At 49.0% G+C, this 70,581-nt stretch overlaps 2 protein-coding genes across 3 annotated transcripts; one reads left to right on the forward strand and one right to left on the reverse strand.

The window, feature by feature from the left end:
- Positions 1-450: 450 nt before the first annotated feature.
- STAP2 (signal transducing adaptor family member 2) lies at positions 451-28,095 on the forward strand. Of its 2 annotated transcripts, none has more exons than XM_082206558.1 (13): positions 451-622; positions 2,966-3,037; positions 3,862-3,993; positions 7,594-7,650; positions 15,753-15,874; positions 16,563-16,694; positions 19,152-19,221; positions 21,535-21,637; positions 23,042-23,125; positions 24,195-24,344; positions 25,438-25,473; positions 26,611-26,733; positions 27,322-28,095. In XM_082206558.1, exons 1-13 carry the CDS (start codon positions 527-529, stop codon positions 27,381-27,383), a joined length of 1,239 nt encoding a protein of 412 aa, XP_082062684.1. In that variant the 5' UTR covers positions 451-526; the 3' UTR covers positions 27,384-28,095. The 2 variants fall into 2 exon arrangements, with proteins under 2 accessions (XP_082062684.1, XP_082062683.1); XM_082206557.1 differs by having other exon boundaries at positions 452-622; positions 24,192-24,344; positions 27,322-28,094.
- Positions 28,096-40,138: 12,043 nt separating this feature from the next.
- Positions 40,139-70,087, reverse strand: FSD1 (fibronectin type III and SPRY domain containing 1). Its single transcript, XM_082206481.1, has 13 exons — positions 69,956-70,087; positions 64,089-64,184; positions 61,338-61,469; positions 60,469-60,570; positions 58,447-58,469; positions 56,937-57,058; positions 54,819-55,028; positions 52,980-53,078; positions 51,855-52,014; positions 50,691-50,770; positions 43,754-44,005; positions 42,230-42,318; positions 40,139-40,796 (listed from the first exon to the last, which is right to left on the reverse strand). The coding sequence occupies exons 1-13, from the start codon at positions 69,968-69,970 to the stop codon at positions 40,686-40,688; spliced, it is 1,491 nt and encodes a 496-aa protein (XP_082062607.1). The 5' UTR covers positions 69,971-70,087; the 3' UTR covers positions 40,139-40,685.
- Positions 70,088-70,581: the final 494 nt, after the last annotated feature.

Below are 70,581 nucleotides of genomic sequence, written 5' to 3' on the forward strand. Positions count from 1 at the left end.
CCTCCCACCAGATGTAAAGGAGATAAACAACTACCTGACATTCAGAAGACATCTTATGGCAGCCCTGTTCGGAGAAGTTTTTAAATGTGTGACATCTTAGTGTATTTTTGGTCTTTGTGGAAGCCGCCCAGAGTGGCTGGGGAAATCCAGCCAGATGGGCGGGGTACAAATAATAAATTATTATTATTATTATTATAAAATCAAGTAGGAATTTATTTCCAAAGAAGAAGAAGACTGTATGCTAGCTAAGTGTGGGGAGTGAGAGCGCGGAAAAACTCCAGTGTGTAGCCGAGCCAAATTTGCAGTTTCTCCTTTCAGAATCAATTCACCTGCCAATCTAGCTGTCCAATCGCACCGGCGGAGGGAAGGGCCTAGGGGAAATTTCAGGGGAAAGGGAGGGGGGGAAAAGAGAAAGAAGTAAACAGTCTCGTTTAATTTATTGCATTTTGTTTCCTGGTGTCGGACTCTGAACTCTGGGCAAAAGACTCTGCGAGGCTGGACGGTGGAGGGGCGCGCAGGGACCGCGATGGCAGTGCCACACAGCTGGGCCACCAAACCGAAGGCCACCGTGCCGCCCCATTATTATTCGGGGTTCCTGGAGAAGAGGAACGCCTGGGAAAAGGTAGGAGAGACTTCAGGGTCTCTTAGGAGAAGAATCAGAAAGCTGAACTGCAAGTTTTGTCGCTGTCAGCAAGCAAGGTAGCTGGAAGGGCTTTGGGTGGGTGGGCCGGCTTCCCAGGACCCCCCACACAGCAGGATTTTTTTGGGGGGCCAGGCAGGATGATGAACCCCAAACCCCAAAATTTCAGATCCCCTCCAAAGTTTTGCAGTTGTTTTGCAGCGAAAACACTGCCCCAACAAATGAGGGGTTGATGCAATAGACACAGGGTTTGCAGTTAACACCTCAAAACCTAACAGTGCCCAGATCTCAAGTTTTGGGGGGTCTGTGGTTACTGTCATTTCAAGATACATTGAGTGAGATAGATAAGCAACCCAAGACTTATTAAGTTCAGACAATTGTGTGCTTTTGGTTTGCCTCAATTTGGGCAACTTACCGTTTTTGCTGCTGTGTCTCCGAAACGATCTGGGGAAAGGTTGTGGGAAAAGGAAACTCAAACGAGAACCTTTCGCTGCGACAGCTTTTGCTATTTTCCTTTCTTTCTTGAAAAAGTTTAAGGAAGGGAGGTATTGAGGTTGTGTTCTGTGTGGGGGGAAAGAAATAGAAGGACTTTTGTCCCCCGCCCCCCCCTCAGGACTCTTCTCCTGATGCCAGAAATCGGGGAAGGAGACAGCCAATGGAGCAGGTTGGCAGTAGAGGCAACAGAAACAGGCCTGGGGAACTCTCCGCCACAAGGTGTGACGGAAGGCTTGGGAGATGGCTCTGAAAAGAGGCGGGAGGAATTTGGGGAGGACAAGATGGTCTAGTAGTCTCTCTGTTCATGACTGGTATACTTATGGATGGCAAAGTAGTAGGGGGCAATACTTTGAAGCCTGCCACAGTTTCTGAGAACCAACCAAGACTTGACTGGGGAAATACATATTTGCATTTAAAGTGTGTGTGTGTGTGTGTGTGTGCGCGCGCGCGCGCAGATTGCATTAGTTGTTTGATTCTGATGGGGCTGCAGCTGGCCTGTAATGGAATCATTGACTAATAATAATAATAAAATATTTTATTTATACCCTGCCCTCCCCAGCCAGAGCCGGGCTCAGGGTGGCTTACACCAATAAAATCACAGTAAAAAACATGATAAAGGTAAAGGGACCCCTGACCGTTAGGTCCAGTCATGGCCGACTCTGGGGTTGCGGCGCTCCTCTCGGTTTATTGGCTTCCGGGTCATGTGGCCAGCATGACTAAGCCGCTTCTGGCGAACCAGAGCAGCGCACGGAAAAGCCGTTTACCTTCCCGCTGGAGTGGTACCTATTAATCTACTTGCGCTTTGATGTGCTTTCAAACTGCTAGGTTGGCAGGAGCAGGGACCGAGCAACGGGAGCTCACCCCGTCGTGGGGATTCGAACCGTCAACCTTCTGATCAGCAAGTCCTAGGCTCTGTGGTTTAACCCACAGCGCCACCCGCGTCCCCCCAAAAAAACAAAATCAAAACCATGATAGGGGGGAGGGAAGGAAAACCCAGTTTAAAATACAAGTTAAAATGCAATTTAAAATGCAGCCTCATTTTAAAAGTAGCCGATAAATCAAGACCATAAGGGGAGGGAAGCATAAGGGTCAGACTGAGTCCAAACCAAAGGCCAGGCAGAACAGCTCTGTCTTGCAGGCCCTGCGGAAAGATGTCAAATCCCGCATAGAGCTGGAAGGGACCCGAGGGTCATCTAGTCCAACCCCTTGCAGCTCAGGAATCTTTTGCCCAATGTGGGATTTGAACCCATGGCCAACTGAGCTATCCCTCACGCCCTGTGTGTGTGTGTGTGTGTGTGTGTGTGTGTGTTTGTGTGTGTGTGTAATTAACTCTTTCTTTGCCTGCTGCTGTCCTGATGAGAAATCTTAGTATCAAAGGAGTCGCAGCAGTTCTCAACCTGTGGGTCCCCAGATGTTGTTGGACTACAACTCCCATCATCCCTGAGCTCTGGCCTTGCTAGCTAGGGGTGATGGGAGTTGTAGTTCAACAACATCTGGGGACCCACAGGTTGAGAAAGGCTGTGTCGGGGGATCTCCCTGCAGAAAGAAATGCCAATTTTCTTCAAAACCACAGCAGAGGAAGAAATTGCTTGTTTGTTTGTTTGTTTGTTTGTGATTTATGTAAAAAAAAACCTGCTCCTTTGCCCTTAGGGGTATCCAAGAGCCCATATAGAGTCCCTTTGCATGTTCTCTGTCGGTAGGAGAAAATAACAGAGGCCAACCAGAGAATATAGAGAAGCAAAGCAGCTAGTAACCCTGATTTTATTAAAACTGTTGCAACAAGAAAGTTTCTTTACAACTGCTCTGATTTTTCTCTTTCCCCTCCCCCAGGAGTACAAAAAATATTGGGCAGGTCTCCGAGAACTGAGTCTCTATTTCTACAACACCAGCAGAGATGCCCAGGTAATGGCGAGAAATTATATTCACACATATATCTTGGCTTTTTTGGAATGGGGATGGGAGAAACTGCCCTAAACTCTACCATTTAATAAATGGTAGGATTTTGATTATTTGGGATATGGAGGGAATATATCAACTGCAGAGGAATTCCTATGCAAAACGACCTGGCCAAGCTCGGACCATTAAGGAAAAAATGCAGGGCAAATGGCCAAATTTCAGAGGCAATTCAGCAACAAAACAATGTTTTGAAAATTTACTCCATCGGCGTTTGGGGAGATGACTAGCTTGTGTCTCTAAATTTCAAGGGGTCTACTCTTGAGCAGGTTTGTCGGGTGGCGCTGTGGGTTAAACCACAGAGCCTAGGACTTGCTGATCAGAAGGTTGGCGGTTCGAATCCCCGTGACGGAGTGAGCTCCCGTTGCTCAGTCCCTGCTCCTGCCAACCTAGCAGTTCGAAAGCACATCAAAGTGCAAGTAGATAAATAGGTACCACTCCGGCGGGAAGGTGAACGGCGTTTCCGTTCGCTGCTCTGGTTCGCCAGAAGCGGCTTAGTCATGCTGCCCACATGACTCAGAAGCTGTACCCGGCCAGTAAAGCGAGATGAGCGCCGCAACCCCAGAGTCGCCCGCGACCGGATCTAATGGTCTGGGGTCCCTTTACCTTTACCTTTATATATATATATTAAAAAGAAGGTGGACAGCTGCAAAGTGAGCAGGAAGCAGGCGCAACAGAAGTTAGCGCTGAGCGGAGAGATGGAGCACTTTTTTAAAAAAATCATGTGGACTAGAAACTTGGGCGTTGACTTTACCGGCTCTTCCTCCCCGCAGCACGTTGAGAAAATTGACTTGGCTGATTTCTTGTCCCTTGCCGACGACAACCCCCCACGAACTGCGGCTGCCTGGCCCGTGGACGGAGTGGGACTGAACCTAAAAACTCGAAGCCAGGAAGTGAAACTGAAGGTAAGAGATCCTTTCTGCAAAGTCCAAAGATGTCTCCTTGCTAGCAGAGACGAGAGATGAGACTTGCTCCATTGATCGTCAAAAACTCCAAGCGGTTTATGCATAAGGTAAAGGGACCCCTGACCATTAGGTCCAGTCGTGGCCGACTCTGGGGTTGCGGCGCTCATCTCGCTTTACTGGCCGAGGGAGCCGGCGTACAGCTTCCGGGTCATGTAGCCAGCATGACTATGCCGCTTCTGGTGAACCAGAGCAGCACACGGAAATGCCGTTTACCTTCCCGCTGGAGTGGTACCTATTTATCTACTTGCACTTTGACATGCTTTCAAACCGCTAGGTTGGCAGGAGCAGGGACCGAGCAACGGGAGCTCACCCTGTTGCGGGGATTCGAACCGCCGACCTTCTGATCGGCAAGTCCTAGACTCTGTGGTTTAACCCACAGTGCCACCCGCACCCCCGGTTTATGCATAAACTATTGTAATAAACGAAAATCTGCCCTTATGGGGGACACAAGAGCCCTTCTAGAGTCCTTTGCAGGTTCTCCATCAGTCGGAGAAAAGAACAAAGGCCAACCAGAGAATATTGAGAAGCAAAGCAGCTAGTAAGCCTGATCTTTGTTGAACTGATGCAACAGGATGTTCCCCTCTCACGCAGGAGAAAGGAGGAGGACCCAAAACAAAGGTGTGCCCGCCCTTATATAGACATTTTAAATTAAAGTCCCAGCCCACCCCCAGACACATCGTACCTACATCACAGAAAGGGGTGGTCTACAACAGAAATCTGAGTGCGTTGTTTACCTCCTGTCTGGCAGGTTAACAGTTAATGCTTACTTGATTGGATACCCTGGGGAGCCTGTCCAGTCTTTTGTAATGACAAATACTTAGTTCCTGAGCCAGGTCACAGGCTCACACCCTATTCATGCACAGACATACCCTTAAGACAGGATTTGTGAAGGAAAAGGCAATGGGGAGGCTTTTCCATTTCCCTTTGACTTTGCAGAGAAAACATTTGGTCAGTTGGGGAGCCAAAATGGCTTCACGGCTGTTTTCCTGTGCTGCTTCAGACATGTGGTTTATATATTTATGTATGTGTTTGCTTGGTACATTTTTATATATATATATATATATATATATATATATATATGCAGGTTTTGGTGTCTTCGGGTGTCTTCCCGTGTAAGAGTCGGGGTGTCTGTGCGACGTTTCGACGAGGTCTCACTCGTCATCTTCAGGCTGGTGCTTTCGGCTTCTTGTTACTGGAACAGAGCAGAATCTGGTGTTTGAGTTCCTATAAATACTGTTGAGGGGTGTGGTGTATAGCCTCCAACGTTCTGGGCAGAGAGGAAGTTCCTAGATTAGTGTGCCTTTTCTTCTTTTGTTCCTTAATTACTTGAGGGATATCTTGGGTGATTTCATGAGTGATATTCTGAATACCACTTAGGTGGGTCATTAAGTGTGGATTAGTTGCTAAAGCTTTCGTGTCTTGACCTCTTGAGCTTGTGAAGAGTTTTTCGAAGATGGCTGTGCTGCATTTAGTTGTGCTCTGGCTTGGCTTCGTGTATAGGGGCGAGCTGTGGTTTTGTGCCCTGTGCCAGCCAGATCTGTGTAGGGATTGCAGGGGGGTGCAGCATCCGGAGGTGCCACTATAGTTTGGCTACTGGATGGAGTTTGTAATTTATCTGTGGAGAGGGTCTGGGTTTGGGTCTGGTGTGGTTGATTGGTGACGGCGTTCTGTGTGCCTCTGGTTCTGGTGTCGGTTTTTGTGGGGAGGGCTAATTTCCAGATGTCTGGCAGGCGGGACATGTCGTCACGCTTGTTCATGTTGTGAGGGTGTTTCTCTATCTCGATGGCTTCCATGATTATTCTCTTGTGGTGATGTTCCATGTTAAAGAGCAATTTGGAATCTGCAAAATTAATTTCGTGTCCTGTTTCTTTCATGTGTTGGAAAAGAGAGGAAGTTTTTTCTTCTTTTTTGACGGCATTCTTGTGTTCTGCGATACGTGCATTTATTCGTCTGTTTGTTTGTCCAATGTACGTGGCTGGGCAGACTTTGCAGGGTATTTCATAGACCCCTTGGTTTTCCAGCTGGATTTTGTCTTTTGGGTTTCTGAGGAAAATCCAGCTGAACCTAATGGTCAGGGGTCCCTTTACCTTTATATTAATAGTGAAATACAGTTAAGAAGAAGAGGGGGGTGGAAGTCAAGTTCTGAAATGTCAAAATGAATGTAAAATTAGTGAAATGCATAGAACTAGTGAAACGTATCAACTTGAAAAGTATAAATAAATAATTCTTTTTTTCAAGAAGATTCTGGATTAAAGTTTTCCCACAACTTTCCTTGTCTGTGTTGAACAGAATTCCCTTCATCAATACTTTCATTGTATGAGAAACAAAAACCTGTGCCCATGTTCACTGAGTGTCCTGTAGAATTTTTTTGATATATTTTTTAAAAAAAAATTTTTACAACAGGGTCGGTTTAGCTAAAACCGTTTGTTCTTGGATCATAGATATCTGTTCTGCTTTTGTTTCCAGTACGCTTGGGGTACAATACCGTTATCTGTAGATCTTTAGGTTACAAAGACCTAACTCTGTCCAGCTAATATGTAACAGGGAACAACGCAGGTGTTTGTATATCTTTAGGTTGCAAAGATCTACATCACAGCCATCCTTTCTTGTACAAACAGTACCAGCACAGATATTTGACGCGGGTGGGTTAAACCACAGAGCCTAGGACTTGCCCATCAGAAGGTTGGCGGTTCGAATCCCCATGACGGGGTGAGCTCCCGTTGCTCTGTCCCAGCTCCTGCCAACCTAGCAGTTCAAAAGCATGTCAAAGTGCAAGTAGATAAATAGGTACCACTCCGGCGGGAAGGTAAACGGCGTTTCCGTGCGCTGCTCTGGTTCGCCAGAAGCGGCTTAGTCCTGCTGGCCACATGACCCGGAAGCTGTACGCCGGCTCCCTCGGCCAGTAAAGCGAGATGAGCGGCACAACCCCAGAGTCGGTCACGACTGGACCTAATGGTCAGGGGTCCCTTTACCTTTTAAGTTGAATATGTTGGAGGGAGAAGTTTGGAAGAGCGATTCAGCACCGCAATGGCTATCAGAGTCTCACTTTCCCAGACAAGAACCAGAAATGAAACACAGCCCGTTCCTTTGAAATCTGCACTTAATCCGGATTTTGTGATGCAGTTGTCCGGCCAGACAACATTTACAAAAGAATGCACGTATTAGCTGAAAGCGTACATAAAAATAGTGAAAGCAGCACACACAAAAACACTATATACGAGGAGAAAATGCTCACAGAAATGTGCGTATTACTCCAAACTGTGTACAAATCATGCGCCTATCAGGAGAAATTCTTTCTAAGATGCTGAAGGGTTTTCCAGAGTATTTACTTAAATAAAAACCTTGCCGATCTCCGTGGAGACGTTGGCAATTGAATTTAAGAATGGGGAAACGAGAAACCAAGAACTCCGAAATGGATAGATCCTTCCATCTCTTAATCGTCAAAGATGATGGGCACCATGTTGTCTAAGCCTGGTATACAATATTAAATTGGTTAACATGATGAAGTTAAGTTTTTAAAACTGGGGTTGTTCTTTTCAGATGGAAAGCCTTGAGTCGCGAGAGCTATGGAAAGGTTTTATTCTCACGGTTGTGGAGGTGAGTTTAATCCTTTCTCTTCTTCTTCTCCTTCTCCGTCTTCTTCTTCTTCTTCTTCTTCTTCTTCTTCTTCTTCTTCTTCTTCTGTTTTAGCGATTTTTAGTCATGTTTTTTTAAAAGGAAGCAAAGATCTATGAGGAGCAATTGATAGTTTAAGCACCCGACCACCACCATGTGGGAAGAGAAACTGACGCCGGGGCAATTCAGAGAGGCTATTTAAGGGATAAATCAGGAAGTTTTGGCTCACAAAAGTTTATATCCCGTTGTCAGGGGTTCAGAAGCAGAGACGCAGAGAAGGGTGGAAACAGAGAGCGAGGGGGAGGAAGCCGAAGGGAGAATGAGTGATGATGACGACCCGAGATCTCCAAGCCTAAGCAGTGAGTCAGAGGACTCCCAAAAGGGAGCCCCAGTGAGCAGAGCAAGGGGGGGATCCGGGGGGACACCCCAGGAGGAAGGGAACAGAGGAGATTCAGAGAGCAGCAGCTGGAAGTCGGGACCCACGCTCATAACTGAGGGCGGCAGCAGCTGGAAGTCGGGACCCACGCTCAAGACTGAGAGCAGCAGGGAGGAAGGTAGCCAGGCATCGGGTTCCGGAGGCTGTCAGCAGGAGGGAGGGCACGAGTCAGGGGTGGTCACGCCCTCCTCAGAGAGCGAGGCAACGGTTAAGAGGAAAGTAGAGAGTTGGGCGCGCGCGCCAAGTTCAAATGCAGCGGAAGCTGGAGCAGTAAGCAGCCCGGAGAGTGAGCCAGGTCCTAAAGCCCGCCGCAAGGAGGCAGAAGGATCAGGGGGGTCAGCGTCAGAGGAGAGTAGAAGGGAGGAGGCCCAGGGGGGCAGAAGGACCCAGAGACGTAGGGAGAGGCGAAGGAGGTGGAGCAAGGCTAGGGTATTAAGCTGGTGTGCAAGAGGCGGGGACTCAGACGGGTCTTCGCCGACCTAGAGCAGAAGGTGTAGAGCTGCACGCTGCAGTTCGGAAATGAAACCTGTAACTCAATAAAGACTCTTTTAAAGTGGACGCTGTGTGGCGTGGTCCTATGTGAGCTGGGACCTGGTAGCAGCTCTGACAGTAAGACCCGTCTCCTCAAAGCTTCAGAAACCTGAAACCTCGCAGCGGGAGCAGAAGCCGCTAGGGGAGGAAGAGGGGTGTCTGTAAGCGAGCTCACAAAGGTTAGCAAGATGACGGAAGAACAGAGGATCTCCGCGCTGCAAGAGGCAGTGACCCAGTTGTCCTCAGAGGTATTGGCTTCCAAGAAACGGGAGGAGGAGACTACAGCCGCCTACAGAGACCTACACGCCAGGTTTGAAATGCTTGTTAAGCAAGGGCAACCGGGACCCAGACCGGAGGGCGTGGGATTGGCACGGAGAGCAGGAGGGCTTGTGGCTCACTTCGATGGGACTTTGCAACAGTACCCTAATTTTAGAGCAGACGTAATGTGCGCACTGCAACTGCTGGCAAAAGACTTCAGAGATGAGGAAGAGAAGGTGGGGTTCATATTGTCCCATTTGCATGGGGATGCCAAAGCCTGGCTGCGCAATTTGTGGAGGGATAAAGATCCGGCGCTTCAGAATGCAGATGCCTTTATCAAAGCGATGGATGCGTGTTTTTTGTCTACTATTGATGTGGATCTTGCCAGACGGGAGATTCATGGACTAAAACAAGGGAGGGCGAGCGTCCGGCAGTATCACGCCCGATTTTTTGCGCTGGTCAGTGCTTTAGAATGGGATCGGGATTCGCCCCCTGTCAGAGACCTCTTCTGGGAGGGTCTAAGTTCAGCGGTTAAGGATGAAATTGCAAGGGGGGAGAGGCCCCGAAGCACGCAGGAGGTGGTCCAAAGGGCGCTGACTGTGGGGGTGAGGCTGGAAGAACGTCCATGGTGCAGAGATGAAGGACGTGGAGGGCGCGAAGCAGCGAGAAGTTTCTCTTTCGTTCCGAGGGAAGCAGCGCGTGCGCAATCCACACCTCCGCCAGGAGGGGGAGGGGAACCGATGGAGGTTGGAGGTGCAAGGGCTCAGTCAGCAGCCAGAGCCCTAGCACCGGCAGCAGTGAAAGCGAAGCCTCCTAGAGGGAACAGGAAGTGTTACATCTGCGAGGATCCAGGCCATTTGGCGAAGGAGTGTCCCCGGAGGCTCCACAAGCACACTGCAGCCTCAGCAATGGTGACTGCAGCAACGCAGCAAGGAGAACCACAGCAGGGAAACGACGATGTCTGGCTGGAGACGGAGGCACTGGGGCCCAGCCAGACGCATCTGTGAAGCAGTCCCCAGCAATCTTGCAACCCACGGATCCCCTCCCACCCAAACCAGTAGTGCAGCTCACAGCATCTCTCCAGCTACCCGACGGCGTCACTATCGAAGTGCCGCTTTCTGTGGATTCTGGAAGCAACGCAGACTTTATAGCGCAGAGCTTTGTGGAGCAGCACGCTATACAGCTATTGCCTGCCACTCTGCCCCTGCAAGTCGTCACAGTGGATGGCAGAGAGTTGCTAGGGGGGCAGGTGGTGAAGCAGACGCCACCGATGGTGATGCGCCTTGGCAACCACAGGGAAGTCATCAGTTTTAATGTCACCCAACTGTCGGACACGCCCATTGTGTTGGGCATGAGTTGGCTGGACAGGCACAGTCCGACACTGGCTTGGTACCAGAGACAACTGATCTTCGGCTCCTCTTATTGCGCAGAACACTGCATCCTGCCCCGACGGGAGGGAGAGGAGGAGGAATCACAACTGCAGTTGGGAACGTTGCAAGCGGTCCCCCACAAATACGCGAGCTTTTTGGAGGTCTTCTGCGAGAAGGAGGCGGACAAGCTACCCCCTCACCGGCCATATGACTGCAAGATTGACCTCCTACCGGGGGCGACGCTGCCGAAGGGGCGGCTATACTCCATGTCTGAAGATGAAATGCAGGAACTCAAACAGTTCATCGAGCATAATCTGGAGCGTGGCTTCATCAGAGAGTCCAAGGCAGTGGGGGGCAGTCCCGTTTTCTTCGTGAAAAAGAAAGACACGCCCCAAAAAAGACTAGTTGTGGACTACCGCCTTTTGAACCAGATGACCAAACCGTCTGATTACCCCATGCCCAGGATTGACGACCTCCTCGCGACGGTGCGCAAGGGACGCGTGTTCACCAAGTTGGACCTGCGAGGGGCGTACAATCTCATCCGCATGCGGGAGGGCGATGAGTGGAAGACGGCCATGTTCACACCGCTGGGCACCTACGAATACAGAGTTATGCCCTTTGGATTACAAAATGGCTCTCACTGTTTTCAAGCTTTTATGCATCACGTGTTGGAGGGACTCCTCTACAAGACATGCGTCTGCTTCCTGGATGACATCCTGATTTTCTCTGACTCGCAGCAAGCTCACGACCGAGACGTGAGGGAGGTGCTCAGCAGGTTGCAACAACATAGACTGTACGCCAAGCTGGAGAAGTGCCAGTTCGACACGACGGAGGTGGATTTCCTGGGATACAAGTTGTCGGACAAGGGGATAGCCATGGACAGCACCAAGGTTCGTGCGGTATTGGATTGGAAAAGCCCGCGCAACCGGAAGGAGGTCCAGCGGTTTGTCGGCTTCGCCAACTTCTATCGCAAGTTTATCAAGGGGTTCGCGATGCAGACGGCAGCAATTACGGACACGCTCAGCTCCAAAAAAAAGAAATTCATCTGGACGGAGCAGGCGGAACAGTCCTTTCAAGCGCTCAAGCATCTCTTCGCATCGGAGAAGCAACTGCTGCATATCGACCCCAGTAAACCGTTGAGGGTAGAGACAGACGCGTCAGACAGAGCCGTGGGAGCTGTCCTGCTGCAGCGAGACCCGCAGGGGGTGTGGCGGCCGGGAGCGTTCTACTCCAGAAAGCTCAGCAAGTCGGAGCAGAACTACACCATCTGGGACAGGGAGTTGCTGGCCATTCATGCAGCTTTCAAGGCGTGGAGGCACTTCCTAATCGGCGCCAAGCACACGGTGCAGGTCTGCACGGACCACAAGAATCTGGAGCACTGGCGCACGGCTCAGTTCCTGAACCAGAGGCAGATACGTTGGGCGGAGTTCTTTGCTGACTTCAATTTCCGAATAGAGTACGTCCCAGGCGACACCAACATCATGGCGGATGCACTGTCCCGAAAACCGCAATACCTAGAAGAGGTGACGCCAGCGGCGGCCATGCACATCTTCGCACCGACGGCGTGGGCGTGTGCCTCAGCTACAGTAGACCTGGATGCGGTGCGACGTGCATTGCGGGACGACTCATTCGCGCAAGACAAGATGGCGGAACTGCTCAGAGGCACGGCTACCACGGACGAGTTCCAGGTGCGGGACGGCTTGCTCCTACGCAAAGGGGCTGTCTATGTACCAGGAGACGACCTTCGCGCCAAGGTACTGCAACAGTTGCACGACGCACCCACGGCCGGTCACTTTGGCACAGAGAAAACGATGGAATTAGTCGCGAGAGACTTCTGGTGGCCCAGGCTGAGAGGAGAGGTCGCGGACTACGTCGCGAGGTGCGACACCTGCCAGAGGGCCAAGCCGGTACACAGACCACCGGCGGGACTGTTAGAACCGCTGCAAACACCGTTTGAACCGTGGGAGAGGGTGGCCCTGGACTTTGTGACGGATTTACCCAACTCGAGAGGCAAGACAGCTGTGCTAGTGGTGGTGGACTTGTTCACCAAGATGGCACATTTCATTCCGTGTGCGAAGGTGGCCACGGCGGAACAAACCGCCAAACTGTTCATAGATCACGTGTTCAAAGTGCATGGCCTGCCACGGTCTATCCTGTCCGACCGCGGACGCCAGTTCATCTCGTCTTTCTGGCAGAAGCTGATGGGTTTTCTAAATGTCAAGGTCAATCTGGCATCAGCAAGACACCCGCAGACCAACGGGCAAGCAGAGAGGGTCAATGCCATCATGCAGCAGTACCTGAGATGCTATGCCAATCAACAGCCTGCGACGTGGGTGGATTACCTGCCGCTAGCCGAGTTCGCTTACAACAACACGAAGCACGTGTCCACAGGAGTGACGCCGTTCTTTGCCAACAATGGGAGGAATCCCAGAACCTTCCCGGGACTGGAGAGAGTGGGGGAAGGAGAACCACAGACGGCGGACGCGTTCGCGTCAGAGCTGCAGGCGGTCCACGATCAACTCAGACGGCAGCTGGAGCTAGCTAAGCACGCCTACAAGGTGCAAGCTGACAAGCACAGGCGGGTTGGCGAAGTGATCCAAGTGGGAGACTGGGTCTGGTTGGCAGCCCACGCAGTGCCGACCAGGTCGCTTGCCAAGAAGAAGTTGGGGCACAAGCAGATCGGTCCGTACCAAGTCGAAGCGCAGATCAACCCGGTAGCCTTCCGACTGGCGCTGCCGGAGGGTTCCAGAATGCATCCGGTGTTCCACAGGTCGGTGCTCACTCCCTACAAGGCACCTCACAGGTTCCAGGAGCCAGGGACGGCGCCAAGTCCGCTCCGGGAACGGACGGAGACGCGGGAGGTGAAGCACCAGGACCACATCAACGAGGTCACGGAGATTTTGGACTCCAGATGGGGGGAAGAGGGAGTCGAATACCTCTTAGCCAGAGAGGGCACCCGGGCCAGCGCCAATAGCTGGGTACCAGACTACGCTTTGGAGGAACCCCTGCTCAAGGACGAGTTTCATGCCCTCTTCCCACACAAACCCATGCCAGCGAGCTTCTTCGACGACTGGTTGTTCACACCCACACTTTCTTCCAGCACGTTCCATGGATTCGACTCAGAAGGGGAACCCGCACGGAGCACCCGTTCCCCAGAAGGTTCACCGGCAGGTTCGGCATCAGGCAACTCGTATTGGTGGGACGATCAACCAGAGGAGCGATGGCGCAGAAAGTGGCTGGAGATGCCAGGTCGAGCGACCGACGCAGAGACTGACATGGACGTGTTCGGGGAGGACCTCGGGTTCGAGCACGGCGGTACAGAGATGGAAGAGCAACAAGTCAACGTCGACGACCGCGAGGGGGAAGACTCGGAGGTCTTCAGTTGGCGGCCACCCACGGGGAGCGACCTATATCCAGCATTCCCTCCCATGATGATGGAGCGCCCAGCACCCACACCTGACAGCGGGGAGGGGGGAAGGGGGGGCTTCGAGGGGGGGATGGATGTCAGGGGTTCAGAAGCAGAGACGCAGAGAAGGGTGGAAACAGAGAGCGAGGGGGAGGAAGCCGAAGGGAGAATGAGTGATGATGACGACCCGAGATCTCCAAGCCTAAGCAGTGAGTCAGAGGACTCCCAAAAGGGAGCCCCAGTGAGCAGAGCAAGGGGGGGATCCGGGGGGACACCCCAGGAGGAAGGGAACAGAGGAGATTCAGAGAGCAGCAGCTGGAAGTCGGGACCCACGCTCATAACTGAGGGCGGCAGCAGCTGGAAGTCGGGACCCACGCTCAAGACTGAGAGCAGCAGGGAGGAAGGTAGCCAGGCATCGGGTTCCGGAGGCTGTCAGCAGGAGGGAGGGCACGAGTCAGGGGTGGTCACGCCCTCCTCAGAGAGCGAGGCAACGGTTAAGAGGAAAGTAGAGAGTTGGGCGCGCGCGCCAAGTTCAAATGCAGCGGAAGCTGGAGCAGTAAGCAGCCCGGAGAGTGAGCCAGGTCCTAAAGCCCGCCGCAAGGAGGCAGAAGGATCAGGGGGGTCAGCGTCAGAGGAGAGTAGAAGGGAGGAGGCCCAGGGGGGCAGAAGGACCCAGAGACGTAGGGAGAGGCGAAGGAGGTGGAGCAAGGCTAGGGTATTAAGCTGGTGTGCAAGAGGCGGGGACTCAGACGGGTCTTCGCCGACCTAGAGCAGAAGGTGTAGAGCTGCACGCTGCAGTTCGGAAATGAAACCTGTAACTCAATAAAGACTCTTTTAAAGTGGACGCTGTGTGGCGTGGTCCTATGTGAGCTGGGACCTGGTAGCAGCTCTGACACCCGTGTTAGTCTTACTCAGAATAATGACATGAATGCGCCCGACTGACTTAGGGCTATGCATTTCAGTGAGCCTACTCTGAGTAGAATACAACCCAAAGTCTCTAGCTTGGGACAATGGGAAGTACCATATTTTTTGCTCTATAAGACTCATTTTTCCCCTCCTAAAAAGTAAGGGGAAATGTGTGTGCGTCTTATGGAGCGAATGCAGGCTGTGCGGCTATCCCAGAAGCCAGAACAGCAAGAGGGATTGCTGCTTTCGCTGTGCAGCGATCCCTCTTGCTGTTCTGGCTTCTGAGATTCAGAATATTTTTTTTCTTGTTTTCCTTCTCCAAAAACTAGGTGCGTCTTGTGGTCTGGTGCGTCTTATAGAGCGAAAAATACGGTAATCAAATAGAGGCTTAGCCCTGCAAAAGGGGAGGTTTTCAATTGTAAATAATTTTTGGATTTAACATGTAGGGTTTTGAACATGTAAATAACACCAGAAGATTAACTCATTAGCTGTGGAGTGATTTAACCCTTCTCCCTAGCTGCAGTCCTAGATGAAATGACTATTTATTACGTCGGAAGTTCAACAGCAGAGATCATTAACTAAATGGTTCGTTCTGCTTGTGTTTCAGTCAAACAGCCAAGAGAGGGGCGGGTTGGGGGTGTTGCCGAGCAACCAAGCAGAGTGACATCACGTTTGCTGAGGTAGCATGCACTCTGATTGGCTGAGTAGTTCGGAGAGAATTTTTCCTCTGAATGTTTGGTTGAATGTCTCCCTACTGTAAATCTCTCTGCTACAAGGCTGGTTTACTTCTCAAATTATACACACTGTATAATTAAAAATGCTTCTGGTTTTTTTAATACAGTGGTACCTCGGGTTAAGTACTTAATTCGTTCCGGAGGTCCGTTCTTAACCTGAAACTGTTCTTAACCCGAAGCACCACTTTAGCTAATGGGGCCTCCCGCTGCTGCCGCCGCACCGGAGCACGATTTCTGTTCTTACCCTGAAGCAAAGTTCTTAACCAGAAGCACTATTTCTGGGTTAGCGGAGTCTGTAACCTGAAGCGTCTGTAACCTGAAGCGTATGTAACCCGAGGTACCACTGTAAAGTGCTGTCAGGATTTCTTTTATCTCCAGGCTCCATCTGCATTGTTGAAGTGACTTAAGCAACACGTCTAACCCCAAACTCTGTTCTCCCGTAGATGAAAGTCCCGACCACCCTGAGTTTACTCCCTGGTCACTTCTGCATGTTGTCTGAAGCACTCGAGAAGGAAAAGGAACGTCGATCGAAGGCTGACATGAGAGTCGAGAAGCCACTTCCAGAGTGAGTGGACTGTAAACCCCTGGAGGCAAAGATGTGTTTATATTTGCCAGGGGAAATAATATGCACTCAGTGTCACCACTGGGGTAGGGCTACAATTTTCCACCCTGCAGTTTTCCTTTTACAGTGGACCCTCGGGTTATGCTACCTTCGGGTAATGTAACTTTCGGGTTGCAAACGCGGCAAAACCGGAAGTTATGCGCGTCGCGCACATGCTCAGAAGTGCTCAATCGTGCCGCAAGCGTGCGCAGAAGGGTGCCTCCGGTTACCAAGATTTCGGGATACGACTGGGCCTCTGGAACGGATCCTCTTCGTAACCGGAGGTACCACTGTACAGCATTTATTGAGGAAAGTGTTTCTCGACGCGTGTTGGAAGTACAACAGCAGGGATCACTCAGTTTACAACTTAGGGGTTAATTCTGCAAGTGCTACAGTTTGTTGGCCAAGAGGGGGACTGGTGGAGCTGTTGCTTAGCAACCAGGAACAATGGCATGATGCTTGCTGAGGCTGCACTTGCTCTCATTTGGATCCCACCAAGCAGGGCAAACGTTTTTTAAGTCCCGCCAACACTCCTTGCAATGGAGTAGAAGATTATTCACACACAATGCAGGGCTGTTTAAGACGGGAAAGCCGTCTGGGCCAAGGCTGTAGTTTTTGCAAAAGATCTCTGCTTTATTTATTTCCGCCCCAGCTGTTTCTTTAAGGTCTCCAGGACGGAGGCCGAAGTGCTTCTGGAGAAGAACGAAAACTGTGGGAATATGTTGCTGCGGCCAGGAGGGGATGGCAAAAGCGTCTCTGTGACCACCCGGCTGAAGGCGAACGGGTGAGTTTGGCAAGGCAAAGCCATTGCAGAAAATTCCTTTCCTTCCTTTAGTCCACCATCGCCTCCCTTGTCATCCGAAGGTCCAGCCGTCTCCCTTGGTGGCCTCCTGCTTCTAATGCGTTAAAAGGTTTTGTTTTCATTGTTGTTCACTTTAATATATATATATATATTACATTATTATTTATTTGTTTTAACAACTTGCATATCGCATCATCGCAGTCATCTCCAAGTGGAGATCCAGTGCAAGCAAGACTAAAAAATGCATTAAAACTATAAAACCAGAACTCAATTAGATAGCCTGCCAACAATAGCCTGGAGAAGAGGAGGTTAAGGGGTGATATGATAGCCATGTTCCAATATATAAAAGGATGTCACATAGAGGAGGGAGAAAGGTGGTTTTCTGCTGCTCCAGAGAAGCGGACACGGAGCAATGGATCCAAACTACAAGAAAGAAGATTCCACCTAAACATTAGGAAGAACTTCCTGGCAGTAAGAGCTGTTTGACAGTGGAATTTGCTGCCAAGGAGTGTGGTGGAGTCTCCTGCTTTGGAGGTCTTTAAGCAGAGGCTTGACAACCATATGTCAGGAGTGCTCTGATGGTGTTTCCTGCTTGGCAGGGGGTTGGACTCGATGGCCCTTGTGGTCTATTCCAACTCTATGATTCTATGATTCTATGATTAATACAAAGTCTTCAGTAAGCGCTGGAAGTTCATCTGTAAGGGAAGCCCACGATATTGGGTCCACAATATTATAATGATGACGATGATTTTATTACAGTGGTACCTCAGTTTTCGAACGTAATCCGTCCCTGAAGATCATTCGACTTCCAAAACGTTTGAAAACAGAGGCGCAAATGGCGGTCTCCAGTTTCAATGGCGAAAATAATAATAAAAAAACTCAGTGGAAGTCATTTGGCTTCCGAAAAGCATTCAAAAACAGAACGCAATTACTCCCGGGTTTTTGGCGTTTGAAAACCGAAACATTCAGCTTCTGAGGTGCTCGAAAACTGAGATACAGTGGTGCCTCGCAAGACGAAAAGTATCCGTTCTGTGATTTTCTTCGTCTAGCGGTTTTTTCGTCTTGCGAAGCAAGCCCATTGACGGATTAGCGGATTAGTGCTATTAGCGCTATTAGCGGCTTTTAGCGGCTTATCAGCTTATCGGATCAGCTGATAAGCAGCTTAGCGGCTTAGAAAGAGAGGGGGAAGGGAAAAAACCCCACAGGAACTCGCAAGACATTGTCGTCTTGAGAAGCAAGCCCATAGGAGATTCGTTTTGCGAAGCACCTCCAAAATGGAAAACTCTTTCGTCTAGCGAGTTTTCCGTCTTGCGAGGCATTCGTCTTGCGGGGCACCACTGTACCTCTGTATTTATATGCATTCCATCTGAGTGGGCTGTGTGTCTGAGTCATGGGGGACCACTAGGAATAATTGTGATATACTCAATCCCCCCCCCCAGTTCCTTATTGTCTGCTTTTTCGCTGCCCCCGCCTGCATGAGGCATGGGAGAATTGAGCTGGCAGAATTAATAAGGGCTGCAAGAACTGAGAGAAGCATTAGCTGGCTTCACGGTTTCTCCCACACTGTGATTTTTGTATAGCACACACACACACACACCATGATTTGTGTTACATCGACAGGTCAAAAATCATGAAACAGAAATCATATGGACTTCAAACCAGTTTTGGATGATATATCAATATATATTTTGCCCTTCCTTAATGTCCTTCATATGAACTGATGGTGATTTTGTTGGGGAAAACATCCTTGGAAGCCAAGACGCAAGCTTAAAATTGAACACAGCAAAACACACAACAAAGAAAAGCGTTGAAATATAGGCTGCAAAACTTTAAAATGTGCCCTTTCCAGCGAACTCCATAAATATTCTCTTTAAGAGCTTCTTCTAAAGTTTTCCGCTTCCTCTAGAATAGAAGCAGGCCACAAGTTTGTAAGTTATAAAAAGGTTTACTTACTAATGGTCCAAAGGTCAGAGTCATGTGCTTTTCCATGCAGCAGTTAGAAAAAGATGTACAGGCAGAAAAAAAGTTATTGGTTACAAAATGGTGAAAGCTAAACTAGTGTATAGGGGAAAACTAGTTTCAGGCTACATTCTTGTCTGAAACAGAAGATGCTTGTTAAAGCCATGCGGTTGGAGGGAGCAATTCAGAGAAGGAAAGCTTGGTTACCTCTTTCCTCCCAAGGTAAGGGGAAATTACATAGGCTCTATGGCATTAACCCTTCATGCATTTATTAGACTGAAGCATGCTGCTATATAAGGCGGGTTTAGCCTACAAATTTTACATAATCTCTTTTTATTTCCTTTATCCCCCCATTCTTTTGCTTTTGTTTTCTTCCTTGTTAAATTTGCAAATAAAAAAACTTTTTTTAAAAAAACAAACACCTCAATTCTTACAAAAAGACATTGCTCAATTTCCCTCTTTCCCCCGTATCCGGTGCAGGATCGTGTCTATAAAGCACTATAAAATCAACCTGACCGATGGAGAATACATCATTGATGTCGAAGAGCCGGTGAGTTGTGCTGGGGCCGTCATTCAACTAGGTGGCAGGGCAAATGTTTTGTAAGGACAAGGTTCCAGATTACCGTATTTTTTGCTCTATAAGACTCACTTTTTCCCTCCTAAAAAGTAAGGGGAAATGTGTCTGCGTCTTATGGAGCGAATGCAGGCTGCGCAGCTATCCCAGAAGCCAGAACAGCAAGAGGGATTGCTGCTTTCACTGCGCAGCGATCCCTCTTGCTGTTCTGGCTTCTGAGATTCAGAATATTTTCCCCCTTGTTTTCCTCCTCCAAAAACTAGGCGCGTCTTGTGGTCTGGTGCGTCTTATAGAGTGAAAAATACGGTAAATCCTACATATCGTGAGTTGAAAGGACCGGTTAGCAGATGGCGGGCCAAGACTTTTCTTCACCTGAGACCCCAGAAAGCAACTGGTCCTTCTTAAAAGAATACAGACACAAGAGTCTTTCCTTATTTAAAAACAGGAAAGGCTCCAGTACCAGATGGATTTACGGAAAGCTATTATAAAGAAATGAGACACATCCTGCTTGTAGCAATGAACGAAGTTATGAACAATATTATGAAGAATAGAGAAATCCCAGAAACATGGAAAGAAGCTTTTATTACACTTATTCCAAAACAAGACTCTGACCTAACGCAAGTTAAAAATTACAGGCCTATTTCACTGTTAAACACAGATTATAAAATTTTTGCTAGTATACTAGCAAAGAGGATGAAAAAGTTATTACAAGAGATTATACATAAGGTTAAGCGGGTTTCCTTCCTGGCAGACAGATGAAAGACAATATAAGAAATATAATCAATATTTTAGAATATTTGAATGCCAGGAATGAGAAACAATGTTAATATTTGTGGACGCTGAAAATGCCTTTGACAATATATCATGGGACTTTATGTTAAGAATCAAGAGTATTTCCTTAAAAGTAACAAGAAGTTTCTCACATTTCAATTCACGATTTGATCCCTGAAAGGCCGGCTTGACTTAGCAGTTGCATAACAATCTTTGAGAGCCAGCAGACTGCAAGATTAGGGACACAGGATCAGGCCCAAATGTCTGTGTGGACAAGGGGGCACTAGGTATCAAGGCGAGCAAGCAAGAACAGGCAGGCTCATGCAATGGAAGAATTTGTCAGTTTTGTTTCTCTCCGTTTCTCATTTTCCCCATCTTAAAGTTCAGCTCTCCATATTTCTGGAGCAATTTGCATATTTGCTTATAAAAAAGAATAATCTGGAAAACGAGCGAGGTCCCAGCTAAAGAAGAATGGCAGCTTAAACTGATGGACGTAACATACAGAATAAGAGAACAAGAAAAACATACGTTTAGGGAAGATTGGAAAACGTTTGTTGAATATATGTGGGAAAATTGTGCACACCTGAAAATGTTGGCAGCATTAAGATAAATTAAACAGCGTAAATAAGTTTTGATGGATGTAATGGTGGCATACTGAACGGTTTACTTTTTGTAAAATATCCACGGATTTCTGATATGCAAAAAGAACCAGAGAAGAAGAAGGGAAGTTGCTGATATTTTAAGGATGTTTAAATGGATATTCTAAATTGTAAAACAGAAAATTTAATACAAATCGTAGGGGAAAAATAAATAACAATGAATCCTCCAAACAAATAAAAAACCATACACACTTCACAAAGATCTTCAGATTTTTGGTTGGAACGCCTGAACACATTTTTGTACGCCATTTGGAGTAATGTACACATATACAGTGGTACCTCAGGTTACATACGCTTCAGGTTACAGACTCCGCTAACCCAGAAATAGTGCTTCAGGTTAAGAACTTTGCTTCAGGATGAGAACAGAAATCGCACGGCAGCGGCAGTGGGAGGCCCCATAGGCTTCAGTGGTGCTTCAGGTTAAGAACAGTTTCAGGTTAAGAACGGACCTCCGGAACGAATTAAGTACTTAAGCCGAGGTACCACTGTAGATATGCAAACAGATCCATATATCTGTGGAAATAACTTACATGACCTTAGGGGAAATATATATATTTATGAAAAGGTTTGCTTAGGGGAAACTGCGTGCAGAAACGTTGCATATTAGATAAATGTGCTGGTGAGTTTATCTTGAGGACTTAAAAAAAAAAGCAATTGATAGACTGACGTGGAAAGACAGACAGCTGAACTTAAGACAGAAAAAATGTGAAACCGAGAGAAACGAAAACGGACAGATTCACACACACCACTTCTTGGTGTTCTTGGGGTTATTGCAATGCTGAAAGTAGAGAATTTCCAACTCTTTGCCAAGCCCTGGTAAATGTTAGTGAACGGTTTCCCCCTCTTTCTCTTTCCTCAGTATCGCTGCTCTTCGCTTGCCAAGGTGGTGGAATTTTTTGTAAACAACAGCAAACGCCTCCTGGTGCCGCTGTCTCTCGACGAGAGCTACGCCATGACTCTTGGTAGGTTTGTGGCTCAAGCCCTCCTCTACGTTGTCGGAACGCATTAGAAATTTATCCATAGAAATCAAAGGAAATTGTTGACTTGTTATGTGAACCCTCGCCAAAGGAGAGATACCTGAGAAGGCATCGGTCACAGATAGCAGGACCTGCACATACTTTGACTCACTGCCCGGTATTTAACTTAATCTATGCTGCCATTGGTGGCACTGTGGGTTAAGCCACAGAGCCTAGGACTTGCCGATCAGAAGGTCGGCAGTTCGAATCCCCCGACGGGGTGAGCTCCCGTTGCTCGGTCCCTGCTCCTGCCAACCTAGCAGTTTGAAAGCACGTCAGAGTGCAAGTACATAAATAGGTACCACTCCAGCGGGAAGGTAAACGGCGTTTCTGTGCGCTGCTCTTGTTCGCCAGAAGCAGCTTAGTCATGCTGGCCACATGACCTGGAAGCTGAACGCCGGCTCCCTCGGCCAATAAAGCGAGATGAGCGCCGCAACCCCAGAGTCGGTCACGACTGGACCTAATGGTCAGGGGTCCCTTTATTTTTTTATGTTGTCGTTGGTTTTACATAGCTCAACGTAACTTGCAAATTTAAAAAGTCAAATGTGCAATTATTTCTGTGCTTTCATGCAAAGGAAATGCAGTTTAAACAGGGCCAAAAAATCAATGTCACCAACTGCATATCACTAGTGCCCTGAAAAACTTATCCTTCTCCGATCCCTCATAGCCGAGTGAGATTGTCTTCCATAAACATGGTTTTAACCCTGAGTCCGTAAGTGACTGTGGAGGCCAATTCTGGATCCACAACATCCTTCCACAGTGGGGACATTGGTTTCTGGGCAGGAGTTGATCACGGTGTGGATTTGCCAAGCGTGCCTTCCTCTTAGCATATTTCTCCCTTGCGTCCTGAGTTCGAGTGTCTTCAAAGCCCATGACACCTTTGGTAAAGGCTGTTCTCCAACTGGAGCGCTTGCAGGCAAGTGTTTCCCAGTTGTCGGTGTTTATACTACATTTTTAAAGATTTTCCTTGAGACAGTCTTTAAACCTCTTTTGTTGACCACCAGCATTACGCTTTCCGTTTTTAAGTTCGGAATAAAGTAGTTGCTTTGGAAGATGATCATCAGGCATCCGCACAACATGACCAGTCCAACGAAGTTGATGTTGAAGAATCATTGCTTCAACACTGGTGATCTTTGCTTCTTCCAGTACACTGGCATTAGTTTGCCTGTCTTCCCAAGGGATGTGTAAAATTTTTCTATGGCAACAACAGCAGCAGAGGAGAACAACTGGTCTTTGGTTGGGTTTGTTTCCGTTGCAGACATGGGACAAATATACAGACTTAGTGAGTGCTTCTACTTTTGTTTCTGTGTTTGGCAAGATCTGTAACTGCAGTTTCTTCTCATTTCGCAGAGATCATGGAGACAGATAAAGAAAGTGGAGAGACTGCCCTGGTGGCCCCGCGCTTGCCCGGTATCCTGCCACGACCCCCAAGAGGTGTGACAATTCGCTTGCACTAATCCTGTGGCTAAACTCATGCTAAACTCCCTGTTCCTCTTCCCTGGGGGCCAGGAATTTGGGATGCCACACCCAACCTTCCTATGGTCTTTATAGGGACGCGGGTGGCGCTGTGGTCTAAACCACCGAGCCTCTTGGGCTTGCCGATCAGAAGGTCAGGAGTTCAAATCCCTGCGACGGAGTGAGCTCCCGTTGCTCCGGCCCAGCTGCTGCCAACCTAGCAGTTCAAAAGAACGCCAGTGCAAGTAGATAAATAGGTACCACTCTGGCGGGAAGGTAAACGGCGTTTCTGTGCTCTCTGGTTTCCGTCACGGTGTCCCATTGCGCCAGAAGCGATTTAGTCCTGCTGGCTACGTGACCAAGAAAGCTGTCTGTGGACAAACGCCGGCTCCCTCGGCCTGAAAGTGAGAGGAGTGCCGCAACCCCATAGTCGCCTTGGACTGGACTTAACCGTCCAGGGGTCCTTTACCTTTACCGATGGTCTTTAGCATCTGGTCCTATGTTTGGAGGCCAAGGAAAGTGGAAGAAAGCTGTGTCTCCTGGGTAGCCCTCTCCTCCACGAATTTGTAAAATTCTTTTTTTTAAAGGAGGAGTCCATCACTGCCCCCCCCCAGTGGAGGTTCCTGTCATGGGAGTGTGCTGGTCAGTAAAGGTAAAGGGACCCCTGACCATTAGGTCCAGTCGTGGCCAACTCTGGGGTTGCGGCGCTCATCTCGCTTTATTGGCTGAGGGAGCCGGCGTACAGCTTCCAGGTCATGTGGCCAGCATGAAAAAGCCGCTTCTGGCAAACCAGAGCAGCGCACGGAAACGCCGTTTACCTTCCCGCCGGGGTGGTACCTATTTATCTACTTGCACTTTGACGTGCTTTTGAACTGCTAGGTTGGCAGGAGCAGGGACCGAGCAATGGGAGCTCACCCCATCGTGGGGATTCGAACCGCCAACCTTCTGATCGGCAAGTCATAGGCTCTGTGGTTTAACCCACAGCACCACCCGACGTCCCTTCTCCATCCTAGCATGTCCAAATTGCATCCATCTGTTCACACAGTAGGTGCACCCAGAGAAGGAAAGAATTCCCAGTCTCCGAAAAGCTTGCTTCCCCCTCCGCCATTCCAACCCCCAATTCCCGCACGGACTTCCAAGCCTGAGCATGTCTATGAGGCCGAAGATGTCCCAGACCAGACGTACGTGAACGACGAAGGTAATTCTTTGTCGACGGGTCTTTAGATAGGATCTGAACAGGCTTTGTGGTTATTTTATGGGCCTCCGTGTTGCTCTCACAACAAGCCTGCAATGGAGGCCAGGAGAGCCGGGAACTGAAATATGTACAGCCGGTGGGAAATGAAGAAGGGGAAAAAATAATAATACTAAAATGTTTTAAGTATTGAAATGGAATTAGGAAATGAGCAGAGAGGAAGGGAGGGAAGAGAGGCATCACAGAAGCAGGGCGGTAAGTCAACCCTTAAATTGTTATAAATTTGATGTTAATTGGCTAAAATTTCTGAAATGCAATAAAAATTGCACCCCCCAAAATGCAAGAGTCACTGACCCAGACTCAACCAGCGAGGTTTGTGACTGCATAAAGGCTTGAATGTCAAAGTCCTGTGCTCTAACCACTACGTTGCGCTGCCTTGTAGCTGGTTCCTTGCAATAAAGGTAAAGGTACCCCTGCCCATACGGGCCAGTCGTGTCCGACTCTAGGGTTGCGCGCTCATCTCGCTTAAGAGGCCGGGGGCCAGCACTGTCCGGAGACACGTGGCCAGCGTGACGAAGCTGCTCTGGCGAGCCGGCACCAGCGCAGCGCACGGAAACGCCGTTTACCTTCCCGCTATAAAGCGGTACCCATTTATCTACTTGCACTTTGACGTGCTTTCGAACTGCTAGGTGGGCAGGAGCTGGGACCGAACGACGGGAGCTCACCCCGCCGCGGGGATTCGAACCGCCGACCATACGATCGGCAAGTCCTAGGCACTGAGGTTTTACCCACAGCGCCACCCGCGTCCCTTTCCTTGAAATATGAAGGACCCTAAAACAGCGATGGAGAACTGGCAACCTGGACTCTTAACTCCCATCAGCCCCAGCCAATGGTCAGGTGGTTTATTGTGGTGTAGTGGTTAGAGTGTTGGACTAGGACTTGGGAGACACGAGTTCGAATCCCTCTGCTTGGCCATAGAATCGTGGAATTCTAGAGCTGGGTCATCTAGTATAAGCCCTTTGAAGTAATCCAGAGCAGGCTATTCTTATCTTCTTAAGCCACTTCTTTTGGATTTTATCTCTTTTTCCCTTTTCCCCAGATGTTGCTGAGATGAGACAGACCAAGCCATTCAAAGGTAAGCGAACATACTTTGTGGCACTTTTAGGAATAAAGGTGTCCAGGGCAGCTGTTTACCAGCTCCATCTGGTACGCAGGATGAGACCCTCCCTGCCCGCGTACTGTCTCGCCAGAGGGGTGCATGCTCTGGTTATCTCCCGCTTGGACTACTGCCATGCGCTCCACGTGGGGCTACCTTTGAAGGTGACCCAGAAACTACAACTAATCCAGAATGCGGCAGCTAGACTGGTGACTGGGAGCGGCTGCCAAAACCACATAACACCAGTCTTGAAAGACCTACATTAGCTCCCAGGACATTTCTGAGCACAATTCAAAGTGTTGGTGCTGACCTTTAAAGCCCTAAACGGCCTCAGCCCAGTAGACCTGAAGGAGCGTCTCCATCCCATCATTCAGCCCTGACACGGAAGTCCAGCACCGAGGGCCTTCTGGTAGTTCCCTCCCTGCGAGAAGCAAGGTTACAGGGAACCAGGCATAGGGCCTTCTTGGTGGTGGCGCCCACCCTGTGGAACGCCCTCCCATCAGATGTCAAGGAGATAAACAACTGTCTGACTTTTAGAAGACATCTGAAGGCAGCCCTGTTTAGGGAAGTTTATAATGTTCGGTGTTTTAGCATGTTTTTAATATTCTGTTGGGAGCTGCCCAGAATGGCTGGGGCATGCACCGTATTTTTCGCTCTATAAGACGCACTTTCCTCCTCCTAAAAAGTAAGGGGAAATGTGTGTGCGTCTTATGGAGCGAATGCAGGTTGCGCAGCTTTCGCTGAAGCCAGGAGAGCAACAGGGATCAGCGCGCACCGATCCCTCCTGCTCTCCTGGCTTTGCTTCGCTGGAGAGCCTCTGCGCAGCTTTTCCTCTCTGCACAGCGCCCCTTCAGCGAAGCGGGAGGAGAAACGGAGCCACTTCCGTTTCTCCTCCCGCTTTGCTGCTGAGGTGCTGAGCAGAGAGGGAGAGAACATTTTTTCTTGTTCTCCTCCTCTAAAACTAGGTGTGTCTTATGGTCGGGTGCGTCTTATAGAGCGAAAAATACGGTGTATAAATCAATTGTGCCCTCTGCTTGGGTTGTAGACAGAAGGAGCCTGTCACCCTCTAGTGCTAAGGTTCTTTCCACCCCCCCTTTGTTATTTCCCACCTCACAGAGTTTAAAGCTGTCCCTGTATTCCCGACTCCCGGCAAATCTCCCTGTGGACCCAGCCCAAGGAAAACTGGACAGGCCCTCCCCTCTCGCCTAGCAATGTCATTACCTAGAAGTTTTTCCACCGGTGAGTCTTGGGCATTTATCCCTCTGCTTAGTGCAAAGTTTTTAGCGGGGGCAATTAGAATAAGATACATTATTTGTCGTTAAGAGTCGTCAACAGGCTCATCTCAGCTATCTGCCAATCTCCCATTCCCACCACCCTTCTGAGTAATACCCCTCCCCACCTTCTCACTATATAGAAGGATCTGGCAACTTCTGTTTCAGTGTATCTGAAGAAGTGTGCATGCACACGAAAGCTCATACCAAGAACAAACTTAGTTGGTCTTTAAGGTGCTACTGGAAGGAATTTTTTTTATTTTGACTATGGCAGACCAACACGGCTACCTATCTGTAACTGGATACATTATTTGATTATTGCTCTAACCCCCCCCCCCCAAAAAATGTATTTTCTATAGTTAAGTTTTAACCTCTGCCTTCAGTACATTTTATAGTCGTACTTCGGAAGTTGAACGGAATCCGTTCTGGAAGTCCGTTCGACTTCCAAAATGTTTGGAAACCAAGGCGCGGCTTCTGATTGGCTGCAGGAATACCATATATCTAAGACCATAAAATTCCTATCACACACACACGATGCTTATGTTTTCCTGGTTAGGGATGACTGAGGAACTGGAACGCAAACTTCAGGAACGGAGGGCGACGCTTCAGGAAGACTGAGCTGTCTGCACCTCTCGCCAACGGGCCAAGCAAAGGACGGGGCGGCAGGTGATCCACTCTGGAAGGCTGCCGGCCAGAGATTTCATGGTTTTTCTGCACAAGTCTTCTTCTGCTCCGTGTCACAGCGTGATCTCGCAGCCGTCCGTCCTTCTCAGAACTGTCCTCTTGCTTCAATAGAGGCGGCTGTTTTACCCATCGCCGGGAACCAAGTTGAAAATATCCACCTCCCTGCCACCCAGCGCTGTTTGAAAAAGGGCGAAGGGTACTCTTAAGAGGCTAAAAACTTGCACAATTTCCATTTTCCAGCTCTCCCTGAGCTGTTGCGATGCTCCTGTCTGAATCGCAAAGAGAGGGCCGGCTTTCTGAAAGGGCGGTTGCAAAGGATAGAATAGGCCAGTTTGTTGGCGGCTGCGAAGGGGAGCATGTTATAGCAGGAGCAAGGAGCCATTTCTTTGCCCAAATTCCTTTTTGCGCAACTGTGCAGGGAGTCACCTGCCGCAGGTAGGCAGAGGTAAACAAGAACCCAGCAATGAACGGACGGAAATTTTACCTTTTTGCGGTCGTCTCCCCCCCCCCCACGCACATTCAACTCACTGGAGGTCCTCTAAATAATATAAATGGGCGATCTCTTGCAGCATAAGGTGCCTTGTTGTTGTTTAGTCGTTTAGTCGTGACCCCCTGGACCAGAGCACGCCAGGCACTCCTGTCTTCCACTGCCTCCCACAGTTGGGTCAAACTCATGTGTAACTTCGAGAACATCGTCCCACCATCTCGTCCTCTGTCGTCCCCTTCTCCTTGCGCCCTCCATCTTTCCCAGCATCAGGGTCTTTCCCAGGGAGTCTTCTCTTCTCCTGAGGTGGCCAAAGTCTTGGAGCCTCAGCTTCAGGATCTGTCCTTCCAGTGAGCACTCAGGGCTGATTTCCTTCAGAATGGAGAGGTTTGATCTTCTTGCAGTCCATGGGACTCTCAAGAGTCTCCTCCAGCACCAGAATTCAAAAGCATCCATTCTTCGGCGATCAGCCTTCTTTATGGTCCAGCTCTCACTTCCATTCATCACTACAGTGGTACCTTGGGTTGCAGACACTTCAGGTTACAGGCTCTGCTAACCCAGAAACATTACCTCGGGTTAAGACCTTTGCTTCAGGATGAGAACAGAAATCGTGCGGCAGCAGCAGGAGGCCCGATTAGCTAAAGTGGTGCTTCAGGTTAAGAACGGACGTCCAGAACAAATTAAGTTCTTAACCCGAGGCACCACTGCACTGGGAAAACCATAGCTTTAATTATACGGACCTTTGTGGGCAAGGTGCTTACTCAGAGGTAAACCCTCACCGTGCAAAAGGAAGCGGGGCTGACTTCTGTGCAGATGTGCTCGGAACGGCAGCCTCCGTTTCTCTCCAATGGAAAAGGAAAAGACTCTGGCCTGGGGGGGGGGTACGTGGTGGTTCACGCTGGGATGTTGTCGCTTGATGTCGCCACCGCTTTAGCAGGGAGGAGCTGGAGTTCTCGTCTTCCATGCGAAAGGCCCAAATGTTGCCATCAAAACAACGTTCGTTTTCAACCCACTTGTGAAGACTACCAGAGGTCACAAAGAAAGGGATGTATGACAACAACAAGAAGATGAGGAAAATAATAAAAAGGAGATTGAACAGAACTGTGAACATTAAAGCAGCAGCAAGAGAGATGTTTGGATCCCTTTCTGAGCTTCAAGCATGGGTACCCCCAACAAAAATTTGGCTGTGTAATTTGGAATTAATTGATTGGTTTGCTAATAAAAATTATTTTTAAAAAACAAAAAAGAATGTTGCCATCAAATGGCTTAAATAATTTCATTTTAGGAAACTGGACTGGTATCACAAAGTCGACGCCAAATAAAGATATCTGATATCCCTTTTTTTTAAAAAAAAAGATTTTGTGTCTCTAATATGTTTCTATACACACGTGTTCAGTTTGCTTGCTTGCTGCGTCTAATGTCTCACTTTCCCCGTAGGGAGCTCATACCTAGTTACCCTCGCAGCAATTCCAGCGAGCTAGGCAAGACCGAGAGGCAGTGGCTGGCTGCAAGGCTTCCCATCAAGCTTCATGGCTGAGCAGGAATTCGAACCCAGACCTCCCAGATCCTAGTCCAGGGATCAGCAAACTTTTCCAGCAGGGGGCCGGTCCATTGTCCCTCAGACCTTGTGGGGGGCTGGACTAGATAGATAATTTATTACGGTCGGAGACCAGCTTATAAAACGCACTTGGGGGTACAATCCCAGAAGGAAAACAAACATTTAAAACAATGTGCAACAATAAATTTATAATTTATAAATTATAAATTTATAAATGCGATAAGCGTGTAATGGCTATGAGTTACTCGTGCGTAAACTGGTGCCTCTCTAGGCTAATTTGCCTTGTTAAACCTTTCTGACTGCACAGCCCCTTCTCATGGTGGCTGCCTCAGTCACTGGCAGAATCCGTCAGTGGGCGTTTCTTGATCCTCTTCCAACATAAAAGTTGTTTGACACCCAGTCTCCTCCTCCTCTTCTGCGCAGGGAAGGCATGGGTAGCGGAGGACCTGGGCTCTCCTCACTGATGTCCAGTGAAGAGTCCTGGAGCCCTCTCTCCAATTCCCCCGTCTGCCCCCCTTCATCCCTGGTGTTGTGCTGAATGGCTTCCCCCTCTACTGAGCTGTTTCTCCCCCTGCTGCTGGGTCCTTCACCAGCATCATCTGGGAGCCTCCCCTTCGCCTCTCGCTCTGATGTCAGTTCCCTGACAAAGCGTATAAACACTTAAAACTTTAAGATAAGCTACTGCAGAGAGATGACTCGGAGTCACCCACGGAACCGAGTTTGGGGATTTTCTTAAACTAGTTTGGGTCGGGGGATGGTCTGTGCCTACACAGAATCTGGCGACCATCCGGGTCGTCTTATGATCTTTGCCTAACAGGAAAAGGTCACATTTTTGCTTTTCCGGGAGGTCAGCGAGCCTCACCAGCAGGGGATCAATGGTCTCACTCCGTGCCTCTTCCTAAAAGGGACATCTAAAGAACAAGTGCCCTGGGCTTCCTATCTCCCCCAATGAAGAGGCGCAAAGTCTCTGAGCATATGGGATTTTTAAAAGGGTCCTTCCAGGACCGGTGAGGGCAGAGCCGAGCTTCTGGCGGGGGGCCGGACTATATTTTGGGGAGACCTTTAGACGGCCTGAAGAGGCTTCGCTTTACCTGGCCCAGTTGTCGTCCCAATAGCAGCAGTTGGGCTTCTCCAAACTTTTAGAAGACATCTGAAGGCAGCCCTGTTTAGGGAAGTGTTTAATGTTTGATGTTGTCAGGGGTTCAGAAGCAGAGACGCAGAGAAGGGTGGAAACAGAGAGCGAGGGGGAGGAAGCCGAAGGGAGAATGAGTGATGATGACGACCCGAGATCTCCAAGCCTAAGCAGTGAGTCAGAGGACTCCCAAAAGGGAGCCCCAGTGAGCAGAGCAAGGGGGGGATCCGGGGGGACACCCCAGGAGGAAGGGAACAGAGGAGATTCAGAGAGCAGCAGCTGGAAGTCGGGACCCACGCTCATAACTGAGGGCGGCAGCAGCTGGAAGTCGGGACCCACGCTCAAGACTGAGAGCAGCAGGGAGGAAGGTAGCCAGGCATCGGGTTCCGGAGGCTGTCAGCAGGAGGGAGGGCACGAGTCAGGGGTGGTCACGCCCTCCTCAGAGAGCGAGGCAACGGTTAAGAGGAAAGTAGAGAGTTGGGCGCGCGCGCCAAGTTCAAATGCAGCGGAAGCTGGAGCAGTAAGCAGCCCGGAGAGTGAGCCAGGTCCTAAAGCCCGCCGACCTAGAGCAGAAGGTGTAGAGCTGCACGCTGCAGTTCGGAAATGAAACCTGTAACTCAATAAAGACTCTTTTAAAGTGGACGCTGTGTGGCGTGGTCCTATGTGAGCTGGGACCTGGTAGCAGCTCTGACAGTAAGACCCGTCTCTTCAAAGCTTCAGAAACCTGAAACCTCGCAGCGGGAGCAGAAGCCGCTAGGGGAGGAAGAGGGGTGTCTGTAAGCGAGCTCACAAAGGTTAGCAAGATGACGGAAGAACAGAGGATCTCCGCGCTGCAAGAGGCAGTGACCCAGTTGTCCTCAGAGGTATTGGCTTCCAAGAAACGGGAGGAGGAGACTACAGCCGCCTACAGAGACCTACACGCCAGGTTTGAAATGCTTGTTAAGCAAGGGCAACCGGGACCCAGACCGGAGGGCGTGGGATTGGCACGGAGAGCAGGAGGGCTTGTGGCTCACTTCGATGGGACTTTGCAACAGTACCCTAATTTTAGAGCAGACGTAATGTGCGCACTGCAACTGCTGGCAAAAGACTTTAGAGATGAGGAAGAGAAGGTGGGGTTCATATTGTCCCATTTGCATGGGGATGCCAAAGCCTGGCTGCGCAATTTGTGGAGGGATAAAGATCCGGCGCTTCAGAATGCAGATGCCTTTATCAAAGCGATGGATGCGTGTTTTTTGTCTACTATTGATGTGGATCTTGCCAGACGGGAGATTCATGGACTAAAACAAGGGAGGGCGAGCGTCCGGCAGTATCACGCCCGATTTTTTGCGCTGGTCAGTGCTTTAGAATGGGATCGGGATTCGCCCCCTGTCAGAGACCTCTTCTGGGAGGGTCTAAGTTCAGCGGTTAAGGATGAAATTGCAAGGGGGGAGAGGCCCCGAAGCACGCAGGAGGTGGTCCAAAGGGCGCTGACTGTGGGGGTGAGGCTGGAAGAACGTCCATGGTGCAGAGATGAAGGACGTGGAGGGCGCGAAGCAGCGAGAAGTTTCTCTTTCGTTCCGAGGGAAGCAGCGCGTGCGCAATCCACACCTCCGCCAGGAGGGGGAGGGGAACCGATGGAGGTTGGAGGTGCAAGGGCTCAGTCAGCAGCCAGAGCCCTAGCACCGGCAGCAGTGAAAGCGAAGCCTCCTAGAGGGAACAGGAAGTGTTACATCTGCGAGGATCCAGGCCATTTGGCGAAGGAGTGTCCCCGGAGGCTCCACAAGCACACTGCAGCCTCAGCAATGGTGACTGCAGCAACGCAGCAAGGAGAACCACAGCAGGGAAACGACGATGTCTGGCTGGAGACGGAGGCACTGGGGCCCAGCCAGACGCATCTGTGAAGCAGTCCCCAGCAATCTTGCAACCCACGGATCCCCTCCCACCCAAACCAGTAGTGCAGCTCACAGCATCTCTCCAGCTACCCGACGGCGTCACTATCGAAGTGCCGCTTTCTGTGGATTCTGGAAGCAACGCAGACTTTATAGCGCAGAGCTTTGTGGAGCAGCACGCTATACAGCTATTGCCTGCCACTCTGCCCCTGCAAGTCGTCACAGTGGATGGCAGAGAGTTGCTAGGGGGGCAGGTGGTGAAGCAGACGCCACCGATGGTGATGCGCCTTGGCAACCACAGGGAAGTCATCAGTTTTAATGTCACCCAACTGTCGGACACGCCCATTGTGTTGGGCATGAGTTGGCTGGACAGGCACAGTCCAACACTGGCTTGGTACCAGAGACAACTGATCTTCGGCTCCTCTTATTGCGCAGAACACTGCATCCTGCCCCGACGGGAGGGAGAGGAGGAGGAATCACAACTGCAGTTGGGAACGTTGCAAGCGGTCCCCCACAAATACGCGAGCTTTTTGGAGGTCTTCTGCGAGAAGGAGGCGGACAAGCTACCCCCTCACCGGCCATATGACTGCAAGATTGACCTCCTACCGGGGGCGACGCTGCCGAAGGGGCGGCTATACTCCATGTCTGAAGATGAAATGCAGGAACTCAAACAGTTCATCGAGCATAATCTGGAGCGTGGCTTCATCAGAGAGTCCAAGGCAGTGGGGGGCAGTCCCGTTTTCTTCGTGAAAAAGAAAGACACGCCCCAAAAAAGACTAGTTGTGGACTACCGCCTTTTGAACCAGATGACCAAACCGTCTGATTACCCCATGCCCAGGATTGACGACCTCCTCGCGACGGTGCGCAAGGGACGCGTGTTCACCAAGTTGGACCTGCGAGGGGCGTACAATCTCATCCGCATGCGGGAGGGCGATGAGTGGAAGACGGCCATGTTCACGCCGCTGGGCACCTACGAATACAGAGTTATGCCCTTTGGATTACAAAATGGCTCTCACTGTTTTCAAGCTTTTATGCATCACGTGTTGGAGGGACTCCTCTACAAGACATGCGTCTGCTTCCTGGATGACATCCTGATTTTCTCTGACTCGCAGCAAGCTCACGACCGAGACGTGAGGGAGGTGCTCAGCAGGTTGCAACAACATAGACTGTACGCCAAGCTGGAGAAGTGCCAGTTCGACACGACGGAGGTGGATTTCCTGGGATACAAGTTGTCGGACAAGGGGATAGCCATGGACAGCACCAAGGTTCGTGCGGTATTGGATTGGAAAAGCCCGCGCAACCGGAAGGAGGTCCAGCGGTTTGTCGGCTTCGCCAACTTCTATCGCAAGTTTATCAAGGGGTTCGCGATGCAGACGGCAGCAATTACGGACACGCTCAGCTCCAAAAAAAAGAAATTCATCTGGACGGAGCAGGCGGAACAGTCCTTTCAAGCGCTCAAGCATCTCTTCGCATCGGAGAAGCAACTGCTGCATATCGACCCCAGTAAACCGTTGAGGGTAGAGACAGACGCGTCAGACAGAGCCGTGGGAGCTGTCCTGCTGCAGCGAGACCCGCAGGGGGTGTGGCGGCCGGGAGCGTTCTACTCCAGAAAGCTCAGCAAGTCGGAGCAGAACTACACCATCTGGGACAGGGAGTTGCTGGCCATTCATGCAGCTTTCAAGGCGTGGAGGCACTTCCTAATCGGCGCCAAGCACACGGTGCAGGTCTGCACGGACCACAAGAATCTGGAGCACTGGCGCACGGCTCAGTTCCTGAACCAGAGGCAGATACGTTGGGCGGAGTTCTTTGCTGACTTCAATTTCCGAATAGAGTACGTCCCAGGCGACACCAACATCATGGCGGATGCACTGTCCCGAAAACCGCAATACCTAGAAGAGGTGACGCCAGCGGCGGCCATGCACATCTTCGCACCGACGGCGTGGGCGTGTGCCTCAGCTACAGTAGACCTGGATGCGGTGCGACGTGCATTGCGGGACGACTCATTCGCGCAAGACAAGATGGCGGAACTGCTCAGAGGCACGGCTACCACGGACGAGTTCCAGGTGCGGGACGGCTTGCTCCTACGCAAAGGGGCGGTCTATGTACCAGGAGACGACCTTCGCGCCAAGGTACTGCAACAGTTGCACGACGCACCCACGGCCGGTCACTTTGGCACAGAGAAAACGATGGAATTAGTCGCGAGAGACTTCTGGTGGCCCAGGCTGAGAGGAGAGGTCGCGGACTACGTCGCGAGGTGCGACACCTGCCAGAGGGCCAAGCCGGTACACAGACCACCGGCGGGACTGTTAGAACCGCTGCAAACACCGTTTGAACCGTGGGAGAGGGTGGCCCTGGACTTTGTGACGGATTTACCCAACTCGAGAGGCAAGACAGCTGTGCTAGTGGTGGTGGACTTGTTCACCAAGATGGCACATTTCATTCCGTGTGCGAAGGTGGCCACGGCGGAACAAACCGCCAAACTGTTCATAGATCACGTGTTCAAAGTGCATGGCCTGCCACGGTCTATCCTGTCCGACCGCGGACGCCAGTTCATCTCGTCTTTCTGGCAGAAGCTGATGGGTTTTCTAAATGTCAAGGTCAATCTGGCATCAGCAAGACACCCGCAGACCAACGGGCAAGCAGAGAGGGTCAATGCCATCATGCAGCAGTACCTGAGATGCTATGCCAATCAACAGCCTGCGACGTGGGTGGATTACCTGCCGCTAGCCGAGTTCGCTTACAACAACACGAAGCACGTGTCCACAGGAGTGACGCCGTTCTTTGCCAACAATGGGAGGAATCCCAGAACCTTCCCGGGACTGGAGAGAGTGGGGGAAGGAGAACCACAGACGGCGGACGCGTTCGCGTCAGAGCTGCAGGCGGTCCACGATCAACTCAGACGGCAGCTGGAGCTAGCTAAGCACGCCTACAAGGTGCAAGCTGACAAGCACAGGCGGGTTGGCGAAGTGATCCAAGTGGGAGACTGGGTCTGGTTGGCAGCCCACGCAGTGCCGACCAGGTCGCTTGCCAAGAAGAAGTTGGGGCACAAGCAGATCGGTCCGTACCAAGTCGAAGCGCAGATCAACCCGGTAGCCTTCCGACTGGCGCTGCCGGAGGGTTCCAGAATGCATCCGGTGTTCCACAGGTCGGTGCTCACTCCCTACAAGGCACCTCACAGGTTCCAGGAGCCAGGGACGGCGCCAAGTCCGCTCCGGGAACGGACGGAGACGCGGGAGGTGAAGCACCAGGACTACATCAACGAGGTCACGGAGATTTTGGACTCCAGATGGGGGGAAGAGGGAGTCGAATACCTCTTAGCCAGAGAGGGCACCCGGGCCAGCGCCAATAGCTGGGTACCAGACTACGCTTTGGAGGAACCCCTGCTCAAGGACGAGTTTCATGCCCTCTTCCCACACAAACCCATGCCAGCGAGCTTCTTCGACGACTGGTTGTTCACACCCACACTTTCTTCCAGCACGTTCCATGGATTCGACTCAGAAGGGGAACCCGCACGGAGCACCCGTTCCCCAGAAGGTTCACCGGCAGGTTCGGCATCAGGCAACTCGTATTGGTGGGACGATCGACCAGAGGAGCGATGGCGCAGGAAGTGGCTGGAGATGCCAGGTCGAGCGACCGACGCAGAGACTGACATGGACGTGTTCGGGGAGGACCTCGGGTTCGAGCACGGCGGTACAGAGATGGAAGAGCAACAAGTCAACGTCGACGACCGCGAGGGGGAAGACTCGGAGGTCTTCAGTTGGCGGCCACCCACGGGGAGCGACCTGTATCCAGCATTCCCTCCCATGATGATGGAGCGCCCAGCACCCACACCTGACAGCGGGGAGGGGGGAAGGGGGGGCTTCGAGGGGGGGATGGATGTCAGGGGTTCAGAAGCAGAGACGCAGAGAAGGGTGGAAACAGAGAGCGAGGGGGAGGAAGCCGAAGGGAGAATGAGTGATGATGACGACCCGAGATCTCCAAGCCTAAGCAGTGAGTCAGAGGACTCCCAAAAGGGAGCCCCAGTGAGCAGAGCAAGGGGGGGATCCGGGGGGACACCCCAGGAGGAAGGGAACAGAGGAGATTCAGAGAGCAGCAGCTGGAAGTCGGGACCCACGCTCATAACTGAGGGCGGCAGCAGCTGGAAGTCGGGACCCACGCTCAAGACTGAGAGCAGCAGGGAGGAAGGTAGCCAGGCATCGGGTTCCGGAGGCTGTCAGCAGGAGGGAGGGCACGAGTCAGGGGTGGTCACGCCCTCCTCAGAGAGCGAGGCAACGGTTAAGAGGAAAGTAGAGAGTTGGGCGCGCGCGCCAAGTTCAAATGCAGCGGAAGCTGGAGCAGTAAGCAGCCCGGAGAGTGAGCCAGGTCCTAAAGCCCGCCGACCTAGAGCAGAAGGTGTAGAGCTGCACGCTGCAGTTCGGAAATGAAACCTGTAACTCAATAAAGACTCTTTTAAAGTGGACGCTGTGTGGCGTGGTCCTATGTGAGCTGGGACCTGGTAGCAGCTCTGACAGATGTACTACAGTATTTTAATATTTTTTGGAAGCGGTGATTCAAAACAAAAAGACAACGTTGTAGAGAAGTCACTTGAATTCGCTCTAAGAACCCCACAAATCCTCAGACGCAGCAGGGTTGTGCAGAAATCTGAAATTTATTGTTAAGGCTGGAAGCTGGTTGCGTGGTATGAAAGAGTAGATTAAGGAGGTACTCTGTTCTGCAATGGTTCCCCCCATTATGCCACCATATGACTGCTGTCCAGGTAGGGCAACAAAAGGGGGGGGGACAAAAATAAACCAGAACGTTTGTGGTGTAAAAGAGGTCATGGGATTGCAGCAGGGAGTTGCAGGATCATAGCTGTCAAGTGTCCCTTATTTGAAGGGACAGTCCCTTATTCCAGCGCCATGTCCCGCTGCTGTCCCTGATTGATAAATGTCCCTTAAATGATGTCCCTTAAATTTCAAAGGAAGCAGTTCCTCTCCCTCCCTCCCTCCCTCCCTGCCGGCCAGGGAGGAGGGAGGCTCCAACTGTGTTGCTTGGCTGTGTTGCTCACCCAATAAGAAGTCTAAGAACGACTGGGGGGTGTTGCTTGCATGCCTTGTGTGTGGCTAGTTAATGCAAGCTGAGGAGGTTTTTGAATGCTGGATGCCATTTTGTTGCACGTGCTGCTGCAAACTTTGCAGTGCAAAGCCAGGCCGGTGAGCCATCTTAAGTTGAGGCTGCATAGGCCTTGTGGTGCATGTGATTCAGATTCTATTCAGTTGAACCTCTCGTTACAAAGTTGGTTGGACAGTGTTCTCGAAGCTACCAGCCTGAGTTTGACCAGACTGCAGGAGGACAGGAAGACTGGAGTGCCTGGAACAGGTGAGGCTGCAGGTCCCTTATTTTGGCTGCTGGTCCCTTATTTTCAAATCTGTAAGTTGACAGCTATGTGCAGGATATGCACCAATTGCTGACCAAACTTTGGCAGGAAGAAACAGTGCTGAAATCGGGAGCACGTCTGACCTTCCCAATAGCATCTTGAGCACAAACCGTAATAAATGCATGAACAAAACCTAGAGGGAGCTTTCGAGCAGGCAGTCAAGGACGTTGTCATTTTAAAGGGTCTCAGGGCCACTGACCATGTGGCATTCTAGACAAGGCATTCTAGACTAAAGGCATTCTATACACGGCAGCCAGACTGGTGACTGGAAGCGGCCGCCAAGACCTACATGGAAAGACCTACATTGGCTCCCAGTACGTTTCCGAGCACAATTCAAAGTGTTGGTGTTGACCTTGAAAGCCCTAAACGGCCTCGGTCCAGTAGACCTGAAGGAGCATCTCCACCCCCATCGTCCAGCCTGGACACTGAGGTCCAGCGCTGAGGGCCTTCTGGCGGTTCCCTCACTGTGAGAAGCGAGGTTACAGGGAACCAGGCAGAGGGCCTTCTCGTTGGTGGCACCCGCCCTGAGGAACACCCTCCCACCAGATGTCAAAGAGAACAACAACTACCAGACTTTTACAAGACATCCGAAGGCAGCCCTGTTTGGGGAAGCTTTTAATTTTTGATGTATTACAGTATTTTAATATTTTTTTGGAAGCTGCCCAGAGTGGCTGGGGAAGCACAGCCAGATGGGCGGGGTATAAATAATAAATTATTATTATTATTATTATTATTATTATTATTATTATTATTATTATTATTATTATTCTGCCTCCATTTCAGTGATCTTTGACAGTGACTTACCACCCCTACCATTCCTGTTCACGAAACATTTATTTGATTCTTTTTAGTTTGTGACTCTGTGCACATATTATATGTCTTCTGCTTATGAATTTTGAAATGGTATACTGTTATAAAAACTTTGTCAGTACAGTGGTGCCCCGCAAGACGAATGCCTCGCAAGACGGGAAACTTGCTAGATGAAAGAGTTTTCCATTTTGGAGGTGCTTCGCAAAACGAATTTCCTATGGGCTTGCTTCACAAGACGACAATGTCTTGCGAGTTCCTGCTGGTTTTTCCCCTCCCCCCCTTTTCTAAGCCGCTTATCAGCTGATCCGATCAGCAGATAAGCCGCTAAAAGCCGCTAATAGCGCTAATCCGCTAATCCGTCAATGGGCTTGCTTCGCAAGACGAAAAAACCGCTAGACGAAGAGAATCACAGAACGGATTCTTTTCGTCTTGCGAGGCACCACTGTATATTATTAGCCGACGTGTTGCTTGTCAGTCTGCTCTAAAATGAGCTGTTGTTCCTTAAAAGAGAGGGAGGGCAGCTGCAAGGCCCCAGATTCAAATCCAGACTCGTTGCAAGGTTGGACTGGGAAATACTCCTTGCAGAGGACTTGGCTGCTCAGTCTTGACAGTAATGAGCCAGAGGGACAAATAATACAAATTGGTACAAATTGGTTCGTGCTGGAGGAGGCCGAACACCGGCTTTGCATTGCACAAGGTTCCGGGTTCAGTACCCGACAGCTCCCCTTTAAAAAAAGACTTCTGCCAATCAGAGGAGACCTTACTATGTGATACGGGCATAGAGTCTGATGTGGCCCAGTATTAAAGGTAAAGGTAAAGGGACCCCTGACCATTAGGTCCAGTCGTGGCCGACTCTGGGGTTGCGGTGCTCATCGCACTTTATTAGGCGAGGGAGCCGGCGTACAGCTTCCAGGTCATGTGGCCAGCATGACTAAGCCGCTTCTGGCGAACCAGAGCAGCGCACGGAAATGCTGTTTACGTTTCCCGCCGGAGTGGTACCTATTTATCTACTTGCACTGGCATGCTTTCGAACTGCTAGGTTGGCAGGAGCAGGGACTGAGCAACGGGAGCTCACCCCGTCACAGGGATTTGAACCACCTGATTGCCAAGTCCTAGGCTCTGTGGTTTAACCCGCAGCATTAGTTGTAGTTTCCGGGTCACCTTCAAAGGTAGCCCCACGTAGAGCGCATTGCAATAGTCCAAGCGAGAAATAACTAGAGCATGCACCACTCTGGCGAGACAGTCTGCGGGCAGGTAGGGTCTCATCCTGCTGGCTAGACAGCTGCCCTGCCCTGGGTGCGCCAGCCCTTGCCAAAGACTTTAAAAAGCAAATAGGCAGCAGTGCGGGCACGCCTACGCCATTCACGGCCTGCGCTATCCTTTGCCCCCCCCCCCGCAAACAAATTATGCAACGTCAGGACTCCGTGTTACTTCGTTTCATTTGCATAACGTCAGAATTTGGACCGAGTCGCCGCAGAATGTCTTTTAAAAAAACAAAACCAGAACAAAACACAGCATGGGCTGTACACGCAGTAGCCTTGCGGGCTGGTCTTTTCTTTCTCTCCCCCCCCCCCCGAGCCTTTTCCATACGTTCCTGACCATGCAAAACCCTCTGCCCCACATCTCGTCGAAGGCAAAAGTGGAGATTTGGTGTGGTGGTGGTGGGGAGCCCCCCTCCCCTTAATTGACAACGTTTTTTACAATCTTAGGCAGATAAAACGATATAATACATTCATGGCGTGAGCGTGTTTTAAGCAAAAGTCCTGCCCCCCGAACCCCATTGCTTTGGCATGGGTCAAGAGCGCCTGGGAGGGTGGTGCAAACTGTTATTGAAAACACACACAAAAAAACCCAAACCCACAACATTTGTAGTTAAGAGTCTGCTTCCTTATTCAGCTGGGAGTTGCTCAAGGCCTCTCTTGCGACCAGAGGATCCCAATCCTGCAAAATGAGGGAAGTAGCACGTTTCTAAGACAGGCTGGCGTTGGAGCTACTCGTTGCGCTGTTCCTCTTCTGAAGGCATTTAATGGCGCTGGGGACTTGCAAACCCGAGTAGACGTGGAAGCTGCCACACCAGACCTAACATAAAAGAGGGAAAATAGCCAGGGCATTAGGAAAAGGGAATCTGCGTTAAGTATAGTGAACGTTAAAGGTAAAGGTAAAGGGACCTCTGACCATTAGGTCCAGTCGTGGACAACTCTGGGGTTGCGGTGCTCATCTCGCTTTACTGGCCGAGGGAGCCGGCATACAGCTTCCGGGTCATGTGGCCAGCAGGACTAAGCCGCTTCTGGCGAACCAGAGCAGCGCACGGAAACACCGTTTACCTTCCCGCTGGAGAGGTACCTATTTATCTACTTGCACTTTTGACGTGCTTTCAAACTGCTCGGTTGGCAGGAGATAGTGAACGTTAGGAATGCTTAAATGCATTAATTCCAGAATGTTTCCCAGTAACTCTCATGCGAACAGTTAATTTTGGTCTCATGCATGGGTAGGGAAACTAAGGACTGGGGGCCGGATCCGGCCCAATCGCCTTCTAAATCTGGCCTGCGGATGGTCTGGGAAGCAGCGTGTTTTTACATGAGTAGAATGTGTGCTTTTATTTACAATGCATCCCTGGGTTATTTGTGGGGCATAGGAATTCGTTCATTATTATTTGTTTCAAAATATAGTCTGCCCCCCCCACAAGGTCTGAGGAACAGTGAACCGGCCCACGGCTGAAAAAGTTTGCTGACCCCTGGACTCTCATGGGTGGTATCTCATGACATTGTCCGTTTTGTTTCTGTGTGTTTGCATGATTTGGATTGTGTTATAAGAATTCTAAGGTCTCAAATACAGTGGTACCTCAGGTTAAGTACTTAATTCGTTTCGGAGGTCCGTTCTTAACCTGAAACTGTTCTTAACCTGAAGCACCACTTTAGCTAATGGGGCCTCCTGCTGCTGCTGCGCCGCAGGAGCACGATTTCTGTTCTTATCCTGAAGCAAAGTTCTTAACCTGAAGCACTATTTCTGGGTTAGTGGAGTCTGTAACCAGAACCGTCTGTAACCTGAAGCGTATGTAACCCGAGGTACCACTGTAATATACTTCTTCTTAATTGTATTTCAGTTCAACAATTCCTTTGATAAAATACATATTTTGTGATGTGCAAATGGCTTTAGATCCCTATGAGGTCCATAAATGACCATGTAGTATATATTCAACACAAAAAAACAGCGACAATTTGTTGTTGACAAAGGACAGCTGGACATATAAAGGACCCCGTTACCTTCCGTAGCTTAGGGCCTCATCAAACCTGAATCCGGCCCTGATGTGAACGCCAATAATTTGCATATATATTTCTTTCCCTATATGTTGTGCGTACAAAAGCTTTTGAATATTTTAACAAGTGTTCGGAACATTGTTTAATTTCGAGGAAAGAGTCAGCATTGCACATGATTTGGCTTCCTAGCTGCAGTTCAGCTACTCCACCAACAAATGTTGTTTTTCTCCAGCGGAGAAACTCCAAAACTCTTACCATGAACGCCGGAAGGACGGGCTGGGAAAATTTGGCCCGGAAAGTGTGCAGGAGCTGTTTGGTTTTGGCATTGTAGAACGAGAGGAAACCTGCAAATTGGACAACACAGGAAGGATCCATTTGAGGCAAGAGGAAAAGGCATTAACCGGTCAAAGGGCACAGATGACAAGCACCCAGCTGAACCAAATCGAAGAGTTACCGTATTTGGATTTGATATCCCGCTTTATCACTACCCGAAGGAGTCTCAAAGCGGCTAACATTCTCCTTTCCCTTTCTCCCCCCCAGCAAACACTCTGTGAGGTGAGTGGGGCTGAGAGACTTCAGAGAAGTGTGACTGGCCCAAGGTCACCCAGCAGCTGCAGGTGGAGGAGCGGGGAAGCGAACCCAGTTCACCAGATTACGAGTTTATCGCTCTTAACCACTACACCACACTGGCTTTCCCCTCTATTAGACGCCCTCATATACAAGACTCACCCCTATTTTAGGGGACTGAATTTTAAGAAAATGAGGGGAGATGGCCCAAAGTTATTGACCTCCCCCCCATGCGTGCTTTCGAACTGCTAGGTTGGCAGGAGCAGGGACCGAGCAACGGCAGCTCACCCCGTCATGAGGATTTGAACTGCTGACCTTCTGATCGACAAGCCCAAAAGGCTCAGTGGTTTGGACCACAGCGCCACCTGTGCCTATTGCCCAGGACTGGCATGAGGAGCAGAATGCAATGTCAGCCCCACTCAGTGGCACATTGCTGGCGAAACCGCCGCCCAGCCCCCTGAGTCCTTCCGCCAACAATGCTTGCTGGAGCAAGTCAAGAAGCAGGCGTCTCCACTGTATTTAGGGTCAGCAGATGGAAGGTGATAAGGTTTTTGCCATGGCCTGATGCATACCCATCAACTGTCACAGGACACCCCAGATCTCCAAGGATGTCCTGTTTTGGCTCCCGCGAAAACAGCCTCGAAAGACGCCCGTTTCTCAGGGGCTGTGCTGTGGGATGCGATACGTAAGTAGCAGTCAAGTACAACATTCCTTGTTTTCCTAGAGTGGACATGCAGGGGGATGCTTAGTCCAGCCAGTCGGAACTTCCTGTTACCTCCTGGGCTGGGACATGCTTCCTTTGCATGTGACTAGAGGTGGGCGTGACCTCACCTGTTCAGGTAACAAAAGCACAACTCTCTCTTTGACATCCCCCTGCATGTCCACTCTGAAGGCTTGCGGATAGCTGCCTGAAGCCCCCGGAGCGCAGAAGAAGTTCCCGCTGTGCTCTGGAGGCTTCAGCAAAAGCAACGCGAAGCCTCCGGAACGTGGAGGAAGCACTCCCTCTGTGCTTCAGAGGCTTTGAGTTGCTATCGCTGAAGCCAAGGAGCCTGCATTCGCTCCATAGGATGCACACACATTTCCCCTTAATTTTTGGAGCGAAAAATACGGTATGTATCACATCCCAAATTGCTTTGCTGCGTCGCTTAGCTCAGAGGGGGACAAATATGGAAAGGAATTATTATTTCCCGGAAGCAGCTCACGAGATCTCACCTTCGTGAAAATTGCAGTATATGCCGATGGTGTCCGGGACCGGTACGTCTAAGATTTTCGATTTGTTGTTGTGTTTGGCGGTGAAGCTGACTTGGAGCCAGTTGTTGAGGTGGAGGCACCAAGATGAAGGCGTCTTGCCCAGCTGGTCAAACTTGCCTAGAGTCCGGTAAGCCACCCCAACGGCGAAAGCTTTGCTGTCCCGGTCGTATCGCACTTCCCAGTAATGGTCTCCCCCATCAATTAGCGTGTCACCTGCAACGCAGAGGAAGGGGGCTGCCGTCAGATTGGGGCTGGGGTTCGAGGCTTGGAATCTCATCAGCTACCTTCCCCAAATACTGTATTTTCCCATGTGTAAGACGCCCCCTACTTTGGGGGGGGGGGCTCCCATTTTATCAAACGGGGAGAGATGGCCCAGAGCTGTTGAGCTTTTTTTATTTTGGAGGGGTGGAGGGGAATGCTGAAAATCAATCACCCGGCTCACAAACGCTGCCAATCACACGAGTCGCAGAAGAAAACAAGCGCCGGCAGCCGCAAACCGCGCACACAATTGCTGCAGCGGCAGCCGGTCCACAGCAGCCCTTGTTGCAGCCACAAATCACCTACCCAATCACCACTGAAAAGTTCCTACTCACAGCTGCAACCTATTGCCCATCCCATGTATGCACTATCTGTGTATAAGACGCCCTCTGGGAGATGATATATAATGAGATGAAAAAAATGTATAAAGTCAGTAATAAATCTTGGAAATGTAAAGAAAAAGAGGGAACATTTTATCACATGTGGTGGCAATGTAAAAAGGTGAAATGCTTCTGGGAGATGATATATAATGAGTTGAAAAAAATGTTGAAATATATATTTATAAAGAAACCAGAAGCATTTTTATTGGGCATTGTTGGGAGTGATATAAATAGAAAGGAATGTAAGCTCTTTTTATATGCAATTACAGCAGCAAGAATATTACTGGCCCAAAAATGGAAGCAAGAAGAATTACAGACGATTGAAGAATGGAGGATGAAGTTAATGGACTATGCAGAACTAGATAAACTAACAGGAAGGATTCAAAACCGGCGGGACCATAAATTCACGGAAGACTGGAGTAAATTTACCGACTATTTGAAAAGTATTTGTGAAGATCAAACGACGTTTGTAGGTTTGCAAGAAGTTTTGTGAGGAGTATTATGGGAAATATTGCAAAAATGGAGAAGGGGAGGATGATTTGTTAAGAGATGTAAAGGCAATATAAAGTTAAGAAATGTACAAAAAGGGAGGTGTGAGGAGGTCGTGGAAATAAGGGAATGAAAGATAAGATATTGAAATTGTTTTGTGTGTTAAATGGTTTGTGTCTTATTGTGTTATGCTTTTTTTTGTTTTGTCTATTTTGTTGTGTTTAAACGGTTGAAAATTAATAAATATTACTTTTTTAAAAAATTAAAAAATATATAAAGTTAAGAAATGCATAAGAAGTGGTCAAAATGGTGGATCATCAGAGGTGCTAATGGAAGTCTAAAAAGATTGTATAAGTGATAGGTTTTGTGGTGCATTTTATAATTTATATGTTAAAATCAATTATATATATATATATATATATATATGCAGGTTTTGGTGTCTTCGGGTGTCTTCCCGTGTAAGAGTCGGGGTGTCTGTGCGACGTTTCGACGAGGTCTCACTCGTCATCTTCAGGCTGGTGCTTTCGGCTTCTTGTTACTGGAACAGAGCAGAGTCTGGTGTTTGAGTTCCTATAAATACTGTTGAGGGGTGTGGTGTATAGCCTCCAACGTTCTGGGCAGAGAGGAAGTTCCTAGATTAGTGTGCCTTTTCTTCTTTTGTTCCTTAATTACTTGAGGGATATCTTGGGTGATTTCATGAGTGATATTCTGAATACCACTGGGTGGGTCATTAAGTGTAGATTAGTTGCTAAAGCTTTCGTGTCTTGACCTCTTGAGCTTGTGAAGAGTTTTTCTGAGAAGATGGCTGTGCTGCATTTAGTTGTGCTCTGGCTTGGCTTCGTGTATAGGGGCGAGCTGTGGTTTTGTGCCTTGTGCCAGCCAGATCTGTGTAGGGATTGCAGGGGGGTGCAGCATCCGGAGGTGCCACTATAGTTTGGTAACTGGATGGAGTCTGTAATATGTCTGTGGAGAGGGTCTGGGTTTGGGTCTGGTGTGGTTGATTGGTGACGGCGTTCTGTGTGCCTCTGGTTCTGGTGTCGGTTTTTGTGGGGAGGGCTAATTTCCAGATGTCTGGCAGGCGGGACGTGTCGTCACGCTTGTTCATGTTGTGAGGGTGTTTCTCTATCTCGATGGCTTCCATGATTATTCTCTTGTGGTGATGTTCCATGTTAAAGAGCAATTTGGAATCTGCAAAATTAATTTCGTGTCCTGTTTCTTTCATGTGTTGGAAAAGAGAGGAAGTTTTTTCTTCTTTTTTGACGGCATTCTTGTGTTCTGCGATACGTGCATTTATTCGTCTGTTTGTTTGTCCAATGTACGTGGCTGGGCAGACTTTGCAGGGTATTTCATAGACCCCTTGGTTTTCCAGCTGGATTTTGTCTTTTGGGTTTCTGAGGATATTGGCTATTTTTTGGTTGGTGCAGAAGGCTGTTTTGATATTGTGTTTATGGAGGATTTTGCTGATTTTGTCTGTAGTGCCCTTGATATAAGGAAGGAGGGCCATGCCATTGTTTTCTTCTGTGTCTTGGTTTTTGGGGGGTGTTTCTTTTTGGATTAGCTTCGTAACCCTGTTTTTCTGGTATCCATTGGCGATTAACACATTTGAGAGATTCTGTAACTCAGTTGTCAAGTGGTCTTTGTCAGCCAGGCGTTTGGTTCTGGAGATGAGAGTCTTGGCTACGGAGTTTATTTGTGCAGGGTGGTGGTGTGATTGTGCATGTAAGTAGCGGTTGGTGTGTGTTTTTTTCCGGTAGATAGTGTGTCCTAGGGAGCCATCAGGTTTTTTGTAGATTAGGACGTCAAGAAAGGGGAGTTGGTTGTTGTCTTCTATTTCCATAGTGAATTGTATTTTGGGGTGTAGGCTGTTGAGATGTGTGAGGAAGCTATCTAGTTTTTCTTTCCCGTGTGGCCAAATTACAAAGGTGTCGTCAACATATCTGAGCCAAAGTTTGGGTTTGTGTTCTGACTTGTCTAAAGCATTGGTTTCAAAGTGTTCCATGTACAAATTTGCGATGACCGGTGAGAGGGGTGATCCCATAGGTGCTCCTTCTATCTGTTTGTATCTTTGTCCATTGTGGATGAAGTATGTGTTGGTTAGGCAGTGGTTGGTCAGGTCCAGGATGTATTTGGGGGGGTTGTATTTGTTTTGAATGGCTGTCAAGGCTTCATTAATGGGCACTTGAGTGAAGAGAGATACAACATCGAAGCTCACAAGTAGGTCATCGGGATGTAGGTATTGTTTCTTTATTGTTTCTATGAACTGGAAGGAGTTAGTAACGTGTGAAGCGATGGATTCTGCATAGGGCTGAAGTTGCTTAGCGAGGAATTTAGCGAGATTTTGTAGAGGTGAGCCTATGGAGCTGACTGTTGGTCTGAGTGGTGTTCCTTCTTTGTGTATCTTGGGGAGACCGTAGAGTTTGGGGCATCTGGATGATTTTTCTCTGGGGATGATTCTTAGCTGGATTTCTTCACTGATAGGAGAGGCTTTTATTTTGGATTTGGTGGTTTTTTTCCAGATAGGTGGTGGGATCTGTTTTTATAGGTTGGTAGGTAGGGTCTTGGAGTAGATTTGATAGTTTTGCTTGGTAGTCCGATGTGTTCATCACAAACGTCGCACAGACACCCCGACTCTTACACGGGAAGACACCCGAAGACACCAAAACCTGCATTCCTGTACCCGTGAAAATCTACGAAAGCAATATATATATATATATATATATATATATATATATATATATATATGACGCCCTCCCCCAATTTTAAACTTTATTTTAGAGTAAAAAAAACCTTTATTTTAGAGGTAAAAAAAAAATACACGGGAAAGTACGGTATAGTCCCATCCTCACCATATATCTAAAGCACGTTGAAAGCATGTGGCAATCCTGGGCCGTGCTATTTACCCTTCCCAAAAGTAGCACGAGTACTTTAAATGTATTCTGTGGACAGAGGTGCCAACTTGAATAAAAGGTTCGTAGCTTGGGGGGTCCTCCTGGATCCTTTGCCGTCGCTCGAGGCTCAGGTGGCCTCAGTGGCCTGGCGTGCCTTCCATCAGCTTCGGCTGCTGTCCCAGCTACGCCCCTATCTAGAGAGGGATAGCCTAACTACTGTCATCTATGCTCTGATAACCTCAAGGTTAGATTACTGCAATGCGTTATACGTAGGGCTGCCTCTGAAGACTATTACAGATTGAGGTTGAATCCTGACAAGACAGAAGTACTGTTTTTGGGGGACAGGGGGCGGGCGGGTGTGGAGGACTCCCTGGTCCTGAATGGGGTAACTGTGCCCCTGAAGGAACAGGTGTGCAGCCTGGGAGTCATTTTGGACTCACAGCTGTCCATGGAGGTGCAGGTCCATTCTGTGTCCAGGGCAGCTGTTTACCAGCTCCATCTGGTATATGTAGGCTGAGACCCCACCTGCCCGCAGACTGTCTCTCCAGAGTGGTGCATGCTCTGGTTATCTCCCGCTTGGACTACTGCAATGCTCTCTACGTGGGGCTACCTTTGAAGGTGACCCGGAAACTGCAATTAATCCAGAATGCGGCAGCTAGACTGGGGACTGGGAGCGGCCACCGGGACCACATAACACTGGTTCTGAGAGATCTGCATTGGCTCCCAGTACGCTTCCAAGCACAATTCAAAGTGTTGGTGCTGACCTTTAAAGCCCTAAACGGCCTCGGTCCAGTATACCTGAAGGAGCGTCTCCACCCCCATCATCCAGCCCGGACACTGAGATCCAGCGCCGAGGGCCTTCTGGCTGTTCCCTTACTGCGAGAAGCCAAGTTACAGGGAACCAGGCAGAGGGCCTTCTCGGTGGTGGCGCCTGCCCTGTGGAACGCCCTCCCAGCAGATGTCAAAGCAATAAACAACTATTTTACTTTTAAAAGATAACTGAAGGCAGCCCTCTTTAGGGAAGTTTTTAATGTCTAATGCTGTATTGTTTTTAATATTCAGTTGGAAGCCGCCCAGAGTGGCTGGGGAAACCCAGCCAGATGGACGGGGTACAAATAATAAATTATTATTATTATTATTCAGCCGGTGCAGAATTCAGCAGTCAGAATCCAGGCAAGACGGTTTAAGCATATTACACTGATCCTGGTCCAACTGCACTGGCTACCAATGAGTTTCCGGGCCCAATTCAAAGTGCTGGTTTTGACCTATAAAGCCTTAAATGTCTCAGGACCGCAATGCCTCAGGGTGCAATTCTCTCCCCGATGCTTTTTAACATCTTCATGCGCCCCCTCGCCCAGCTTGTCCGGAGTTTTGGGCTGGGCTGCCATCAGTATGCTGATGACACCCAACTCTATCTGTTGATGGATGGCCATCCTAACTCGGCCCCAGACACACTGACCAGATGTCTGGAAGCTGTGGCTGGATGGTTACGTGGGAGCCGGTTGAAGCTAAATCCTTCGAAGACAGAGGTCCTCTGGCTGGGACGGAGCGATATGGGATTGAGGGGGCAACTCCCATCTCTTGCGGGGGTGCAATTAGTGCCAGCACCGTCCGTTAGGAGTTTGGGTGTAATCTTCGATACCTCCCTCTCTATGGAGTCGCAGATTACAGCTATAACAAAGGCGGCATTTTTCCATCTCCGCCAAGCTAAGCAGTTGGCTCCTTATCTCTCTCGCCCTGACCTAGCCACTGTGATCCACGCGACGGTCACCTCCAGACTGGATTATTGTAACTCGCTCTACGTGGGGCTGCCCTTGAGACTGACCCAGAAACTCCAGCGGGTGCAGAATGCCGCAGCGAGACTCCTTACGGGGTCTTCGCTGCGGGATCACATTCATCCGGTGCTATACCAGCTGCACTGGCTCCCGGTGGAGTACAGGATCAGGTTTAAGGTGCTGGTTTTAACCTTTAAAGCCCTATACGGCCTAGGACCCTCGTACCTACGGGACCGCCTCTCCTGGTATGCCCCACAGAGAAACCTACGGTCTGCAAATAATAACATCCTCAAGGTCCCAGGCCTCAGAGAGGTTAGGCTGGCCTCAACTAGAGCCAGGGCCTTCTCGGCTGCGGCTCCAAACTGGTGGAATGCTCTGTCACAAGAGACTAGGGCCCTGCAGGACCTGACATCTTTCCGCAGGGCCTGCAAGACAGAGCTGTTCCACCAGGCCTTTGGTCAGGGCGCAGCCTGACTCCCTCCTCTGGCAACCTGCACATAATTCTGCATAATTGGTTGCCATCAATTTGATTTAATTAATTTTATAATGAAATATTTTAGATTGTGTGATTATTTGACTGATTATTTGATTGCTGTTAGCCGCCCTGAGCCCGGCTTTGGCTGGGGAGGGCGGGATATAAATAAAATTTATTATTATTATTATTATTATTATTATTATTATTATTATTATTACCTCAAGGACTGCCTCTTTCCACATGAACCGACCCAGACCCTGAGATCATCTTCTGATGCTCTCCTTCCTGTGCCTCCTCCTCGAGAGGTGCGGAGGGTGGCAACACGAGAACAGGGCCTTTTCTGCAGTGGCTCCCTGTCTGTGGAATGCTCTCCCCAGGGATGTTCGCCTGGCGCCTTCATTACACACCTTTAGGCACCAGGCCTTTGGTTGACCTGATTGACATCCTTTACCCTTTAAAAATGTGGTTCTTTTTTGGGAGGGGGGTGTTATTGGGTTATTGTTCCTATTTTGACTTTATATATCTTTTCTGTGAACTGCCCTGAGACCTCCCTGGGGATGAACAAACAGCAAAAAAATAAAGCGATGAAAACACCAAAAAGCAGCTGGAGTTCTGGGCAGGGAAGCTTCTTACCCAACACAGTATAGGATTCGGCCGTGAAGCGGTCCCTTCCACTGCGGCCCGTGGGCATCCTTTTGGGAGACTGAACACACCTGAAGAGAGGAAGGAGAGAGTGAGGGGGGAAAGAGGTAGCGGAGAACTGTACTCTGAGACAGGCACCCAATATTTTGGATCTGAATTTGTTGCAGGGGAGAGGGGCAGCAAAGATTTCAATCTCTGGCCTATTAAGGCTTCTTAGGAGCGCAGAAAGCTGCCTTGACACTAAACCAGTCTATAGGTCCGTCTGTAAAGGTAAAGGTAAAGGTACCCCTGCCCGAACGGGCCAGTCTTGACAGACTCTGGGGTTTGTGCGCCCATCTCACATCTATTGGCCGGGGGCCAGCGCTGTCCGAAGACACTTCCGGGTCACGTGGCCAGCGTGACAACGCTGCTCTGGCGAGCCAGAGCCGCACACGGAACGCCGTTTACCTTCCCGCTGGTAAGCGGTACCTATTTATCTACTTGCTCCCGGGGGTGCTTTCGAACTGCTAGGTTGGCAGGCGCTGGGACCGAGCAGCGGGAGCGCACCCCGCCGCGGGGATTCGAACCGCCGACCTTTCGATCGGCAAGCCCTAGGCGCTGAGGCTTTAGCCCACAGCGCCACCCGCGTCCCTATAGGTCCGTCTAGGTAAAGGTAAAAAGGTAAAGGACCCCTGGATGGTTAAGTCCAGTCAAAGGCGACTATGGGGTTGTGGTGCTCATCTTGTTTCCAGGCCGAGGGAGCCAGCATTTGTCCGCAGACAGATTTCCGGGTCATGTGGCCAGCAGGACTAAACCGCTTCTGGCGCAACGGGACACCGTGACGGAAACCAGAGCGCACGGAAACGCTGTTTACCTTCCCACCAGAGTGGTACCTATTTATCTACTTGCACTGGCATGCTTTTGAACTGCTAGGTTGGCAGGAGCTGGGACAGAGCAACGGGGGCTCACCCAAACGGCAAGCCCAAGAGGCTCAGTGGTTTAGACCACAGCGCCACCCACGTCCCTGCTTCCCATGGGCCCCTGTGAAAACAGGATGCTGGACTTGATGGGTCACTGGCTCTCTGTATGTCCGTAGGCTGTCATGGGAGCTGGTATCTAACAATATCGGGAGTGCACCATGTTTGCTACGCCTAGGATAGAGGCAAGAGGTCTTACCTGGCTGGGGAGTTAACTGGCGACGCGGTACGGCCCTTCCCGTCTTTTTCTCGAGCTTTGATGTCTTGCACCTTCCCACCCATGGCGTCCCATTCCACGCTGGGGTCTTCCACCTTGAGATTCTGGTGGCTGGTCGTGGCATCGAGGCGGTACACGAAAGCTGAGGGCAGAGAAAGTCCGGTTCTAGCAGCTCATTGGAGAGCCATCGAATCATAGAGTTGGGTCATCCAGTCCAACCCGTGAAATGCAGAAATCTCAACTAAAGCATCCATGATGGTCCAAGCATAATTCATTTTGCCTCTGTTTCAACAGTGCTTAGATGATGATGATGATGATTATCTGCTGTTCTGTTAATGTTGAAGTACGTTTCCAAGCACAATTCAAAGTGTTGGTGCTGACCTTTAAAGCCCTAAACGGCCCTGTATCCCTGAAGGAGCGTCTCCACCCCCATCGTCCAGCCCGGACACTGAGGTCCAGCACCGAGGGCCTTCTGGTGGTCCCCTCCCTGCGAGAAGTGAGGTTACAGGGAACCAGGCAGAGGGCCTTTCTGGTAGTGGCACCCTCCCTGTGGAACGCCCTCCCACCAGATGTCAAGGAAATAAGCAACTATCTTACTTTTAAAAGACATCTGAAGGCAGCTCTGTTTAGGGAAGTTTTTAATGTTTGATGTTTTATCATTTTTTTAATATTCTGTTGGGAGTCACCCAGAGTGGCGGGGGAAACCCAGCCAAATGGGTGGGTTATAAGTAATAAATAACAATAACAACAACGACAACGACAATAACAATTATTTTATAGATTATAAATGCTGTATTGGTTTGTCACTGAAATAACTTGGCCCTCTACTTAAGGAAGAAGATCCTTCCAGCTCCCAAGACAGACTTACCATTTAGAAACACCTCCTAATATTTATCCTTTGTTTGGGGGAAGGGCTAAGGTTGTTCTCAGGCCCAAGACCAGCCACAAGTCCCACAAGTTTGTGGCCGGATGTGGTGGGTCTGCAGTGGGTTCCTACTTTGGCCGACAAACCCTGCTCACTTTGGTGCTGCCATTTTAACAGCATTCCCTCTCGCTAGTCAAGTCTGGAAGTCTTTGCAAGGGCAGGCCTTCCCAGCGAACGCTCACCTCTCGTTTCCAAAGTGACCGGCTCAGAAAACTCTCCCGCCACAGCTTTGTTGCAGGCTTTGACGCGGAAATTCATGTACTTCATGTCAAATTTCAGCCCTGCAGCGGGAAACGGACAAAGGGTCAACTTCCTCGGCCGACAATTGTGTATAGGTGCTTCCCAAACCGTGCGTTATAAGAATTCTAAGGTCTCAAATATAAAATAAGGTAAAGGGACCCCTGACCATTAGGTCCAGTCGTGGCCGACTCTGGGGTTGCGGTGCTCATCTCGCTTTATTGGCCGAGGGAGCCGGCGTACAGCTTCCGGGTCACGTGGCCAGCAGGACTAAGCCGCTTCTGGCGAACCAGAGGAGCACATGAAAACGCCATTTACCTTCCCGCCGGAGTGATACCTATTTATCTACTTGCACTTTGATGTGCTTTCAAACTGCTAGGTTGGCAGGAGCAGGGACCGAGCAACGGGAGCTCACCCCGTCACAGGGATTCGAACTGCCGACCCCCTGATCAGCAAGTCCTAGACTCTGTGGTTTAACCCACAGCGCCACCCGCGCCCCCAAATATAAAATAAATGTGCAAGGCAAACACATGCACAAGTATATAAACCACGTGTCTGAAATAGTACAGGAGGGCAATCCTGAAGCCATTTTGACTCTCCCAAATTGACCCCAAATGTTTCTCTGCAAGGAGGCAGGAAATATGAAAAGCTTTCCAATTGTCTTTGGACTGTAGGAGCTTATGCCTCCCTTTGCAAATACAGTCTGGCAAGTATCTGTTAAGCTGAACACACATAATAAATATGCCTAAGAGATTCAGGAACTAAGTATTTACCATCTCAAAGGAACGGCCAGACTACCCAGAAAATGCAATCAAGTAAGGCATTATTATCAGGTAACTGGCAGACAGGAGAGAAACAACACTCTCAGATTTCTGCCAGAGACCACCTCCTTCTGTGACTTAGTGTGATGTTGTGGGGGGTGGTCTTGGGCTACTGGGTGGGCAATTTCAAAAGTCTTTATATGGGCTTGGGCACCATTGTTCTGGGTTCCTCCTCCCTCCTGCGTGTGGTGGGTGGGGACCCTGTTGCAACAGTTTATTTCCTTTAATAAAGATCAGGCTTACGAGCTGCTTTGCTTCTCAATATACTCTGGTTGGCCTCTGTTATTTTCTCCTACCTATCGTGAACCCACTTAAGGACTCTATATGGGCTCTGGAATACCCCACAAGGGTGAGGGAGAAGTTTTTTCTTATAACACCTGCAACATCAGGTACGCAGGCTGAGACCCTCCCTGCTACTTTTGAAGGTGACCCGGATACTGCAACTAATCCAGAATGCAGCAGCTACACTGGTGACTGGGAGTGGCCACCGAGACCATATAACACCGGTCTTGAAAGACCTACATTGGCTCCCACGATGTTTCCGAGCACAATTCAAAGTGTTGGTGCTGATCTTTAAAGCCCTAAATGGCCCAGTATACCTGAAGGAGCGTCTCCACCCCCATCGTTGTGCCCGGACACTGAGATCCAGTGCCGAGGGCCTTCTGGCGGTTCCCTCATTGCGAGAAGTGAGGTTACAGGGAACCAGACAGAGGGCCTTCTCAGTGGTGGCACCTGCCCTGTGGAACGCCCTCCCATCAGATGTCAAGGAAATAAACAACTACCTGACTTTTAGAAGACATCTGAAGGCAACCCTGTTTAGGGAAGTTTTTAATGTTTGATGTTTTATCGTGTTTTAAATATTCTATTGGGAGCCGTCCAGAGTGGGTGGGGAAACCCAGCCAGATGGGCAGGGTATAAATAATAAATTATTGTTATTATTATAACCTGCTTGGGCTGACTCACCAGAAAGTGTATACTCAGTCTGCTTAATTCCTTCGATGACCATCCATGGCTGGTCTTCTTTGACCCGGGGGGGACCTTCAAAGTTGGTCCGACGATACTCTAGTACGTAGTGGTCAATCTTGCTGTCCTCTTCGGGCATCCTCCAGACCAGAGTCACACAGTTATCAGCCACCAAAGATTCGGCCGTGTCTATCTCCGGGGCACTGGGGACTAGGTTTGCAAGTGGACAATCAGAGAGGATAGGTGCACAGAATTAGAGATCAGGATACAGTGGCGGATTTACGTATAAGCTAAACAAGCTATAGCTTAGGCCCCCACTCTCTTGGGGTCCCCCCCCCAAAATTTAAAAAACTGGATGTACATTTCCAAAATATAAGATAAAAAACAAATAAAATAAAACCTACAGCAACAGTGTTTTGTGTTGTGTAGGCTCCTATGATGTAAGTCATGGGCCCCAACTGCTAGCCTGCTCCCTAAAATATCACTGGTTTGCTCATTTCTATGTACAAAGGCAAAGGGACCCCTGACCATTAGGTCCAGTTGTGACCGACTCTGGGGTTGAGGCGCTCATCTCGCTTTATTGGCCAAGGGAGCCGGCGTACAGCTTCCGGGTCATGTGGCCAGCAGGACTAAACAGCTTCTGGTGAACCAGAGCAGCGCACGGAAATGCCGTTTACGTTCCCGCCGGAGGGGTACCTATTTATCTACTTGCACTTTGACGTGTTTTCGAACTGCTAGGTTGGCAGGAGCTGGGACCGAGCAACGGGAGCTCACTCCGTCACGATGGATTCGAACCGCCGACCTGCTGATCAGCAAGTCCTAGGCTCTGTGGTTTAACCCACAGCGCCACCCGCATCTATGTACAACGGTACACAAAAAAATAATAATAATTACAAAAATCTTAGGGAGAATTTGTGCACGAATCTGCTTCTTTCGCCCTCCCTCCCTCCAGCTCTGTCCCCTTTGTATCTACGGCAGGGACTGTGTTGTCGTCTTAGAACTTTGCACAGCACCTAGAAAAAATTTGGGTGAAATGACAACGTGACAACCCTGTGAGGTAGGTTAGGCTGATAGATGGTCAGCCAGCAAGTGGGAATTCGAACCCAGCTCCCTCGCAGTACTTGCCTGACATGCTAACCATCCAGGAACCCCTTTTATGAAGAGGCACGTAGTAAGATCATGGATCCCCTACTGGTGAGGCTTGCCGACCTCCCGCAAAAGCAAAAATGTGACCTTTTGCTGTTAGGCAAAGATCAGAAGATGACCTGGATGGTTGCCAGATTCTGTGTACAAATCTGTAGGCGCAGACCATCGCCCAACTCAAAATAGTCCGGCATGAAAATCCCCAAACTCGGTTCCATGGGTAACTCTGAGTCAACTCCCTGGGATAGTTTATTGTTGTACATTGTTTCTAAATTTATTGTTGTACTTTGTTTAAATTGTCTGTTTTAACCATATTTGCACAACAGTTTCTAATGTTGTGAGTGTCCTCTATTTCAGAGGCTTCTACTCTTGCAGCCTCTTACAGTTGTTTTAACTGCGAGTCTTTTAGTTCTTCTGCTCCTACAGTTGCTTTAACTGCTTGTTTTTATTTCTTATCTGTTTTAATTATCAGTTTTTACCTGTAAACTTCTTCCAGCAAAGAAGCTCCTTGACGCCTAGTCTCCTCCTACTCTCTCTGCGCGAAAGCCTTCTTCGCAAGGAGGGCGTAGGCAGTGGAGGACCCTTACTCTCCCCGCTGGTCCCCGGCAAGGAGTCATGGGACCGCCTCGCCGCTTCCCCCACCTGCCCCCCTTCTCCACTGGTGCTACGCTGATTCTCTTCCCCAGAAGATGGGCTGCCTCTCCCAATCCCGGGACGCTCTCTGGAATCCCTCTGGCTTTTGCTCTCTCCCTCCGGCACTGATGGCAGTTCCCTGACACCCCCCCATCCATTATCCGTGTTTAATCTTGTATTTTATTCAGATGTTTTATCCTACGCTTGTTTCTTTGTCCTTATTTGCTCTAACAATTATCGGTTAAAAACAAAACAAAACCTGCTATTTTATTTATATCTTTTTTTGCTTGTTTGATTGTTTTATCCTGGTCTGTGACTGTAATAAAGTTCAACCCCAAATACCTGGCAGAAATTTCAGAGACTGCAATATCCGACGCTCCTGGCCGAAATCGACCATCAGATGGCTCATGTTGTCGCTGACTTTGGCTTTGAGGGAGAGCCGAAATGCAGGCGCCATGGTCACGCTGCGGAGGATCGGGTCCGAAGGGAGGGGGAAGGAGAGGAATTTGGTTAGAGAGCGCCCCCCCCCGAAATAAACGACAACCCTCATCCCAACTATAGTGGTACCTCGGGTTACATACGCTTCAGGTTACAAGACTCCGCTAACCCAGAAATAGTGCTTCAGGTTAAGAACTTTGCTTCAGGATGAGAACAGAAATCGTGCTCCGGCAGCGCGGCAGCAGCAGGAGGCCCCATTAGCTAAAGTGGTGCTTCAGGTTAAGAACAATTTCAGGTTAAATACGGACCTCCGGAACGAATTAAGTTCCTAACCTGAGGTACCACTGTACATCCACACAAATGGAGGGGGGGGGGCGAAGCAAAGAGGCCTTGGAGCAAAGATTGTGAAACATACAAGAATACCAAGGTTTTTCATAATAATAATAATAATATTTTTTTATTTATACCCCACCCTTCCTGGTTCAAAAACTGGGCTCAGGGCAGCTAACAACAAATTTAAAGCACTTATTTAAAACACCAGATGTCAAAGAGAACAACAGCTACCAGACTTTTAGAAGACATCTGAAGGCAGCCCTGTTTAGGGAAGCTTTTAATGTTTAATAGGTTATTGTATTTTAATATTCCGTTGGAAGCCGCCTAGAGTGGCTGGCGAAATCCAGCCAGATGGGCGGGGTATAAATAATAAATTATTATTATTATTATTATTATTATTATTATTATTAGCAACAAAAAACAGCATAAAATACAGTATAAAACGCGAATAACAATAAATCAGTTTAGGGGGTGGGTGGGAAGAGAATGCCACACAACATGCGCAAAGCGTCTTTCCCTGACTACAAGCAAAGGTGAGTTTCAGTCTTTCTGTACAGGAAGGGGCGGGTTGCTTCTGAGCACGTACAAAGTGCCCATGCAAGGACTTTCCTTGCAGGGGGAGGGAAGGCCAAGAATAATATGAAGATTAGACGTTTGAGCATCCTTCTCCAGGCTGCGTATGAACCACTAAAGTCTCTCGCCCGCCATAACTGAAATTCGGGAAGAAGGCAGGGGGTGAGTCGAAAATAAATTGATCCGCAGCCAGTGGCGTAGCGTGGGGGCTGCAGGGGGGGGCCGGCCGCACCGGGCGCAACATCTGGGGGTTAGGGTTAGGGGGCGCAAGTCCACGGGTTAGGGGGCGCAAATCCACGGGTTAGGGGGCGCAAATTACTTGCCTTGCCCCGGGTGCTGACAACCCACGCTACGCCACTGTCCGCAGCCAAGTTGGGCATCGGTTAAGACAGGAGGGGTGTGGGATGGGGCCCTGGGCACAGTATATTTTATGTCCTTTGGTCTAAACGTGGTCTTTGGCAGAGGAGAAAACCTGTGGAGCAAGAGGCATTTCCGGAATGCAACGTACCTGTCTTTGATCTGTTTAGCAGCCTTCAAAGAAGCGCGAGAAAGAGGGCGAAAGAGTAAAAGAGAGAGAGAGAAAGGGTGGAAGGAAGGGTCACCAGTTATAATTCAAGATGAGGAAAACAGCACCAACACATTGTCTGTACAGGGATGGAGAACCTGCAACATTCCAGGTGTTGCCCCAGCCGCCGATGGTCAGGGATAATGGGTTTTACAGTCAAGTAAGTTCTGGGCATATCCGCCCGGACGCGGGTGGCACTGTGGGTTAAACTACAGAGCCTAGGACTTGCCAATCAGAAGGTCAGCGGTTTGAATCCCCGCGACGGGGTGAGCTCCCGTTGCTCGGTCCCTGCTCCTGCCAACCTAGCAGTTCGAAAGCACGTCAAAGTGCAAGTAGATAAATAGGTACCGCTCCAGCGGGAAGGTAAACGGCGTTTCCGTGCACTGCTCTGGTTCGCCAGAAGCGGCTTAGTCATGCTGGTCACATGACCCGGAAGCTGTGCGCCGGCTCCCTCGGCCAATAAAGCGAGATGAGCATCACAACCCCAGAGTGGGTCACGAATGGACCGAATGGTCAGGGGCCCCTTTACCTTTAGTTGAGGGCCCTCCCCAATGTTCTCCATCTCTGTACCAGACTAAGGAATGCCCACGCAAACCAAGTTTAAAAACACATTGCTCCCAGCAAAGAGTCCCTGAAATTCCCGTCCGTCTGTCCCCTCCGATCTCCCCCATTCGGCCTCAGAACTCATGATCCCGCGATTGAACGTAAAAGCCTATCAACCGTCTGTTCCTAAAATGCATGGTCAGAGACCTGCAGTTATTGGGCGGTGTTATGTACTGAGTTGAATAGTATCCAAAATGCCGCAGTCTGATTGGTCCTAGAACAATAGGATCCAAAATGCAGCAGTCTGATTGGTCCTAGAAAAATAGGATCCAAAATGCAGCAGTCTGATTGGTCCTAGAACAGTAGGATCCAGAATGCAGCAGTCTGATTGGTCCTAGAACAATAGGATCCAGAATGCAACAGTCTGATTGGTCCTAGAACAATAGGATCCAGAATGTAGCAGTCTGATTGGTCCTAGAACAATAGGATCCAGAATGCAGCAGTCTGATGGGTCCTAGAACAATGGGATCCAAAATGCAGCAGTCTGATTGGTCCTAGAACAATAGGATCCAGAATGCAACAGTCTGATTGGTCCTAGAACAATGCAGCAGTATGATTGGTCCGCAGGAGCCACCCAATCCAGCTCTAGGTGGAAGTGAATCCGCAACCTGATTGGCCTACAGGAGAATCCCGGAATCAGCCAATCACGTGCAGCCCATTGTGTAAATAATGTATGTAAAGCAGATATTGTGCGGGAACTTCCATTCCTCCTCACCACTATGAGCTGAATAAAGAGCATGAAATACACTCTCGACTCCAAGTATATTTCAGGCGGGATACACATTTAATCAATAATAATAGTCTCATAATGATGGCCTTATTGCTCATGCACTTGCTCTTTGTCAGTGGTTTACAGGCTCCCCCACCTAAATTCTCACAGAAGTGCTGGCCGGTTTGGGCTCTGCGTCAACAGGAATCCCGAAATATTTCCAAAGTCACACAGGCTTTGCAGAGCCTTGCATCTGTTCCGTCATCATTTACCGTATTTTTTGCTCTATAAGACTCATTTTCCCCCTCCTAAAAAGGAAGGGGAAATGTGTGTGCGTCTTATGGAGCGAATGCAGGCTGCTCAGCTATCCCAGAAGCCAGAACAGCAAGAGGGATTGCTGCTTTCACTGCGCAGCGGTCCCTCTTGCTGTTCTGGCTTCTGAGATTCAGAATATTTTTTTTCTTGTTTTCCTCCTCCAAAAACTTGTGGCCTTGTGGTCTGGGGCGTCTTATAGAGCGAAAAATACGGTAATCCTGTTTCTCCAAAATATGTGGGCTGGGAGACTACCCGCCAAGCTCTCTACACCTGACCCACTCCCCGAACCACTGAGCCCATTGCCCAGGGAGGCACGTCGAGTGAGCAGCTCTTTGTACCTGGTTGAAGTCATGGTTTTCAGCCCCCTGGAGTGTTTGGTTGGCTGTTTCCAGCAGTTCCTCAGAGCTCTCTAAGGCTTTTGTGCAAGCAGCCAGCTGGTTCTGGAGCAAGGAGTGGTTTGTGGAACAGAAGAAGGAGACACACAGAGAGAGATGTTATAGCAAGCATGTCTGAGGCAGGGTTCTGCCTGGTCATCGAAGGAATTAAGCAGACTGAGTATATGCTCTCTGGTGAGACAGTCCATGCAGGTTATAATAATAATAATAATTATTATTTATACCCCGCCCATCTGGCTGGGTTTCCCTACCCACTCTGGACAGCTCCCAATAGAATATTAAAAACACAATAAAACATCAAACATTAAAAACTTCCCTAAACAGGGTTGCCTTCAGATGTCTTCTAAAAGTCAGGTAGTTGTTTATTTCCTTAACCTTGAACAGGAGAGCGTTCCACAGGGCAGGTGCCACCACCGAGAAGGCCCTCTTCTGCCTGGTTCCCTATATCCTCACTTCTCACAATGAGCGAACCACCAGAAGGCCCTCGGAGCTGTGTGTCCGGGTTGGACGATGGGGATGGAGACACTCCTTCAGGTATAGTGGACCAAAGCCATTTAGGGCTTTCAAGGTCAGCACCAACACTTTGAATTGTGCTTGGAAATGTCCTGGGAGCCAATGCAGATCTCTCAGAACCGGTGTTATGTGGTCTCGGCGGCCACTCCCAGTCCCCAGTCTAGCTGCCGCATTCTGGATTAGTTGTAGTTTCCGGGTCACCTTCAAAGGTAGCCCTACGTGGAGCGCATTGCAGTAGTCCAAGCGGGAGATAACCAGAGTATGGACCACTCTGGCCAGACAACTCAGGAGCCCCTTACCTGCAACTCGTAAGTCCTGCTGGCTCGATCCTCTTTGATCTTCATCAGCATCCCATCTTTCAGCTCATCCAACAGGGTGAACAGCGACTGGAACTCTGCCTCAAGGTCTTGCTGGACTCGGTCCGAATTGGCCTGGCAAGATGAAATCAGGCATGTATGAACTTGATACAAAAATGCATCATATAAATGTTGTAGATGTGGAAAAACAGTGGGATTTGTACTGCATATGTGGTGGACATGCAAAAAGATTAAGGAATTTGGGGATGAAATAGATATGGAACCAGCATCTTAAAACCAGCATCTTAAAAAGCAGAGACATCACCTTGCCAACAAAGGTCTGTATAGTTCAAGCTATGGTTTTTCCCAGTAGTGATGTATGGAAGTGAGAGCTGGACCATCAAGAAGGCTGATCGCCAAAGAATGGATGCTTTTGAATTCTGGTGCTGGAGGAGACTCTTGAGAGTCCCATGGACTGTAAGAAGATCAAACCTCTCCATTCGGAAGGAAATCAGCCCTGAGTGCTCAATGGAAGGACAGATCCTGAAGCCAGTGGCGTAGCGTGGGGGGTGCCAGGGGTGCCGGCCGCACCGGGCGCAACATTGGGGGGGGGGCGCGTTTGGCCCGCCCTTCGCAAGACAAAAGTCCATAGGGAAATCTCCGGGACAGCGGGGAAGCGCAGTGCGTCTTCCCCACTGTCCTCGGACCTCCTCCGAAGCCTGGCGGTGGGGCAGAGAGACCTTCTCCCCGCACCAGCCTTCGGATGGCTGTCCTGAAGACTTGTGTTGGGAGCAGTGGCGTAGCGTGGGGGGTGCAGGGGGGGGGCCTGCCGCACCTGGCGCAACATCTGGGGGGGGCGGAAGAGACTCGAGTGCTAAAATCCACGGGTTAGGGGGCGCAAATTACTTGCCTTGCCCCGGGTGCTGAGAACCCACGCTACGCCACTGCCTGAAGCTGAGGCTCCAAGACTTTGGCCACCTCAGGAGAAGACTCCCTGGAAAAGATCCTGATGTTGGGAAAGATGGAGGGCACAAGGAGAAGGGGACGACGGAGGACAAGATGGCAGGACAGTGTTCTCGAAGCTACCAGCATGAGTTTGCCCAAAATGCGGGAGGCAGTGGAAGACAGGAGTGCCTGGCGTGCTCTGGTCCAGGGGGTCACAAAGAGTCAGACACGACTAAACGACTCAACAACAACAACAACAACATTGGAATCAAAAGAAGACTGTGAAAAAATGTCACAGATTTTGATATTTTTTTTGTTTTTTATGGATAACCTTGATTTTGTGTTATGTTTTTCTAAGTTCAATAAAGCAATTCAAAAAGAAAAGAAAAGAACTTGATAGCTCTGTGTTAGCTGGTAAGCTGGTAATAACCTCACTCCTCAAATCTTTATAAAGAGTGCAAGTTAGAAACATACGAGCCGCTGACTCAATACTGCCGTCTCCGCAGGGACATAACCGTTTTTCTACTGGATTTTTTTGAAATCGACCCGAAGGCACTATATTCGATCTTGCGAAAGTGAAACCTATATTTTGGAATTGTTAAATTACGCAAACAGGGTGCCCAAAGTGTCAAAATGACTAGGTGGAAAACAATCACACTGTGGACAAAAAGCCAGATTATTCTGCCGCTCAATATCATATAGGCCAGGCATCCCCAACCTTCGGCCCTCCGGATGTTTTGAACTACAATTCCCATCATCCCTGACCACTCGTCCTGCTAGCTAGGGATCATGGGAGTTGTAGGCCAAAACATCTGGAGGGCCGCAGCTTGGGGATTTCTGATATAGGCGCTGTCTAATTACTAAATTATTTGCTTTACTGAAGCCCAGTGTTAATAACATTTGGCTTGAAGTAGTAGGCTGTTTAGGGACGCGGGTGGCGCTGTGGGTTAAACCACAGAGCCTAGGGCTTGCCGATCAGAAGGTCGGCGGTTCGAATCCCCGCAATGACAGGGTGAGCTCCCGTTGCTCGGTCCCTGCTCCTGCCCACCTAGCAGTTCGAAAGCACGTCAAAGTGCAAGTAGATAAATAGGTACAGCTCCAGCGGGAAGGGAAATGGCGTTTCCGTGCGCTGCTCTGGATCGCCAGAAGCGGCTTAGTCATGCTGGCCACATGACCTGGAAGCTGTACGCCGGCTCCCTCGGCCAATAAAGCGCCGCAACCCCAGAGTAGTCCGCGACCGGACCTAATGGTCAGGGGTCCCTTTACCTTTATATTGCAAATCATATTTGTGTGTGCTGTGCAAAAATCACAGTGCGGGGAGAACCGTGAAGCCAGCCCATCCTTCGACATAGCTCCAGCCTTGTTCTAGATATTGTGATATATTGGTATATTGTGATGTTTAGCTGGCGATATATCACAAAGTTGGAATCCAAATATTGCCCGGCCCTAGGGAAGTTTTTCCTGCCAACCTAGCAGTTCGAAAGCACGTCAAAGTGCTAGTAGATAAATCGGTATCGCTCCGTCGGGAAGGTAAACGGCGTTTCCGTTCGCCAGAAGCGGCTTAGTCGTGCTGGCCACATGACCAGGAAGCTGTCTGCAGACAAACGCCGGCTGTCTCGGCCTATAGAGCGAGATGAGCGCCGCAACCCCAGAGTCGGTCACGACTGGACCTAATGGTCAGGGATCCCTTTACCTTTTCCTAGTAGGCTGTTTATACAGTCATGCAACTTCCTTTGACGAGGGTCTGCGGCAGTACCTGTCACTGCAGAAATCAAACTCTGCTGACCCCTGAACCCTCAGCCAAGTTACCTCCACGTTCTGCAGCATCTGTTTGAGGACGTAGATGAAATTTTGGATTTCCTCATTTTTCACAGCCAGGGTGGTGATGATCTTCCTAAGGGCATCCTTAGGGGGAAAAAAACACCTTGAGTTAACGGTTTCTTTTATTTGCGTGGGTTCGTGCATTCCTTCCATGCCCTCTGACGACACTTTAACCACCCAGGTGTCCTTGCTTTTGAGTATTCACGATAATAATAGAATTGTGGAGTCAGAAGAGACACCCAAGGGTCATCTAGTCCAACCCCCTTGTGAGGCAGGACTCTTCTGCCTGGCGTGGGGCTTGAACCCACGCGAACCCACGGCCCTGAGATTAAGAGTCTCATGCTCTGCCCACTGAGCTACCTGGGGAGGTCAGATACACTCCCACTTTCTCAATGAAACTTTTTAAAACTTGCTTTTCAAATTGTCATGAAACTGCTGTGACAAGTAAACAATAAAAAAAATCAATAATATATCCAGTGAAAGGCAGGGCACACAAATCCTAAACACCTATCTGTTTATCTATCATCTATCTATCTATCATCTATCTATCTATCTATCTATCTATCTATCTATCATCTATCTATATCTATCTATGTCTATCATCTGCCTGCCTATTATCTATCTGTCTGTCTATCTATCTATCTATCTATCTATCTATCTATCTATCTATCTATCATCTATCTATCTATCTATCTATCTATCTATCTATCTATCTATCATCTATCTATCATCTATCATTTGTCTGTCTATCATCTATCTATAGCTGTCTGTCTATCATCTATCTATATCTATGTGGGGGAGGGAGACAGTGCTCCTGAAGGTAGGAGTCTATCAATTAATGAAGATGATCATCCAAATGTCATAGACCAAATGGAGCAAACAGCACGCGGACCTAGTGGTGGGAGGAAAAAATCCTTAAATAAGAGACACGGGGGAATGATTAATGGACTTCAATGTCTGTACACTAATGCGCAAAGCATGGGAAATAAACAAGATGAGCTTGAGCTCTTGGTACAGCAAACTAAATATGACATAATAGGCATCACTGAAACCTGGTGGGATAAGTCCCACGATTGGAATGTAATAATAGGGGGATACAATCTATTTCAGAGAAACAGACCAGACAAGAAAGGAGGAGGAGTGGCGTTATATGTCAGGGATGTGTATACCTGTGAAGAGATCCAAGATTTAGAACCTCAAAGCCAAAGTGAGAGCATTTGGGTCAAAATTAAGGGAGAGAAGAATAACAGAGACCTCAATTTGGGAGTTTACTATAGATCCCCAAGCCAAACGGAGGACATAGATGATGCCTTCCTGGAACAGATGACCAAGCATGCAAAAGGAAGGGAGATAGTAGTAATGGGGGACTTCAATTACCCGGATATTTGTTGGACGTCAAACTCAGCCAAGAGCATAAGGTCAAACAGATTCCTCACTGGCCTTGCAGACAACTTCATTGTCCAGAAAGTGGGAGAAGCAACAAGAGGAACAGCCATTTTAGATCTGGTCCTAACCAATGTTGATGAGCTGGTTAGTGGGGTAGATGTGGAAGGATCATTAGGTGCGAGTGATCATGCTCTTCTGAAGTTTACTATACAGTGGAAAGGAGCAGCCAAGCATACTAGGACTCAATTTCTTGACTTTAAGAAAGCCGACTTCATAAAACTTAGGGAAGTGCTGGGTGAGATCCCATGGACAGCAATACTAAAAGGAAAGGGAGTTCATGATGGCTGGGAGTTTGTTAAGAGGGAGATAGTAAAAGCACAACGTCAGGCAATACCAATGAGACGGAAACATGGAAGGTGCCTAAAGAAGCCAGGGTGGCTATCTAAAGAACTTTTAACTGAGTTAAGATTAAAAAAGGATGTGTACAAAAAATGGAAAAGGGGGGAAACCACCAAAGAGGAATTCAAACAAATAGCCAGCACGTGTAGACACAAAGTCAGAAAAGCTAAAGCACAGAATGAACTCAGGCTTGCTAGAGAGGTTAAAAGCAACAAAAAAGGCTTTTATGGGTATGTTCGTAGCAAAAGGAAGAACAAAGAAACAGTGGGGTCACTCAGAGGAGAAGATGGTGAAATGCAAACAGGGGACACAGAAAGGGCTGAACTCCTCAATGCCTTCTTTGCCTCAGTCTTCTCCGGTAAAGAAAACAATGCCCGACCTGAAGAATTTGGAGCAAATGATTCAGCAAAGGAAACACAGCCCAGAATAACTAAGGAGATAGTACAAGAATATTTGGCTAGTTTAGATGTATTCAAGTCTCCAGGGCCAGATGAACTGCATCCAAGAGTATTAAAAGAACTGGCAGATGTGATCTCAGAACCACTGGCAGTCATCTTTGAGAATTCCTGGAGAACAGGTGAAGTCCCGGCAGACTGGAGGAGGGCAAATGTTGTCCCTATTTTCAAAAAGGGGAAAAGAGAGGACCCAAATAATTACCGCCCAGTCAGTCTGACATCAATACCAGGGAAGTTTCTGGAGCAGATCATTAAGCAAACAGTCTGTGAGCACCTAGAAAGGAATGCTGTGATCACCAATAGTCAGCATGGATTTCTGAAAAATAAGTCATGTCAGACTAACCTGATCTCGTTTTTTGACAGAATTACAAGCCTGGTAGATGAAGGGAACGCAGTGGATGTAGCCTACCTTGATTTCAGCAAGGCATTTGACAAGGTGCCCCATGATATTCTTGTAAAGAAGCTGGTAAAATGCGGTCTTGACTATGCTACCACTCAGTGGATTTGTAACTGGCTGACCGACCGAACCCAAAGGGTGCTCATCAATGGTTCCTCTTCATCCTGGAGAAGAGTGACTAGTGGGGTGCCACAGGGTTCTGTCTTGGGCCCGGTCTTATTCAACATCTTTATCAACGACTTGGATGATGGACTCAAGGGCATCCTGATCAAATTTGCAGATGACACCAAACTGGGAGGGGTGGCTAACACCCCAGAGGACAGGATCACACTTCAAAACGACCTTGACAGATTAGAGAACTGGGCAAAAACAAACAAGATGAATTTTAACAGGGAGAAATGTAAAGTATTGCACTTGGGCAAAAAAAATGAGAGGCACAAATACAAGATGGGTGACACCTGGCTTGAGAGCAGTACATGTGAAAAGGATCTAGGAGTCTTGGTTGACCACAAACTTGACATGAGCCAACAGTGTGACGCGGCAGCTAAAAAAGCCAATGCAATTCTGGGCTGCATCAATAGGAGTATAGCATCTAGATCAAGGGAAGTAATAGTGCCACTGTATTCTGCTCTGGTCAGACCTCACCTGGAGTACTGTGTCCAGTTCTGGGCACCACAGTTCAAGAAGGACACTGACAAACTGGAACGTGTCCAGAGGAGGGCAACCAAAATGGTCAAAGGCCTGGAAACGATGCCTTATGAGGAACGGCTAAGGGAGCTGGGCATGTTTAGCCTGGAGAAGAGGAGGTTAAGGGGTGATATGATAGCCATGTTCAAATATATAAAAGGATGTCACATAGAGGAGGGAGAAAGGTTGTTTTCTGCTGCTCCAGAGAAGCGGACACGGAGCAATGGATCCAAACTACAAGAAAGAAGATTCCACCTAAACATTAGGAAGAACTTCCTGACAGTAAGAGCTGTTCGACAGTGGAATTTGCTGCCAAGGAGTGTAGTGGAGTCTCCTACTTTGGAGGTCTTTAAGCAGAGGCTTGACAACCATATGTCAGGAGTGCTCTGATGGTGTTTCCTGCTTGGCAGGGGGTTGGACTCGATGGCCCTTGTGGTCTCTTCCAACTCTATGATTCTATGATTCTATCTATGTCTATCATCTGCCTGCCTATCATCTATCTGTCTGTCTATCTATCATCTATCTATCTATCTATCTATCTATCTATCTATCTATCTATCATCTATCATTTGTCTGTCTATCATCTATCTATAGCTGTCTGTCTATCATCTATCTATCTATCTATCTATCATCTATCATCTATCTATCTATCTATCTATCTATCTATCTATCTATCTATCTATCTATCTATATCTATCTATCTATCATCTATCTATCTATCTATCTATCTATCTATCTATCTATCTATCTATCATCTATCTATATCTATCTATCTATCTATCTATCTATCATCTATCTATCTATCATCTATCTATCTATCTATCTATCTATCATTTGTCTTTCATAGATAATAGATATAGATATCTATCATCTATCTATCATCTATTATCTATCCATCTATCTATCATCTATCATCTATCATCTATCATCATCTATCATCTATCTATCTATCTATCTATCTATCTATCTATCTATCATCTATCTATCATCTATGTATATCTATAGCTGTCTGTCTGTATGTCTATCTATCATCTATTATCTATATCTATATCTATATCTATATCTATATCTATCTACCTATCATCTGTCTATTATCTATCTATATCTATATCTGTCTGTCTATCTACCTATCATCTGTCTGTCTATCGTCTATCATCTATATCTATCTATCTATCTATCTATCTATCTATCTATCTTTCTATCTTTCTATCTATCTTTCTATCTATATCTCTCATCTCTATGTCATAAAATTTACACACCCCTTGATTGTAAAACAACAACAATAACTTCAAAGCTGTTTACAAAACAGGTAAGTCAATAAAACCAAGAAAAACTACAGCCCAATTTTAAAACATACAAAAGCTAAAATACTGGAAAAGATCACAGTTAGCTCAGCTTTCTAAAAATCTGGGTAGGCTTGCCCAAACAAAGATGCTTTAGGCAGGCGCTGGGAAAGGTAACGTGAAGATGCCTTGCTTGAGCTCAAGAGGCAGTAAATTATTATTAAATGTGGAGCGGCTATTGCGTGGCACCTGCTGATCAAAGCAGTTGAGTGGGCACATGAGTTTCGAATTTTGCAAAACGGAACATAGGTCAAAATTTTAAGTCTCCTGATAAAGCATTTTTAAAACGCCGGACAGGCAAAACATTTCTCTTTGCGATTCCATTTATTGCATATCTTTAAGACAACCGTACTTTTAAAAATACATTCCTGCGTTGCAGGGGGTTGGACTAGATGACTCTTGGGGTCCCTTCCAACCCTACAATTCTATGATTCTAAGTTCCCCCCAAGCCAAACCACTGGTCCATCTTAACTCACAGTAGCTCTCCAAAGTTTCAGCCATGGAACATCTCCCACCCTTCCTCGGAGATACCCAAGATTTGAATCTGGATCTCTGCTTGCCAAGCAAATGTTCTGCCACTCAGCTATGGCACAGCTACAAAATTAAGGAAGATTCTAGTCCTCATGAGAAGCCTGAACACAAAGAAGCTGTCTTTTATGAGCCAGACCCCCGGTTCCTTTAGCACAATAGCCACACCGCTTTGGCAGTGCTCTCTTCTACATTTTTTAAAAAAATCCTTGCACACAGAAAAGCAGAATAGCAGGAGAAGGCCTAGCTTTCTACCTGTAGGGATTTTATTTTGCTTGGCTTTGGAGGCACACCCCACCGTACTAGCGCCTGTGCTCGCAGCCTGAGAGGCAACGCAGACAGACACCCGCCGCCCTGAGGTCGCCTCCCGTCGCACCTTTTCTCCAAACGCAGAAAGCGCTCCTTAACCCCCTCTCTGCCTTTTCCATCTCAGTCTGCAAAGGCAACTCCCAAACTCCACAGCTTTGCAATCTCCCCTAAGATGCAAAGTCGAACAAGGGAACGAGGATGACAAAGCAGAGATGAAGGGAGGAGACAGAAACTCCTTTGGCCCAAAGCGAGCCTCTCTCCATCTCTCCATCGTCCTCAGCTTCCTGGTTGGTGCATCCTGTATCCTCCCTCTTTTTTCCCTCTGCATCCCTCGCATCAGCATCTTTTTACCTTTTGGTCCCCCATCTTCAGCTGCTTCCTCTGTCATGGACCAGGAAGGATGCTGAGAGGCAGGGGAAAGAATTGGTCCTTTCCCCCTCCCTCTTGTGGAATTAAGAAAGCTGATTGGGGGGTTGTGGCCGGGTGGAGGGTAGGGGGGGGCAGAGAAATGCTTCTGAACTTACTGCCCTTCCTCTCTGCGCAGATGGAAGAGCATGCTGGGAAATGTAGTCCAGTGAGAGAGAGAGAGAGAGAGAGAGAGAGAGAGAGAGAGAGAGAATAGAGGAGGGGTGGAACTGGGTGGCGATGAAAGCAAGCTTGTAGACAAAGGATTCGCCTGCATGACTAAGTTCCTGGTGTATGTAGCACTCTGCAATTCCTCCAAAGCTGAAGAAAAGGTTTTCAGCACAGGGGAGGAAATGCGGGAGGAAGAATGGACAAAATTTAATGATCATTTGGTTAAAGCTGTTAAGTTCATCTAATTGGAAATAGCTTGCAGGTATTAGATTGGCTTAGGATTTTATATAAGTTAAGTGATGAATTAATACAGTGGTACCTCGGGTTACATACGCTTCAGGTTACAGACTCTGCTGACCCAGAAATAGTGCTTCAGGTTAAGAACTTTGCTTCAGGATGAG

This window comes from Podarcis vaucheri (genome assembly GCF_965113315.1).
Source record: "Podarcis vaucheri genome assembly, chromosome: 18".
Taxonomy (NCBI): domain Eukaryota; kingdom Metazoa; phylum Chordata; class Lepidosauria; order Squamata; family Lacertidae; genus Podarcis; species Podarcis vaucheri.

Excerpts from the sequence above, each read along its gene's own strand:
- STAP2 (XM_082206557.1), top strand. The coding sequence starts at position 527 with ATGGCAGTGCCACACAGCTGGGCCACCAAACCGAAGGCCACCGTGCCG. Across the intron at positions 3,038-3,861 it reads ACACCAGCAGAGATGCCCAG|CACGTTGAGAAAATTGACTT; the intron begins GTAATGGCGAGA and ends TCCTCCCCGCAG. Across the intron at positions 16,695-19,151 it reads ACCCGGCTGAAGGCGAACGG|GATCGTGTCTATAAAGCACT; the intron begins GTGAGTTTGGCA and ends TATCCGGTGCAG.
- FSD1 (XM_082206481.1), bottom strand. Across the intron at positions 60,571-61,337 it reads GCAGGACTTACGAGTTGCAG|AACCAGCTGGCTGCTTGCAC; the intron begins GTAAGGGGCTCC and ends TCCTTGCTCCAG. Across the intron at positions 52,015-52,979 it reads GGTCACTTTGGAAACGAGAG|CTTTCGTGTACCGCCTCGAT; the intron begins GTGAGCGTTCGC and ends CTCTGCCCTCAG.